Source organism: Electrona antarctica (genome assembly GCF_951216825.1).
Source record: "Electrona antarctica genome assembly, contig: scaffold_168, whole genome shotgun sequence".
In the NCBI taxonomy this organism is placed as follows: Eukaryota; Metazoa; Chordata; class Actinopteri; order Myctophiformes; family Myctophidae; genus Electrona; species Electrona antarctica.
Window position 1 is genome coordinate 195,264 of NW_027637616.1, and position 72,089 is coordinate 267,352.

At 44.3% G+C, this 72,089-nt stretch overlaps 2 protein-coding genes across 7 annotated transcripts in view; both read left to right on the forward strand.

The window, feature by feature from the left end:
- The first annotated feature begins 9,309 nt into the window (after positions 1 to 9,309).
- Positions 9,310 to 32,254, forward strand: LOC306918764 (BTB/POZ domain-containing protein 2-like). Of its 6 annotated transcripts, none has more exons than XR_013789394.1 (11): positions 9,310 to 9,757; positions 11,289 to 11,485; positions 11,804 to 11,923; positions 16,825 to 16,981; positions 18,679 to 18,784; positions 20,907 to 21,104; positions 23,172 to 23,364; positions 24,631 to 24,718; positions 25,894 to 26,040; positions 28,221 to 31,770; positions 31,939 to 32,254. XR_013789394.1 is itself a non-coding variant. In XM_079531628.1 (10 exons), exons 1-10 carry the CDS (start codon positions 9,347 to 9,349, stop codon positions 28,380 to 28,382), a joined length of 1,779 nt encoding a protein of 592 aa, XP_079387754.1. In that variant the 5' UTR covers positions 9,310 to 9,346; the 3' UTR covers positions 28,383 to 32,254. The 6 variants fall into 6 exon arrangements, 1 of the variants encoding a protein (XP_079387754.1); XR_013789395.1 differs by having other exon boundaries at positions 28,221 to 31,743; XR_013789396.1 differs by having other exon boundaries at positions 28,221 to 31,716; positions 31,771 to 32,254.
- Positions 32,255 to 56,292: 24,038 nt separating this feature from the next.
- LOC306918765 (protein unc-13 homolog A-like) overlaps positions 56,293 to 72,089 on the forward strand; it is a gene marked incomplete at its 3' end in the record, with an annotated part of 39,436 nt that continues 23,639 nt past the window's right edge. Inside the window, exon 1 of the mRNA XM_079531629.1 lies at positions 56,293 to 56,551. Within this exon, the coding sequence (XP_079387755.1) occupies positions 56,530 to 56,551 (22 nt within the window). The remainder of the gene's footprint in view (positions 56,552 to 72,089) is intronic.

Sequence of the window (72,089 nt, forward strand, 5' to 3'; positions counted from 1 at the left end):
TTGGCTGTGCCAAAAAAAAGCAGTTTTCTATGCATTTCAGGGGTACTGTGGGGTTTTTTGAACCCCCAATTTTTTTATTGGCTGTGCCAAAAAAAAAGCAGTTTTCTATGCATTTCAGGGGTACTGTGGGGTTTTTTGAACCCCCAATTTTTTTATTGGCTGTGCCAAAAAAAGCAGTTTTCTATGCATTTCAGGGGTTTTGACCTTTGACCTTTCTAGTGTTTTGACCTTTGACCTTTCTAGCGATGAAAAAAGCGCATCGTGGCATTTTGACCTTTCTAGCGATTTGACCTTTGACCTTTTGACTTTTGACCTTTGACCTTTTGACCTTTGACCTTTCTAGCGTTTTGACCTTTGACGTTTTGATTTTTGACCTTTCTAGCGTTTTTTGAACCCCCAATTTTTTTATTGGCTGTGCCAAAAAAAAGCAGTTTTCTATGCATTTCAGGGGTACTGTGGGGTTTTTTGAACCCCCAATTTTTCTATTGGCTGTGCCAAAAAAAAGGAGTTTTCTATGCATTTCAGGGGTACTGTGGTTTTTTTTTAACCCCCAATGTTTTTATTGGCTGTGCCAAAAAAAAGCAGTTTTCTATGCATTTCAGGGGTACTGTGGGGTTTTTTGAACCCCCAATTTTTTTATTGGCTGTGCCAAAAAAAGCAGTTTTCTATGCATTTCAGGGGTACTGTGGGGTTTTTTGAACCCCCAATTTTTTTATTGGCTGTGCCAAAAAAAAAGCAGTTTTATATGCATTTCAGGGGTACTGTGGGTTTTTTTTAACCCCCAATTTTTTTATTGGCTGTGCCAAAAAAAAGCTGTTTTCTATGCATTTCAGGGGTACTGTGGGGTTTTTTGAACCCCCAATTTTTTTATTGGCTGTGCCAAAAAAAAGCAGTTTTCTATGCATTTCAGGGGTACTGTGGGGTTTTTTGAACGCCCAATTTTTTTTTTGGCTGTGCCAAAAAAAAGCAGTTTTCTATGCATTTCAGGGGTACTGTGGGGTTTTTTGAACCCCCAATTTTTTTATTGGCTGTGCCAAAAAAAGCAGTTTTCTATGCATTTCAGGGGTACTGTGGGGTTTTTTGAACCCCCAATTTTTTTATTGGCTGTGCCAAAAAAAAAGTAGTTTTATATGCATTTCAGGGGTACTGTGGGGTTTTTTGAACCCCCAATTTTTTTATTGGCTGTGCCAAAAAAAGCAGTTTTCTATGCATTTCAGGGGTACTGTGGGGTTTTTTGAACCCCCAATTTTTTTATTGGCTGTGCCAAAAAAAAAGCAGTTTTATATGCATTTCAGGGGTACTGTGGGTTTTTTTTAACCCCCAATTTTTTTATTGGCTGTGCCAAAAAAAAGCTGTTTTCTATGCATTTCAGGGGTACTGTGGGGTTTTTTGAACCCCCAATTTTTTTATTGGCTGTGCCAAAAAAAAGCAGTTTTCTATGCATTTCAGGGGTACTGTGGGGTTTTTTGAACGCCCAATTTTTTTTTTGGCTATGCCAAAAAAAAAACCAGTTTTCTATGCATTTCAGGGGTACTGTGGGTTTTTTTGAACCCCCAATTTTTTGACCTTTCTAGCGATTTGACCTTTTGACCTTTGACCTTTTGACCTTTGACCTTTTGACCTTTGACCTTTTGACCTTTGACCTTTCTAGCGTTTTGGCCAAAAAAAAAGCAGTTTTCTATGCATTTCAGGGGTACTGTGGGGTTTTTTGAACCCCCAATTTTTGTATTGGCTGTGCCAAAAAAAAAGCAGTTTTCTATGCATTTCAGGGGTACTGTGGGTTTTTTTTAACCCCCAATTTTTCTATTGGCTGTGCCAAAAAAAAGCAGTTTTCTATGCATTTCAGGGGTACTGTGGGTTTTTTTTAACCCCCAATGTTTTTATTGGCTGTGCCAAAAAAAAGCAGTTTTCTATGCATTTCAGGGGTACTGTGGGGTTTTTTGAACCCCCAATTTTTTTATTGGCTGTGCCAAAAAAAAGCAGTTTTCTATGCATTTCAGGGGTACTGTGGGGTTTTTTGAACCCCCAATTTTTTTATTGGCTGTGCCAAAAAAAAGCAGTTTTCTATGCATTTCAGGGGTACTGTGGGTTTTTTTTAACCCCCAATTTTTTTATTGGCTGTGCCCAAAAAAAGCTGTTTTCTATGCATTTCAGGGGTACTGTGGGGTTTTTTGAACCCCCAATTTTTTTATTGGCTGTGCCAAAAAAAAGCAGTTTTCTATGCATTTCAGGGGTACTGTGGGGTTTTTTGAACCCCCAATTTTTTTTTTGGCTATGCCAAAAAAAAACCAGTTTTCTATGCATTTCAGGGGTACTGTGGGTTTTTTTGAACCCCCAATTTTTTTGACCTTTTAGCGATTTGACCTTTTGACCTTTGACCTGTTGACCTTTGACCTTTGACCTTCGACCTTTGACCTTTTGACCTTTGACCTTTCTAGCGTTTTGGCCAAAAAAAAGCAGTTTTCTATGCATTTCAGGGGTACTGTGGGGTTTTTTGAACCCCCAATTTTTGTATTGGCTGTGCCAAAAAAAAGCAGTTTTCTATGCATTTCAGGGGTACTGTGGGGTTTTTTGAACCCCCAATTTTTGTATTGGCTGTGCCAAAAAAAAGCAGTTTTCTATGCATTTCAGGGGTACTGTGGGGTTTTTTGAACCCCCAATTTTTGTATTGGCTGTGCCAAAAAAAAGCAGTTTTCTATGCATTTCAGGGGTACTGTGGGGTTTTTTGAACCCCCAATTTTTTTATTGGCTGTGCCAAAAAAAAGCAGTTTTCTATGCATTTCACGGGTACTGTGGGGTTTTTTGAACCCCCAATTTTTTTATTGGCTGTGCCAAAAAAAAGCAGTTTTCTATGCATTTCAGGGGTACTGTGGGTTTTTTTTAACCCCCAATTTTTTTATTGGCTGTGCCAAAAAAAGCAGTTTTCTATGCATTTCAGGTGTTTTGACCTTTGACCTTTCTAGTGTTTTGACCTTTGACCTTTCTAGCGATGAAAAAAGCGCATCGTGGCATTTTGACCTTTCTAGCGATTTGACCTTTGACCTTTTGACATTTGACCTTTTGACCTTTGACCTTTCTAGCGTTTTGACCTTTGACGTTTTGATTTTTGACCTTTCTAGCGTTTTTTGAACCCCCAATTTTTTTATTGGCTGTGCCAAAAAAAAAGCAGTTTTCTATGCATTTCAGGGGTACTGTGGGGTTTTTTGAACCCCCAATTTTTTTATTGGCTGTGCCAAAAAAAAGCAGTTTTCTATGCATTTCAGGGGTACTGTGGGGTTTTTTTATTTTTTTATTGGCTGTGCCAAAAAAAAGCAGTTTTCTATGCATTTCAGGGGTACTGTGGGTTTTTTTTAACCCCCAATGTTTTTATTGGCTGTGCCAAAAAAAAGCAGTTTTCTATGCATTTCAGGGGTACTGTGGGGTTTTTTGAACCCCCAATTTTTGTATTGGCTGTGCCAAAAAAAAGCAGTTTTCTATGCATTTCAGGGGTACTGTGGGGTTTTTTGAACCCCCAATTTTTTTATTGGCTGTGCCAAAAAAAAGCAGTTTTCTATGCATTTCAGGGGTACTGTGGGGTTTTTTTATTTTTTTATTGGCTGTGCCAAAAAAAAGCAGTTTTCTATGCATTTCAGGGGTACTGTGGGGTTTTTTGAACCCCCAATTTTTTTATTGGCTGTGCCAAAAAAAAGCAGTTTTCTATGCATTTCAGGGGTACTGTGGGGTTTTTTGAACCCCCAATTTTTTTTTGGCTGTGCCAAAAAAAAACCAGTTTTCTATGCATTTCAGGGGTACTGTGGGGTTTTTTGAACCCCCAATTTTTTGGACCTTTATAGCGATTTGACCTTTGACCTTTTGACCTTTGACCTTTCTAGCGTTTTGGCCAAAAAAAAGCAGTTTTCTATGCATTTCAGGGGTACTGTGGGGTTTTTTGAACCCCCAATTTTTGTATTGGCTGTGCCAAAAAAAAGCAGTTTTCTATGCATTTCAGGGGTACTGTGGGGTTTTTTGAACCCCCAATTGTTTTATTGGCTGTGCCAAAAAAAAGCAGTTTTCTATGCATTTCAGGGGTACTGTGGGTTTTTTTGAACCCCCAATTTTTTTATTGGCTGTGCCAAAAAAAAGCAGTTTTCTATGCATTTCACGGGTACTGTGGGGTTTTTTGAACCCCCAATTTTTTTATTGGCTGTGCCAAAAAAAGAAGTTTTCTATGCATTTCAGGGGTTTTGACCTTTGACCTTTCTAGTGTTTTGACCTTTGACCTTTCTAGCGATGAAAAAAGCGCATCGTGGCATTTTGACCTTTCTAGTGATTTGACCTTTGACCTTTTGACCTTTGACCTTTTGACCTTTGACCTTTCTAGCGTTTTGACCTTTGACGTTTTGATTTTTGACCTTTCTAGCGTTTTTTGAACCCCCAATTTTTTTATTGGCTGTGCCAAAAAAAAGCAGTTTTCTATGCATTTCAGGGGTACTGTGGGGTTTTTTGAACCCCCAATTTTTTTATTGGCTGTGCCAAAAAAAAAGCAGTTTTCTATGCATTTCAGGGGTACTGTGGGTTTTTTTTAACCCCCAATTTTTGTATTGGCTGTGCCAAAAAAAAGCAGTTTTCTATGCATTTCAGGGGTACTGTGGGGTTTTTTGAACCCCCAATTTTTGGGTTAGGGTTAGGGTTAGGGTTAACCCTAACTCTAGAAAGGTAAAATCGCTAGAAAGGTCAAAATGTCAAAAGGTCAAAAGGTCAAAACGCTAGAAAGGTCAAAAATCGTTAGAAAGGGCAAAACGCCACGATGCGCTTTTTTCATCGCTAGAAAGGTCAAAACGCTAGAAAGGTCAAATCGCTAGAAAGGTCAAAATGTCAAAAGGTCAAAAGGTCAAAAGGTCAAAACGCTAGAAAGGTCAAAAATCGTTAGAAAGGGCAAAACGCCACGATGCGCTTTTTTCATCGCTAGAAAGGGCAAAACGCCACGATGCGCTTTTTTCATCGCTAGAAAGGTCAAAACGCTAGAAAGGTCAAATCGCTAGAAAGGTCAAAATGTCAAAAGGTCAAAGGTCAAAACGCTAGAAAGGTCAAATATCGCTAGAAAGGGCAAAACGCCACGATGCGCTTTTTTCATCGCTAGAAAGGTCAAAACGCTAGAAAGGTCAAAACGCTAGAAAGGTCAAAATGTCAAAAGGTCAAAGGTCAAAACGCTAGAAAGGTCAAAAATCGTTAGAAAGGGCAAAACGCCACGATGCGCTTTTTTCATCGCTAGAAATGCCAAAACGCGTCGGTGCGCGTTTTTCATCGCTAGAAATGCCAAAACGCGACGGTGCGCGTTTGTCATCGCTAGAAATGCCAAAACGCGACGATGCGCGTTTTTCATCGCTAGAAATGCCAAAACGCGACGATGCGCGTTTGTCATCGCTAGAAATGCCAAAACGCGACGATGCACGTTTTTCATCGCTAGAAATGCCAAACCGCGCCGATGCGCGTTTTTCATCGCTAGAAATCCCAAAACGCGACGATGCACGTTTTTCATCGCTAGAAATGCCAAAACGCGACGGTGTGCGTTTTTCATCGCTAGAAATGCCAAAACGCACACCCATTATATTATTAGCCCCTATTAGTTATAATGAGGGGTGAATAGGGCAAAATTTTAAACTGAGAGATATTTCCACAAAACTTCTCAGGTTGATCAATGATATGAATATGAACATTTTTTGTATTGCAAGTTTCCATGAAATCCAATATGGCCGCCACAATAAGGCCGCCACAATATTAGCACCAAGAAAATAGGTTTTGGCTCTAACTTCTGAACCAGATGAGCTAGAAATGCAAACTTGGTGTCTATTTCATGGTTTCTGACCATGAGAGACCTATTTTTATTATTGGGTATATATACAAGATGGTGGCTAGAGACTGACATTTTGTCGGGACTCCCGCGGGACACGGGATTCCCGCGGGATTCCCGCGGGATGGGATTAATATTTTTAATTATCCCGTGATCGGGACGGGACGGGAATGAAAGTTAACGGGAGTGTGCAGGAGCGTGAATGACGTTGGTCGCGCTGCCAAGTTCCAACCAAAAGAACAGAAGCACCCATTTTTGTTGTAGTCATCTTTCTGTGAGCCAACACTCTTTTGACTTGCTGACACAGGTCAAAAGAACTACCCATAATCCAGCAGTGCTAGTGCTGCCTTCCACAACACAAAAAACTCCTCCATGCAATCCAGGCGGGCTGGACGTCTTTTACAGTTTTATATGAAGACATCGCAATGCGGCCGTGTATGATTCTGCAATCTGCATCGCGCCGGTGCCGTGATTTAATCGATTATTTATAGCCAGATCATCCTGATGCATTTGTTTCCCCTGGCAGTGGCAACGTTGCAACTTTCAATTGTGATGCTACGTTAGCTACATGCTAACGCTGTTACTGTTAGCTAGCTCCCTGAACAGCTGTCTGAGCAAATGTTCAATACATCGTCTCCCTTCTTTCTCCCAACCGAGTCACATACACCAGTGGTTCCCAAACATGTTCGTGTCAAGGACCCCTAAATCGACATTTATTAGCCCGCGGACCCCCATTTGAAAAGATGCCAGGGGCGGGGACCCCCATAAGAGAAGATTCTTATTACGGTTCTAGCTGTGATTCTCCACCATTTTAATTTCAAGGACCCACAGTTTGACATGCATTAGTCTACGGACCCCCATTTAATCCCATTTTTATTGCTGGACCCCCTGGAACTCTCTCAAGGACCCCTGGGAACCACTGCCATACACATAGACTTGTACACTGAATAAATTCATATAGAGTTAAATTAACACTGAGGGTTTGTTTTATCTTAATTGACAAAGCACTTGTTAACTGTTAAGCTTTAAATTCTGTTCAGGGAAAAACAGTGTCATAGGACTTAAATTAAGTGTTGGAACTGTATTTGGTAGTCAACGTTAAATCCAACACTTTATTTTAATTTTATTGGTAGGATATCTGTCTTGAGAAGCCAGAAGTGATAGATAGATAGGCCTAGATGGATAGATGGATAGATGGATCGATCGATCAATTGCCTAATGACTAACTAAAAAAAAAAAAAAAAACAGGAGCGGGATGGGAGCGGGAGTAATTTCGAGTGGGAGCGGGATGGGATCAGGAGTCATTCTACAGGAGTGGGACAGGATGGGATTTTTTTTTAAACTCTGGCCCAGGATTGGGACAGGACAGGATCTTTTCTGTGGGAGTGGGACAGGACAGGAGTGAAAATCCACTCCCGTGTCAGTCTCTAATGGTGGCTACCCGAAATAGTGCTTTACCATGATTTCTACCATGACTGTTGACGGTTTTGGCAAACACAAGCAATATTAATCCATTGGCTAAGATTCATGGCACAGAAGGGACATATATTCTTGAGCTTGCATATTGTCAAAATGGCTGCAAACATGAATAAGAAAAGAGACATTACATTTCCTGTCAGATCCTATTACCCAGGGAGGGCAAACCACCCCTTTTTGGATACCTGCATTTGCCATAACATCAAAGGTTGTCCACCAGAAATATCTATGACCCAATAGAATCACAACCTATATTTTCTGGAAATCCAATATGGCCGCCACAATATTAGCTCAAATTAGCCTAATGCGGGTGAATAGGGCAACATTTATAACTGAGGGATATTTCCACGAAACTTCACAGATTGATCAATGATATGAATACCATAATTGTTTGTATTGGAAGTTTCCATGATATCCAATATGGCCACCATAATACTATCACCCAGAAAATAGGTTTGGCTCTAAATTCGGAACCAGATGAGCTATAAATACAAACTCATGGATTCTAACCACGAGAGATATATAAATATTTTAGCCATAATTTCCCTCTATTAAGTATATTATTGTTCTGGGGTGTTTCTTTGCAGAAAGACATCCCTCTGGATGTATTTTGGTTTTGTTCTACTGTTTCTGTTGGCATTTCCTCTGTTTATGTTGACAATCATCCCTGGCAGGGACGTGCATCGCCAAGCCGGACATCCCTTCCTTTGGTCAAATTATTGTTTGACCAAAATGTGTTGCAACCTCGACCAAGCTGTCAAGGTCTTCCATATAGGTAACCCATATCAGGGTTGGAAAACTATAGGCTACTCACATTTTATACAAGTAAAAGTAGCAATACTGCAATATAGAACTACTCTGTTATAGGTAAAAGTCCAGAATTCGAAATGTACTTGAGTAAAAGTACAAAGGTATTGGTATCAAATCAAAATGTACTTAAAGTACCAAAAGTAAATCTACTCATTGTGCAGTTTTTGAAACGGCAAACGTTGGCAGCTTTGGCAGCTCTATCTATCTATCTATCTATCTATCTATCTATCTATCTATCTATCTATCTATCTATCTATGAATGATAATCTATCTATGAATGATAATCTATCTATGAATGATAATCTATCTTCAACCGTTTATCCTCGGAATGCACGAACAATCCAGTCCACGAGGTGGCGGTAATGCACCAGACGTTGTCTGCCAACCTCCCCCCAAAAAAATATAAACAAAAGGAGACCGTGGTGTTTTGTTTACGTCGTCTACGTCATCATTAGCGTCATCACCAGCCTCCTCGGTGTTGCCATGTTCGCTTATTATAAGCGACTTTGGTCTTGGTCTTTGCGGCTTTTTGTTTTTTAATGTGTAGTTATTTCAAACCGGTGGTTCCCAAATATTTCCAAGTCATGCACCCCCAACTTAATATGTATTTGTCACTAAACAACCCCCATCTGGAGGGGAAAAAACGTTTTGTGACAGGGAGCAGAGACTGTACCCTAGGGTACAATAAATAGCTATTTATTGTATTGTTCAAATGTTAAAATCTTCCATATACATGTATTTTTTTCCAATTATTTTTTCCCCACTCCGTGGTGGAAAGCCAGGTGACGCGAGGTTACCACAATGCATAGGTACGCTTACAGATAGTTTCGGTGAATTGAGTATGAACAATGATGGACCCCAATGGAAACAGGCTTTCTTGGGTTTTAAATCCTTATTTGTCTCTAAATAACCCCCACCTAAAAAGTGCCAGGGACGGAAACAAAAATAATAATAATACTTATAAATCATATAATATAAAATAAAAATATTCTAAATATTCCACATGTTCAAGACCTATTTTTCTTTTATTTTATTTAATTTTAAATATCAGACCTATAAGCTCACAACTCGCATCATCGCTGCGCCCTGTGAGCTTGTAGATCATGCTATTTCGAGATGCTCTGTTTTTTTGCGGGGGAGGCTTGTTTTCATAGCCCTGGTTGCAATGCTTACCTTGGGTCTGAACGTGGCAACCCGGCCCCGTCCTCCTCCTCCTCCAGTCAGTTCAACATGGCTGCCGGAGACAACAGCGGCAGGCCTCCGTGTCTCAACTTCCCCGGCGGCGGAGCGGGAGGCTCCCCGGCGGCCCCGGCGACCCCGGCGGCGGTGGCGGGCCCGCTGGGCAACAGCCAGCCGAGCAACCAAGCCTTCTCCATGCTGGCCTCCAACGGCGGAGCCTCCTCCTCCTCCTCGGCCTCCTCCTCCTCGGCGTCGCGGCGCTCCAACAACCCGCAGCCCATGGCGGGGCCTCTCGGGGAGGACGTCTCCTCCTCCTCGCCCGGCGGCGGAGCGCACAACGCCTCCTCCTCCGCCCGGCAGGAGCAGAGCGGCGTGGCGCCTCTCCCCGGCGGAGGCTCCAGCGGCCCTGCGAGCAACATGACCGCTACGGCCGCGTCCAACGCGTCTCATTCCGGCGTGCAGGTATGGGACTGTCCGCTGATTGATCCTTGTCCGTTCCACCACCATGACATGACATGGGTTTGTTTTGTTAAATGAAGTGCTAAATGGGTCTATATTGTTGATGATAATCATTGCTGTAGACATGATTGTGTAACAGTGTTAAACATTTAATACTGTTATAAATAAATAACTATTTATAGCTCTATATTGTGAAAGCAGTCATTGCTATAATAGAGTGTGTGTTCAGTAACAGTGTTAAATAGCTCTATATTGTAACAGTAATCATTGCTATAGAGTGTGTTCAGTAACGGTGGTAAATGGCTCTATAGTGTATGTTCAGTAACGGTGTTAAATAGCTCTATATTGTAACAGTAATCATTGCTATAGAGTGTGTTCAGTAACAGTGTTAAATAGCTCTATATTCTGTTAGTACAAATTGCTTCAGACATTGTACACAAAACATGCAGTCATGTCATATTAGGGTCTAATATAGTTGTGTGGTTACCTCTGTTGTTATGCCAGTGGTTTTGAACCCATTTCGACCTGAGGCAGTCCCAGGATGCAGGGATGGTCTTTTAGAATGATTCCCAGGGACATTTTATGAGTCCCACTTCAACGACGTTAGGAGTCATATTTTGCCATTTTTACAATTTGCAGCATTTACCTCCCAATTCATGTTATATGGTTATATTCATGTAGAAAACAGAAGAAGAAATGATTACTATAACTAAAGCTAGCAAAATAAACTAGAATAAATAACAGTACAGTAGTACAGTAGTGCATCCCGTGGATGCAGAGGTCGTCGTTTTATTGCGTCCCTTAAATATAAAATGCGTTCTGGGATGCAACATGCACCCTATTTTAATCTATGCCATAGAACAACAACAACCCAAAACCTTTTGCCTTTCCTGTCTTGAAAGGCAAAAACCCCAAAAAGGGGTTCAGTGAAATGTTTCTTCTATATTAATTAAACAAAAGTAAAAAAGGTCAATTTCCTTTACACAAACTAATAGAAAATGCTCGATAGTGGGCTCGATAAGACTCAACAAGCCTGATCGTTATGGTGCTCGTTATCAATACAAAATTAGCTCCATCCCTAGTTATACATCAAACTTATTATTATTAGAGATGTCCCGATACTGTATCTGTATCGGAAAAGTATCGGTATCGGCCCTTATTTGTCATACCGGGTCATATCGGTGAATATGCCAGTCTAACCACCGATCCCACACAGGGTAAGGGGTTGACACTATGCCAGTCTAACCAGCGATCTCACACAGGGGTAAGGAAGGGGTTGACACTATGGCAGGTAAATACAATGTTGAGGCATGTGGAGTTTGCTTTGGAGTTGCCCAAACAGCAAGTGCACATTTGAGTGAGGACTGAGGAGTCTGCTATATACACAACACGAGATATGTAGCTAGATAGCTATAAACACAACACGAGATCACAACACCGGTATCGGTATTGGCTAACACAGAAATTGTGGGATCGGATCGGGAACGAAAATAGGTGTATCGGGACATCCCTAATTATTTTGACTAATTTCCAGGTGGGTGCAACGCACTCGTCCCTGTCGGCGGGCTCAGCGGCCTCGATGCTGGTGTATAGGGAGCCCGTGTACAACTGGCAGGCCACCAAGAGCACGGTGAAGGAGAGGTTCGCCTTCCTCTTCAACAACGAGGTGCTCAGCGATGTGCACTTCCTGGTGGGCAAGGGCATGGGCGTGCAGAGGATACCCGCGCACAGGTAGGTGTCTGGTGGGCATGGGCGTCTGGTGGGCATGGGGGTCTGGTGGGCATGGTGGTCTGGTGGGCAAGGGCGTCTGGTGGGCAAGGGCATGGGCGTCTGGTGGGCATGGGGGTCTGGTGGGCATGGGCGTCTGGAGGGCATGGGGGTCTGGTGGGCATGGGCGTCTGGTGGGCATGGGGGTCTGGTGGGCATGGGTGTTTGGTGGGCATGGGTGTCTGGTGGGCATGGGCGTTCAGAGGATACCCGCTCACAGGTAGGTGTCTGGTGGGCAAGGGCAGTGCAGTGTCTCAACCTGTATGTTTTCTGTATTGTCAGGTTTGTTCTGGCGGTGGGCAGTGCGGTGTTCGACGCCATGTTCAACGGCGGGATGGCGACCACCTCCACGGAGATCGAACTCCCCGACGTGGAACCGGCGGCCTTCCTGGCGCTGCTAAAGTGAGAGAACTACCGTGAAGAACGTGAACGTTAACGTTAACCTTTATTTAACCAGTAAAAAGACATTGACACTGCGTCTCTTTTACAAGTGGGAACTGGCCAAGAGGCCATATAAAATTACACTTCAATACCACATCGCCAATGTTACATTTTGGACCAGCAAATACAACATCCATAATACACCTCAAAGTACCTATGTATACATACAACCTACTTTTTAGTAGCAGGGCAAAATACACGTTATACAACAGGTCGTTTCAAGGAAGCAATCTGATTGGTTGAAACAGCCTTCTAGCCGTGGTTCAAACGAGCACCACTCCACACCTAATCAAAACAAAGAATTCAGCTGCTCTGTTCTCCCAGAGCGCAGCAAACTCGGTGGCTATAGCGTGTGAAAACGTGTACGTCACCAAGAGGAGGGCGGCATCTGAAAAGCTAGGGACGGCCCTCTCGTGGGCATTAAATTCTAGCCCACATCACTCAGAATAGAGTGACGGTGGTATGTTTTTGTAAATATCGAGCTCGTTCTTGGCGATAACATAGTGAACAAACACCAGGATGGATAGAAAGAACGTCGGGCCCAAATACATTACAAGGACAAGGAAAATGTTGTGAACAAACACGGCTGTGCTTAGATACTTTGTTGAACGTTTTGTCTCTGCGCCCGTGCGCCGATCCAAGCCATTCTACGTCTTTTTGTAAACTCGTCAATCTGGGTTCCTTGATGCTGTCTCCATGCTGGAAAGCTGAAAATCTAATTCCGTTTTCTGGCTCATTCCCTCGACGTGACCTGCTGTGGCACTTATTTACTGAGCAAGTCTGCACCATTGTTAGGTCAGTTTAAAAAAAGAACGTTTACAAGCACACTGGATAGTCGCTCAATGTAAACAAACCAGACAAGCCAACAAGTATGGTGGCCGCTACCACGTGACACATATGTTGACACCCCCTCCAGGAGATTTTGGTACACACTATAGGCTAGCTAGTTTCTTGGGACATTTGTGGTCGTAGTGACTACATCGGTTATTCAAGAAATGTTTTTTCAGCGATTTTCTTAGTTTTAAGGGTAACTGTTGTATAATTGCTCGAGGGTGTGGTTTAACGTGATTATTGCCACTTCAGTGATGTTTGCGGAACTCGACTATGTCTCGTTCCTGACCGCATCACTGTCGTGGCAATAATCACGTTAAACCACTCTCTCGTGTAATATTGCTTAAATATACAGTACAAGTACACGATCTGAACCGACATAATAAATATATAGGCCTGAACATAGGCTAGTACATATCCAAACATGAACATAGGCTAGTACATATCCAAACATGATCATAGGCTAGTACATATCCAAACATGAACATAGGCCAGTACATATCCAAACATGAACATAGGCTAGTACATATCCAAACATGAACATAGGCTAGTACATATCCAAACATGAACATAGGCTATAGTACATATCCAAACATGAACATAGGCTATAGTACATATCCAAACATGAACATAGGCTAGTACATATCCAAACATGTGCAAGTGTTGGACTGTACATCTAATATGATCCTTTTGAAACTTCTCAAGGGAACTTTTCAAACGCCAATTTTAGTCTGGACTGTAGATCAACAAACGTCATCTGTGTCCTATTGCCAAGACACAGCACACTGCCAATTATTTACACTCATCGATGACATTTCTTGCTCATGTTGTTTAACGCTAAAACACACTTTTTGCAGAGGTTTTAGAATGGGCGTTGTTTATGTTTGTGTATTATGCTAAAAGTGTGACTGTCAGACCTGTTTTCACCGTGGAATAATATGTAAATCAGGGAAGACACTATTCTTTTGGAATATGAGTTTGCTAATCATTGGAGCAACTGTTGAAAATATCCCTATATTCTTCTGCGGTACCAGGTCGTCTCGCCCCTTTTCCAACTCGCCCCCGCGAAAAGTGAAGACGGCTCGCCAAATAATTTCGAAAAGTGATGACTGCTCGCCCCGAGCCGTGGAGACAGGTGGATTTTTTAAATTGACTCCAATCATGAAGGCAGCGTGCAATTTACGTGGAATCTTTCGGCTACTATTGTGAATCAGTGGACCATGACAGCTTAAACACAACTCTTCTTTACTTTCAAAACTCAGAGTCAATAATAAGGCAAAGCAACATCATCACACATCATGTTGTATGTATGTCAAGACTGAAGGGGCGACCGCTCTTCCCGTTGGGGCGACCGCTCTTCCCGTTGAGGCGACCGATCTTCGCCGCTTTGGGCGAGTTGGAAAAGGGGCGAGCCGTCTCGTATTCTATTCTGCATGGTATGCTGGATAAATAATGGGCCTTGAAATGAAAAGGGTTGAAATCCACCGATATAGATAATAATAATAATACAACTTTATTTGTATAGCACCTTTCATGACATGAAATGCAGCTCTCAAAGTGCTTTACAGAGCAATGGAGAAAAAAAAGAAAAGAAAAGCAAGGCATAAACATTAAAAAACAAGAGCAGTAATGCAATACAGTGAGGACATGAATAACAAAAAATTAAAAGATGCAGCAAGGGCCTTGCAAACGGGGAGCGATAAAACAATGAGACCTGCGTTTTTGCTCGGAGAAGTCGCGGTGCGACAACGCAAGCGTATTTACGTGCATTTGTTTTTGCGTGCGTGCTCGTTACGTGCACACGCCCCCCCTCGCGACTCACCAGACCTGGATTCAGTTTAGCTTTTTTGTTACGCTTGCGTTGTCGCACCCCTCTTCAACAGACCTGGAGGAGACCTGTGCTGATCCAGGGAACAACGCCTGCGTTCCTCGCTTCACGTTTGTAAGGCCCTTTAGGTTAGCTGTGTTGTTTTCACAACGCCTCTACGTTGATGCTCTGTGGCCCAGCGATTAAAATAGGGTGCATTTTGCATCCCAAAAGTTTATAGTTAAGGGACGCAATAAAACAACGACCTCTGCATCCACGGGATGCACTACTGTACTACTGTACTGTTTCTTATTCTAGTTTATTTTGCTAGCTTTAGTTATAATAATCATTTCTTCCTCTGTTTTCTACATGAATATAACCATATACAGTGAAATGGGAGTTAAATGCTGCAATTTTGTCAAAATGGCAAAAATATGACTCAACATGGTTGAAGTGGGTCTCATAAAATGTCCCTGGGACTCATTTCTAAAAGACCATCCCTGCATCCTGGGACTCATTTCTAAAAGACCATCCCTGCATCCTGGGACTCATTTCTAAAAGACCATCCCTGCATCCTGGGACTCATTTCTAAAAGACCATCCCTGCATCCTGGGACTCATTTTCTAAAAGACCATCCCTGCATCCTGGGACTCATTTCTAAAAGACCATCCCTGCATCCTGGGACTCATTTCTAAAAGACCATCCCTGCATCCTGGGACTTATTTCTAAAAGACCATCCCTGCATCCTGGGACTCATTTCTAAAAGACCATCCCTGCATCCTGAGACTCATTTCTAAAAGACCATCCCTGCATCCTGGGACTCAATTCTAAAAGACCATCCCTGCATCCTGGGACTCAATTCTAAAAGACCATCCTGGGACTAATTTCTAAAAGACCATCCTGGGACTCATTTCTAAAAGACCATCCCTGCATCCTGGGACTCATTTCTAAAAGACCATCCCTGCATCCTGGGACTCATTTCTAAAAGACCATCCCTGCATCCTGGGACTCATTTCTAAAAGACCATCCCGGGACTCATTTCTAAAAGACCATCCCTGCATCCTGGGACTCATTTCTAAAAGACCATCCTGGGACTCATCTCTAAAAGACCATCCCTGCATCCTGGGACTCATTTCTAAAAGACCATCCCTGCATCCTGGGACTCATTTCTAAAAGACCATCCTGGGACTCATTTCTAAAAGACCATCCTGGGACTCATCTCTAAAAGACCATCCCTGCATCCTGGGACTCATCTCTAAAAGACCATCCCTGCATCCTGGGACTCATTTCTAAAAGACCATCCCGGGACTCATTTCAAAAAGACCATCCCTGCATCCTGGGACTCATTTCTAAAATACCATCCCTGCATCCTGGGACTCATTTCTAAAAGACCATCCCTGCATCCCGGGACTCATTTCTAAAAGACCATCCCTGCATCCTGGGACTCATTTCTAAAAGACCATCCCTGCATCCTGGGACTCATTTCTAAAAGACCATCCTGGGACTCATTTCTAAAAGACCATCCCTGCATCCTGGGACTCATTTCTAAAAGACCATCCCTGCATCCTGGGACTCATTTCTAAAAGACCATCCCTGCATCCTGGGACTCATTTCTAAAAGACCATCCCGGGACTCATTTCTAAAAGACCATCCCTGCATCCTGGGACTCATTTCTAAAAGACCATCCTGGGACTCATCTCTAAAAGACCATCCCTGCATCCTGGGACTCATTTCTAAAAGACCATCCCTGCATCCTGGGACTCATTTCTAAAAGACCATCCTGGGACTCATTTCTAAAAGACCATCCTGGGACTCATCTCTAAAAGACCATCCCTGCATCCTGGGACTCATCTCTAAAAGACCATCCCTGCATCCTGGGACTCATTTCTAAAAGACCATCCCGGGACTCCTTTCTAAAAGACCATCCCTGCATCCTGGGACTCATTTCTAAAAGACCATCCCTGCATCCTGGGACTCATTTCTAAAAGACCATCCCTGCATCCTGGGACTCATTTCTAAAAGACCATCCCTGCATCCCGGGACTCATTTCTAAAAGACCATCCCTGCATCCTGGGACTCATTTCTAAAAGACCATCCCTGCATCCTGGGACTCATTTCTAAAAGACCATCCCTGCATCCCGGGACTCATTTCTAAAAGACCATCCCTGGGACTCATTACATTGCAAACCTATTTACATCACTGGTGGCCCGTCTCTCCCTGCAGGTTCCTGTACTCGGACGAGGTCCAGATCGGCCCAGAGACGGTGATGACCACGCTGTACACGGCCAAGAAGTACGCGGTGCCGGCGCTGGAGGCTCACTGCGTGGAGTTCCTGAAGAAGAACCTCCGCGCGGACAACGCCTTCATGTTGCTGACGCAGGTAGGGCTGTTACCATGACAACGCCTTCATGTTGCTGACGCAGGTAGGGCTGTTACCATGACAACGCCTTCATGTTGCTGACGCAGGTAGGGCTGTTACCATGACAACGCCTTCATGTTGCTGACGCAGGTAGGGCTGTTACCATGACAACACCTTAATGTTGCTGACGCAGGTAGGGCTGTTACCATGACAACACCTTCATGTTGCTGACGCAGGTAGGGCTGTTACCATGACAACGCCTTCATGCTGCTGACGCAGGTAGGGCTGTTACCATGACAACGCCTTCATGTTGCTGACACAGGTAGGGCTGTTACCATGACAACGCCTTCATGTTGCTGATGCAGGTAGGGCTGTTACCATGACAACGCCTTCATGTTGCTGACACAGGTAGGGCTGTTACCATGACAACACATGTTACCATGACAACACCTGTTACCATGACAACGCCTTCATGCTGCTGACGCAGGTAGGGCTGTTACCATGACAACGCCTTCATGTTGCTGACGCAGGTAGGGCTGTTACCATGACAACACCTTCATGTTGCTGATGCAGGTAGGGCTGTTACCATGACAACACCTTCATGTTGCTGATGCAGGTAGGGCTGTTACCATGACAACGCCTTCATGTTGCTGATGCAGGTAGGGCTGTTACCATGACAACGCCTTCATGCTGCTGACGCAGGTAGGGCTGTTACCATGACAACACCTTCATGTTGCTGACGCAGGTAGGGCTGTTACCATGACAACGCCTTCATGTTGCTGACGCAGGTAGGGCTGTTACCATGACAACGCCTTCATGCTGCTGACGCAGGTAGGGCTGTTACCATGACAACGCCTTCATGCTGCTGACGCAGGTCGCAGGTAGGGCTGTTAACACCCCGAACAGACATTTTATTTAGGAGACATGTGTAGAATCGTCCCTCAGGTCTCAATTAAAGATGCACTATATAATCAGCCGATTTTTTTATCGGCCGATATCGACGTAATTATGCCGTATCGGTATCGATCCGATCTCAAAATAACTCTGATTATTTTCAGTTCAGCTGACGCAAAAATAACATGACCGTCAGCTGTTGAGCCCTCCCCTTCACACCGCGGAAACAAATAGATCAAATTATTAAGCTTTAGAACTATAGCGCTAAATGTTTTCTTTTATGTGTCTTTAGAACTATGGAGCTAAATGTTGTATCTCATGTGTCTTTAGAACTATGGAGCTAAATGTTGTATCTCATGTGTCTTTAGAACTATGGAGCTAAATGTTGTATCTCATGTGTCTTTAGAACTATGGAGCTAAATGTTGTATCTCATGTGTCTTTAGAACTATGGAGCTAAATGTTTTATCTCATGTGTCTTTAGAACTATGGAGCTAAATGTTGTATCTTCTGTGTCTTTAGAACTATGGAGCTAAATGTTGTATCTCATGTGTCTTTAGAACTATGGAGCTAAATGTTGTATCTTCTGTGTCTTTAGAACTATGGAGCTAAATGTTGTATCTTCTGTGTCTTTAGAACTATGGAGCTAAATGTTGTACCTCATGTGTCTTTAGAACTATGGAGCTAAATGTTGTATCTTCTGTGTCTTTAGAACTATGGAGCTAAATGTTGTATCTCATGTGTCTTTAGAACTATGGAGCTAAATGTTGTATCTCATGTGTCTTTAGAACTATGGAGCTAAATGTTGTACCTCATGTGTCTTTAGGCTCGGCTGTTTGACGAGCCCCAGCTGGCCAGCCTGTGTCTGGAGAACATCGACAAGAACACTGGAGACGCCCTGGCTGCCGAGGGCTTCACTGACATAGACCTGGGTATTATTATTAGTATTAGTAATATTAGTATTATTATTATTAGTATTATTAGTATTAGTATTAGTATTATTATTATTAGTGCCTCAGTAGTCTAGGATGTAAACCAATTCTTAAGCGGCGTTTCTCCATCGGTTTTTTTTTTTATTTAGCTATTTTGTCTCATCTGTTTAAGGAAATAGGTAGCTGATATATTGCACTTTTACCTTAGCGCTAGGTATACTCTTGGTTGCTTGTTTTTGCAGAAAATGCACTAAAGACTTCTGGTGATTAGTAGTTTTTGTTCCCTACCTATGTTGAATACACTTATTGTAAGTCGCTTTGGATAAAAGCGTCTGCTAAATGACTGTAATGTAATGTTTTCTGAAAAACGCGGCCGGTGTACACCCACCTTAACTGTACAATAATGTGAAGACATTGAGGGCGGGACCCAAGGCAGAGTACTACTATGTGGAAGTGTGGAAGCTCGTCGACCCTATTCTGATTCTGGTAGTGGGATCAAGATATGCATAATATGTGACCAGATTTGACTGAGGGACTGCCATTGGATTTTTTATTCGTGTTTCTTCATGTCATGTGAAAGCAGTGAATCATAGCTTCAAATTGACATATTGGTTGTTCAGTTTGACCCACCAGTTTTGGAGATATGGCTTATAGAGTAATGTCTGGCAGAGAAACAGCGAGTTGAGAAAACAGGCTTGAAATGTTCACTTCTGTGGTCTCTAACATTACACCTAGCTACATGTTTAAGCATTTATTTCATATTTACATGTCTTCTGTGGTCTCTAACATTACACCTAGCTACATGTTTAAGCATTTATTTCATATTTACATGTCTTCTGTGGTCTCTAACATTACACCTAGCTACATGTTTAAGCATTTATTTCATATTTACATGTCTTCTGTGGTCTCTAACATTACACCTATAGCTACATGTTTAAGCATTTATTTCATATTTACATGTTGATTTCATGCTCTAGTATGTGAAGAGTCTGCCTGTGGCTATTGACTCATTTTGGATAAAAAGTAAATAAATTCATTGTTTTCTCTTCTGGTGAAAAGCTGGAGGTTGCAGGATGGCAGCCTCAGTCAACTCTGGGTACATATGTACATTGAAACTATACAAACTAGGGGTCACGGTGGGACATCGGTAGTGCTGTCGCCTCACAGCTAGACGGTCCTGGGTTCGATTCCCGCAGGGGACGCTGTGGGCGCTGGGGGCATGGCCTCTCCTCCGCGTCACCAGTGCCCATACCCGAGGCGGGGTTGGCAAAAGGGCCTTTCTGTGTGGAGTGTGTTCTACATGTACTGTTCTGTTCTCCCCGTGTCCCCTAGCCCATTTTGACCTGAGATCAGATTCTATAAATGTCTTCTACATCCTGACAGTTTTCTGAAAAAGCTATGTTTCTATGTCAGTGGTTCTTCGATTTTTCAAAAATAGCAGACCTACAAGCTCGTAGCGCGCCACTCGGTGGCGCGCTATGAGCTTGTAGATCTGATATTTTTCAATAGCTAAAGCATAACATAATGCTAACACCAAAAGGGGTTCCCGCCCAAAATGGGTTAAGGTAGCTACCCTCACATGGAATAACGTGTTCCTTCCACGCGCCACGTCCGGCCGGGGGAAACCCCCCCCCCCCCCCCCCCCCCTGTCAGGTGAAAAGAAGCAGCTTGGACTCCTCATGCATAGAAGGAAGCATGAGGTCAGTCCACTGCCCTCCCCCAATTTACAATTTACAATTTAGGCATTTAGCAGACGCTCTTAATCCAGAGCGACTTACATTAGGCAGAGGAAGTGTAGCGCCCAGGATTACATTAGATAATAATACACTGGGTGTAAAAATGCGTTCCAAAGTCGTGGGATAAAAATGTAGAAGAAAATTCAATAAATAAACTATCAGAGAGCAGGTCATCATCACATGTGATCCCACTGTATCCAACTTTGATGAATTGAACAAGGTGGACCCTCTTGTAAACAAGTCTAATGCTTTATTGGGTCGTCCACTCACAGTTAACAGTCCTTGTATTGAGTTATACTTGAAATGTACTGTAATTCTGCAAACTGTTAATACATATTTCAATCAATCAATCAAACCATCTCCCCTCCTCGTCTCTCCTCTCCCAGACACCCTGGTGGCCGTGTTGGAGCGTGACACCCTGGGCGTGCGCGAGGTGCGTCTGTTCGTGGCGGCGGTGCGCTGGTCGGACGCCGAGACCCACCGGCAGCAGCTGCAGCCCACCCCCGAGAACAAGAGGAGGGTCCTGGGCAAGGCGCTGACGCTCATCCGCTTCCCGCTCATGACCATCGAGGAGTTCGCTGCAGGTATGTAGCAGGTCATGATGTCCTAACTGCTGCTCATAATGTAATATAAGGGCTGATAATGTAAAAACCTCGCCCCTCTCCAGGGCTTGACTCTAGTGTCTCGGAGGCACTCGCCCGTCGGGCAGGTACAGGTCAAGTTCTACTTGCCCCGAAGCTCATGCCCGCTTTCCTGGAAAGTACATGAAATTAATGTTAACTGATTTTCTGCTAAGGGTGTGTTTGTGTTTAATCGAAATCACGATTTTTGGATTTGGACGATGTCAAAAAAAGAAAATCAAAAATCGTTTTTTCCCTATAACACCTTGGAGGCGCAGGACGGAGATCACCGTCAAGTTCAAGTGCACGGTCATTTGCCCGAGAAGTCAAATTAGTGCTATGAAAACTGTTCCCTGCCTGTTTAGCTGACGACAACGAAAATCTTAAAACATTCATAACTCGCAATCTAAATCATCCCGTCTAATTATGAAACAATATCCTGTGTTAGACGGCGCTCCACGGTCCAGTCGCTAGTCGCGATAGATTTATTCTTACCTCCCGTTGTTGTCGATCGACTCTAGAGTGTTGTGGCTATTGTTAGCTGCTACACAGACATGCACAACAACATCCGGTCCGTCGGTAAAAGTGGTCCGTGCGCTATAAACGATGGGCACATTTTATTAATGGATTAAATAGGCCCGGGCCCTCCAGGTGTTAACTAGGGTATTTATGTAAAGGAACGAGGATTTAGTTGCTAAAAAAGGCAAGACAATGTCTGTCTGGAAATGGTTCGGCTTCTCCGTTTCAGATGTGGAGCAAACTAGTCCCCGGTGTAAAAGTTGTGAAAAAGGATGCTTGCACACGTGCTTTGCTTTGCACTCCTCCCATTCGCCGCTGTGCTTCTGTTTGTTTTCCGGGGTGCTGGAGCAGGTTGCTCGTGTTGTTGCCGTCGTCTCGCACTGTCTCACAGGCACAGACTTTTTTTTACGGGTACAGGTTTTAGACAGTTCCGACGTAGTGGAGGGTCGGTCGGTCCCGAGTGGCTTGTTCCAGCGCCTGGAGAATGGACACGGGCATAGTGGCGAGTAGCTCTGGTCCATAGCCCTAATGCTAATTCTACCCTAGCATTAGGGCTATGGACCAGAGCTAAGCCGCGAGTGGGACTGCTGCTGCACAACATGAAGCTTTAACCCATTTTGACCTGAGATCAGATTCTAAAAAATGTCTTCTACATCCTGACAGTTTTCTGAAAAAGCTATGTTTCTATGTCAGTCGTTCTTCGATTTTTCAAAAATAGCAGACCTACAAGCTCGTGGCGTGCCACTCAGTGGCGTGCTATGAGCTTGTAGATCTGCTATTTTTCAATAGCTAAAGCATAACATAATGCTAACACCAAAAGGGGTTCCCGCCCAGAATGGGTTAATATCAATACCGTGTCCCGACCTACTGTCCCTTATCGTACAGTCGGGTATAGTGGACACTGTTCATTTTGCATCGAGGTGTTCACTGTGTACGTCGCCTCGGCTCAAAACAAAAGGGAAGCCTGTCTTATGTTTCGCCGTACGACCTGTTGCATCAGCGTGCTAAGAAAGAGCTGATCTGCAATTAATCGATTATTAATCGGCAGAGCTGTCGAATATTCCATTTGGCTGATGGTCACTTTCTGGCATCCCTAACAGGGAGGTGGTATAACTGTGTGTTCTCCAGGCCCGGCCCAGTCAGACAGGGAGGTGGTATAACTGTGTGTTGTGTGTTCTCCAGGCCCGGCCCAGTCAGACAGGGAGGTGGTATAACTGTGTGTTGTGTGTTCTCCAGGCCCGGCCCAGTCAGACAGGGAGGTGGTATAACTGTGTGTTGTGTGTTCTCCAGGCCCGGCCCAGTCGGACAGGGAGGTGGTATAATGGGGTGTGTTGTGTGTTCTCCAGGCCCGGCCCAGTCAGACAGGGAGGTGGTATAACTGTGTGTTGTGTGTTCTCCAGGCCCGGCCCAGTCAGACAGGGAGGTGGAATAATGGGGTGTGTTGTGTGTTCTCCAGGCCCGGCCCAGTCGGACAGGGAGGTGGTATAATGGGGTGTGTTGTGTGTTCTCCAGGCCCGGCACAGTCCAACATCCTGTCGGACAGGGAGGTGGTCAGCCTGTTCCTCCACTTCACCGTCAACCCTAAGCCCCGCGTGGACTTCATCGACCGGCCTCGCTGCTGCCTCCGCGGGAAGGAGTGCAGCATCACGCGCTTCGGCCAGGTGGAAAGCCGCTGGGGCTACAGCGGGACCAGCGACCGCATCCGGTGAGGAACGGACCCGTCCTGGACAGGAAGGGGCCCCTTTTTGGGGTGTTTTAAAGCATTATGTTATGCTTTAGCTGTTGAAAAATAGCAGATCTACAAGCTCGTAGCGAGTGCCGCGCTACGAGCTTGTAGATCTGCTATTTTTGAAAAATCGTCAAAATGACGAGGCGCAAATCTTTATATATATTCTTTCACAGAGCGAACATTTTTAACAACCCGATCGCCCTGGACGAAGTTCACCGTCCTTTTAATTAGTAGTCGTTTCTTCACATGAAAATGTTTCAGAACGACTGACATAGAAACATAGGGTTTTCCAGAAACCTGTCAGGATTTAGAAGGAATTTGTAGAATTGTCCTCAGGTCTAAATGGGTCAAGACCTGAGACCAGATTCTACAAAATGTTTTCTGAAAGAATCTATGATTCTATTTCAGTGGTTCTTCAAACTGTTTCATGTCAATGACCCAAAATGTATTTGGCCGCCGACCCCCACCTGCAAATATGTTGTCCCAGGGACCTCCTCCCAGAAGCAAATATTTGATTTAAAAACGTTAAAAAAAGATACGTTCAAAGATTTGCGCCACATTTCCACGATGTTTCAAAAAAATTGCAGATAATCTGCCGCGCTACGAGCTTGTAGATCTGCTATTTGTCAGCAGGTGAAGTTTCAAATAGTGGTCAAAAGCTAAGGCGACACAGATTGCGTCCTCAGGCCTAACACATTTTGTGCCCAAGACGTCTGTGGACGTCCTGGGTATTACCGCACGTGCATAGCCCAAGACGTCTGTGGACGTCTTTCAAAAAAAAAAAAAAGATTTTCTTTTTTTTTATTAAAAAAAATCAGAAAAATCAAAACACTTTTTTTTTTTTTTTTTTTTAACACGTGGTGCCAAAGTTTGTGTTTTCGCCATTGAGAATGCATTTGGCGTTTAAATTAAATAACTCAGAAACTATAAAACATTTCAAAGTAAAAAGTTCCAGCATGTGTCTCCACAGTCAGCTGAATTATAAAAAATGTGAATGGATTTTCTAGGTGAAAGTGATTTTGGGCAGTATTGCGTGGGCTCTCAATGTGTTAAATGGGTTAACTGTTTTTACACAAGATACAGTATATCTGACACGCTGCCATTCATTTGAGGTAGGGAAGTGCCGATGAGACATTTTGGCCGATATCGATATCCGATATAATGAATTGCTGTTATGGCCGATACGTTAAGTTGCACCAGAACCAGAGTGTTGTGCTCATCACCGTCTCCTCCGCTCCTCAGGTTCACGGTGAACAGGAGGATCTTCGTGGTGGGTTTCGGCCTCTACGGGTCCATCCACGGACCCACAGACTACCAGGTCAACATCCAGGTAACCGGCATCTGAATCGGATCACACATAACGGTATATACTCATTCGGTATTGTTCTACTGCATAGTATGCTGGAGCTTTGGGCCTCATACCAATTATAGAGGGCAAACGTGATGAAGGGTAAATGGTGCATTACTTTACTTTACATTCATACACCTTTACAGAGATTGTGCATTACATTCACCCACACATTCACACACACATTCACACACACATTCACACACACACATTCACACACACATTCACACACACATTCACACACACATTCACTCACACACATTCACACACACATTCACACACATTCACACACACATTCACCCACACATTCACCCACACATTCACCCACACATTCACACACACATTCACACACACATTCACACACATTCACCCACACATTCACACACACATTCACCCACACATTCACACACACATTCACCCACACATTCACACACACATTCACCCACACATTCACCCACACATTCACACACACATTCACCCACACATTCACACACACATTCACACACACATTCACACACACATTCACACACACATTCACACACCGATGGCAGAGGAAACAATGGTTCAGAGTCTTGCTCAAGGACACTTTGACACTAGCCTGGAACTCACCTATGCTTTTTATGGCATAGTTTCTCCCGGCAGGATCCGCCGGGAGAAACTATGCGCAGCTGCTAGACATGAGACTACTTAATTAGAGCGACAGAGAGAGAGAGAGAGGAGTGTGTGTGTGTGTGTGTACATGTGTGCGTGTGTGTGTGTGTCAATTTAACAAAGGTGCAGACGATCAGAAATCAGCAGAGAGAGTGATGTTTGCGCTACTCTATGCTGCATTGAAGTGGACTCGGACCCAGACTTAATTTTTCTCCCTGCAGGAAATAAAAACGTCTGGGTTTCCGAGGCTACTTTGACACTAACTCTGGGGGAACCCACAGGGATCAAACTGGGAACCTTCCCATCCCTAGTATCAATATTATATCCATATCATGATATTATACTGGATATCGTCTGTGATTTTGGATATTGTACTATTGTGATATGGCATAAGTGTTGCGTTATGCTATAAAAATATAATTATCGGATCGGGGGGGAAAATGATCAGAATCGGGAGCTAAAACTGTGGCCCTCCCTGGGTGTGACTGCTTTCCTCCTCCATGCAGATCATCCACACGGACAGCAACACGGTTCTGGGCCAGAACGACACCGGCTTCAGCTGCGACGGCTCGGCCAACACCTTCAGAGTCATGTTCAAAGAGCCGGTGGAGATCCTCCCCAACGTCAACTACACTGCATGCGCTACGCTAAAGGTAAACTACGTCAACTACCATGGGTTCCCAAAGTGGGGTCCGGGGACCCCCGGGGGTACTTGAGGGTACCTAGCTCAATTAGAGATAGTTACACATTTAAAAGAGCCTGCATTTACACTGGGTAGTGTTTCTAGGACAACAACAAAGGTTATGCCCGTTTGAAGTTTTATTTTCCAAATAACTTTTTTTCTGCTGGGCGTACATACCCATGCAATATCTCATTTTAAAGGGTGAGTTGTCTAGTTCAATTAAAAAAAATGTACCACTTTGCCATCTATAAATAGCATGGTCAATCATGACCAATCTGACCAATACAGCTAAAACTCTAACCTGACTCCGCCAGATGGGGCAGCAGAGAGTACACTGGGTTCCCCCCTCCTGCTCCCATCTGGGAACTCTCAGGCAGACTTGATGCCCGGCCACAAAACGGCCTGGCCAATCAGCAGCAGCTAGAGGCGGGATCAAGGCATACACAGTATCTGACATCATCGTCATGATATACACACGGTGACACGCTAAACAATGTACAATATGATGTACATGAATGCGATTATCATGCAAGCTCATACGTCAATGAAACGTCATACAGATATTATATAAATACGCACGTGAGCTGCAACTGGCAGCGGCCAGTTGCAGCTCACGTGCGTTGACTTACACAGTTGTCACTTGGCTTTGTTTTCTAGACTGTTTATTGACATAAATTTACTTTATTTGTATTACAGTTGTAGGCTACAAGACGTTTGGTATGAGATGTGGAAAAAAGACCCAATAAACCACTCGAAAATAGTTGCAAAAATGCAATCATTATTTTAACAAAAATATCCAAAATGGCAAATTGACATGTAGCCATCATGAAATCTGACACTTTGCATCTCTTTGCTTTGACTATCGTGTGTAAGTAGACTATATTCCTCACTTGGTAAGGGAAATGAAACAACTATGGTTAGCCTCTCCATGTCCTGCTGTATCAGAGTGTGAGGCGAGTAATCCACAACAACTCAACTAGTAGTTGAATAGACTGTTAACGAGCCCATCAGTGACAACATTCCGCACCTGGGCAGAGACAAAGCCTTCTACAGCAGGGCCATTAGCGGGGCAGGTGGGGGAGGGGGAGTAACAGCGTTATTTCATTTTTGAAAATCATCTTGAGGGCCACATTAGACCTCTCCCTGGGCCCTGCCCACACACCACTTAAAAAAATAAAAAAAACCAGAGTGCCCACGTTTTACATTCATTTTTTTGACATGTTTTTTTTATAGTAAACCAGTTTGACACCACTGGGTTGTTGTATCAGCTTCCAATGCCACGGGCTTTCTGGGTAATGTAGTTGAAATGTACTGTATGCTCAATACTCTACTACAGAGCTGTGGACCGAATTAATCTAAACATATTAGTAAAAAACGAGAACGACGCGAAATCACGTCATAGTTAGACACCTAATTAATCACTTGACGCGTTATCACGTGGTAATCTGGGATAGGGTTAAAATGTCGTGATATAGTAGCTCAGAAAACCTTTTTGCCTTCAAAGCAATGCAGAAATGGCTTCCCAGCTGCATTCGGAAATTGTTCCAATTGAGCTGAGGGTTTGATACTGATAGAGAAATGGCATTAGAAACATATAGAATAGTTGTGATAACGACCTCAAAATGTGCACTTCTATTCTGCGCCTATGAATTAAAGCAAATGGTTAAACATAATAACTAGATAAACATAAGCCATGAAATATTTTTTCTAGTATGTGAGACGTCCAAATTGTGTTTGTTTTTGTCTTTTCTATCGTGTTGTAAATGTTTGTTTCAAGTATATTTTATTGTAAAAAAGGCCTAGGGCTTCGGCCTTTTCAGTCCAGGTTTTTGCAATGTTTGTTTTGCGACTAACTCTTTCTTTCTTTTTTTATGTAATCATGTATGGTTGGTGGCAGCATCAATTAGATGTTTTTTTTAATGATAGGGGCAGGTATAAATAAGATTTATCTTCTTCCTGCTCCTTTTCTTTTCTGGTATGGAATATGTAAAAAAAAAAAAAAAAAAGTACAAAGTAAAAATGAATATGATCATGTAAAACCATAACTGAAATTAAATAAATAAATATGAAATGAAATGAAATGAACTCTGTACATGGCTTTAGACCGAAATAAAACGATGAATTGACTGATCGATCGTCTTCCTCCTCCAGGGCCCGGACTCTCACTACGGGACGAAGGGCATGAGGAAGGTGACCCACGAGTCGTCGTCGACCGGCGCCAAGACCTGCTTCACCTTCTGCTACGCCGCGGGAAACAACAACGGAACGTCTGTGGAGGACGGACAGATCCCCGAGGTCATCTTCTACACGTAGCCTGGTCCGTCTCTGTCCGTCTGTCTGGCTGCCCGTCTGGCTGTGTGGAACCAAGCCTCTACACGTAGCCTGGTCCCTCTCTGTCTGTCCGGCTGTGTGGAACCAAGCCTCTACACGTAGCCTGGTCCCTCTCTGTCTGTCCGGCTGTGTGGAACCAAGCCTCTACACGTAGCCTGGTCCCTCTCTGTCTGTCCGTCTGTCTGGCTGTGTGGAACCAAGCCTCTACACGTAGCCTGGTCCCTCTCTGTCTGTCCGTCTGTCTGGCTGTGTGGAACCAAGCCTCGGTTTGGAGGGGGAGCGAAATCTCATCAAAACGAACATCCCCCATCGCTCTTTCCATAAAACACAAACGACTACATGACTGTTGTTGGCCCAGTTAACTTGAAATACTAGCCTCACTGCTGTAGGGCACAGTGGTGGTGGCCATTTTGTTGTGCCACAGATTAGAAAACCCATTAATTTATTCCCCCCATAGAGGGTATGCACATGCGTGAAGTGAGTGGCAAAGTAAGGTCGTTGCTAATTTTCCTTTCCAGCGCGATTTGGCACCTGCCCACAGAGCCAAAACTACTAGTAACTGGTGTACTGACCATGGTATTACAGTGTTAATACTACAAGTAACTGGTGTACTGACCATGGTATTACTGTGCTTAACTGACCAGCCAACTGGCCTGACCTGAACCCCACAGAGAATCTAGGTTGTATTGTTAAGAGGAAGTTATGAGACTGAACAATACAAATTAATTTACAAACTAAAGAAAACCTGGGCTTCCATAACACCTCAACAGGCTGATCACCTCCATGCCACGCCCCATTGATGAAATGATTTGTTCAAAAGTAGCCCAGACCAAGTATTAACTGCATACATTAATATACTTTTTCAGATGGTGGACATTTCTTGACCCCAAAAATATTTTTTTTAGTGGTTTCGTAAAATATTATAATTCATTGAGATAGGTTTTTTTGATTTTCATGAGCTGTACGCCATAATCATCAAGAACAAAAAAAGGTTTTAAATACTTCACTTTATGTACAATTAATTGAGAATATATGTATGCATGTATATATAAGTTTCACTCTTTGAATTATATTACAGAAGAAAATTAACTTTTACAAAATATTCTAATTCGGTGAGATGGAGCTGTATATACACACACACAATATAAATACACTTTTTTTGTGGGTTTTCACAAATGTTTTTACACAGAACCAAATGTTTTATGGATTGCTTGATTCCCGACTTAAAATAATTCATATAAATATTTTCTGAAATCTCTATATGGGGGAAAAATGAATGGGTTTTCTATCTGTGGGCGCCACAAAATGGCCGCCACCGCCATGCCCTATTCTTGGGGGGCGTGAACAAAGATTAGCCGACCTACAAACTCACAATCGCAACGATGCATCGCACCCCGCGCGTGTTTTCACCAGAGGAGAAAAACTGTATTTATTTATATTTTATCCAAAACGAGTTAATAGCACAGGCAGACTCTTCACATACTAGAGGATGTCTGAAATAAGTGTCGGAGATGAAATCGACATGTAAACATGAAATAAATGCTTAAACATGTAGCTACGTGTAATGTTAGAGTCCACAGAAGTGAACCTTTCAAGCCTGTTTTCTCAACTCGCTGTTTCTCTGCAAGACATTACTCTATAAGCCATATCTCCAAGACGGGTGGGTCAAACTGAACAACCAATATGTCAATTTGAAGCTATGATTCCCTGCTTTCACATGACATGAAACGAAATTTCAAAAAAATAAAAAATCCAATGGCAGTCCCTCAGTCAGAATGTGTCACATATATGGGGGTTAAAGAGACCTCGACGACCGACTCGCCGAAAGAGAGACGCCTCTCAAGACAGACTGTTGTTGTCGCAAAAAGACAATAGAAAAAAAGAAAAAAAACAAGCTTGAAATGGATTGTCTTTAGTGCTGAGCAGAGAAGCTGTTGTCTTACTGTACAGGTTGCTTTTTAAAATCTCAACACCCCTTTTTTTTTAACCCATTTTTGACTGAGGCTTATTCTAAAAAAACAAAAAAAGTCTTCTAAATCCTAAAAGTTTTCTGGAAAAAACCCTGTGTTTCTGTCAGTGGAGCTCAACCTTTTAATGTCAAGGAGCCCCAGAATTATCTGAATTTGGCCGCGGACTCCTATCTGAAAATGTTTTTCCAGGGACCACCCCCCCGCCCCCCAGAAGCAAAGATTTGAGTTAAAAACGTTCGCTCTGAAAGAATATATATTCAAAGTTTTGCGCCACATTTTGACGATTTTTCAAAAATATAGCAGATCTGCAAGCTCAGGCTTGTAGGTCAGCTATTTTTCAACAGCTAAAGTATAACATAATGCTTTAACCCATTTTGACCTGAGATCAGATTCTATAAATGTCTTCTACATCCTGACAGTTTTCTGAAAAAGCTACGTTTCTATGTCAGTCGTTCTTCGATGCGCTATGAGCTTGTAGATCTGCTATTTTTCAATAGCTAAAGCATAACATAATGCTAACGCCAAAAGGGGTTCCCGCCCAAAATGGGTTAAACACCAAAAGGGGATCCCGTCCTGAATGGGTTAAATCAAAACATAACTTCCCTCTTTTTCTTTTCTTTTTTAGCACAGACCAGCAGTTCACTGATTCTAGATCAGCTCCACAGAATTCAAAGGCTTAATGAAATGTTGCAGAGAAATCAGAAACGGAAAAAGAGGAATCAGTTTTTCTTGTTTGTTTTTGCTTGTTTTTTTTTTGTTTGTCCAACTGGCAGCCCGGGAATGACAGGAAAAGTTAGAGCTCACAGACTAGACGCCCTTGATGAATGTTGACCACTTCAAAGAGACATGAAACCTTTTGAAACGTGAAGCGATTTTAATGCGCCTATAGTTCATTTTCAACGAGACCTGGGGGTCCATAGACTAATTCATGTCAAACTGGGGGGGGGGGGGGGGTCCTGGATATTAAACGGGTTGAGAATCACTGCTAGAGCCGTAAACATCTTCTCTTATGGAGGCGTCCCTGGGCATATCTTTTCAAATGGGGTCCTCGCGGGGCTAATTAGTGTCATTTTGGGGGTCCTTGACATGAAAACGTAGGTGCCCGGTGCGAGGCAGTGCCCAGACAAGGTGCCCGCATGGCGGTGCCCAGACAAGGTGCCCGCATGGCGGTGCCCAGACAAGGTGCCCGCATGGTGTTGCCCAGACAAGGTGCCCGCATGGCGGTGCCCAGACAAGGTGCCTGCATGGCGGTGCCCAGACAAGGTGCCCGCATGGTGTTTTGCCCAGACAAGGTGCCCGCATGGCGGTGCCCAGACAAGGTGCCCGCATGGCGGTGCCCAGACAAGGTGCCCGCATGGTGTTGCCCAGACAAGGTGCCCGCATGGCGGTACCCAGACAAGGTGCCCGCATGGGCGGTGCCCAGGCAAGGTGCCCGCATGGGCGTTGCCCAGGCAAGGTGCCCGCATGGGCGGTGCCCAGGCAAGGTGCCCGCATGGGCGGTGCCCAGGCAAGGTGCTCGCATGGGCGGTGCCCAGGCAAGGTGCCCGCATGGGCGGTGCCCAGGCAAGGTGCCCGCATGGCGGTGCCCAGACAAGGTGCCCAGGGCACCTCTGTGCTCCCCGGGTCTTGCAGACGGCTCACACGGTCATTTCTAGCTAATACTAATAGACTCAACACACCAACTAACCTCCTGTCCCAGAATCATTTATCACACCTGTGTGACCGACGGGCGGAAGGAAGGAAAGAAGGGAGAGAGAATAAATGAGACGTTTGCATTATGATTAAGTTAAATATGGGGTTGTATATTCTACTGGTGTTCATTATTAACATTATTATTATTGATGTAGTTTGAATAAATGAATATGGATTAAATGGTGATCTACGTTCACGTGTTGCTTATTATGATTCTAATTCATAGTACTACTAGCAGGTCTCCTGTCTGAGTGTCCATATATCCTTGTTCCTCCCTTTGAGAAGGAAGAGAAGTGGTCACGTGACTGGGCTGCGCCATGACACTTTCATGGACACTTTCATGGGAGCCAAAACTCACACTGGAAGTGCAATGAATACATGGCAGTGAATGGAGCCGGCTGGACCAGCTCATAACTAACTTTATGAACAATTGAGACCTTTGTCATATAATCGGTTCAGGAATAAAAAAGAAGACATAATTATCACAGGTTGTTTTCTAGCAGGTATCGTTTCTATCGCAATATTTGGCTGACAGACAGGAAACGGTGGGAAGTCTCGCGATACTTGGTACATTCAGAAAGGTACTTTGTGCTCTTTAGATACCATACCTCTATACAAATTACACAGTGTACACATCGAAAAGCAACACAGCAGACAATAATGTGTCACATGTCTTCTGTCATTTTCCAGAAGTGATTACTTTACAAAAGGTCTCAGTCATTCATGAATAATGTTTGTTCATGAGCTGGTCACTGAGCTCTCATTGACTCCAGTGCATTCTGCCAAACTTCCGGGTAGTTTGCAAGGACTGTCTAAAGAGGACGAGACGCGAAGACTGTACGTGCGACGCCATGTTGCTCCATGGAAGGAAAGAAACATGCGCAATGGGCTATATGCAGCCAACACTTCCGCCTTCAGCTTCCTTGGTCTCAACTGCGCATGTTTCTTTCCTTCCATGGAGCAACATGGCGTCGCCCGTACGGTCTACGGTGGCCTTCGCTTCTCGTCCTCTTTAGACAGTCCTTGGTAGTTTGGCTCCCATGAAAGTGTCCATGAAAGTGGCATGGCGCAGCCCAGTCACGTGACCACTTATCTTCCTTCTCAAAGCTTCCTTGGTTCCTCCGCCTTCCTGTTTGAGTGTCCATATATGGACTGTCCCTCCACCTTCCTCCATCAACACACGAAAAGGAGCCACAACGACCTGTACTGCCAAACGCTGAGGAATGAACACACCTCAGGTCAGCAAATAATGTGCTCTGTAAACAAACACTTTGCAGATTGAAAGAGGATATGTCAAGCTTTTCGTACAGCCGCAATGATGGTGAGTTTTACGTCATTTAAAGGTATATTCAGTGATTTCACAATTCAAATATCACTTATTTTTGTTGTTTCGTTGTGATAATCCTCCATACTGTAGAGTGTGTTGACCATATAAGGAGTTCCTCCCTGTCCCCAGTTAACCCCTGGAGTCAAAAAAAAGTAGGTTTCGTTTTTGGCTAGGTGGCACAGCCTTCATCCAATCAGGATAGAGAGGGGCCTTCCACCAATCTTGACATGGAAGTGATGACAGATTTATAGGATATTAATAAAACCTGGGAATACATTTCTTACCAAGAATTGTCTCCACCAATGTGTTTGTAAAGGTGTCTACTAACATATCCCACATTGGTTTATAATATTCAACTATCAATTCAGAATCATGAAAACCTCCTAGTTTGACATGTCACATGCTACTTAAAGCATAATGACATTTAGAACATTTAGCCTTATATTGGTTGTTGATGGTACCCCAACTTTCAGCAGCTGTCAAGAATGTCCCTATAGGGTGGTTGAATAGAAACCAATGTGGGATATGCTAGTAGACACCTTTACAAACACACTGGTGAAGATAATATATAACCAGATTTGACATTATTCTGATAACTATCAGGTTGCCCTGATTGGCAACCCACCTGACAAGTGTATGTTGTTCTGTTTTATTACAGAGCTGGAGACACTGTTACTGGAATGCAATATATTGTAGCAAAATAACATCACTGCTTAACCCATTCTGGGCGGGAACCCCTTTTGGTGTTTTATGCATCATGGAGCTTGTAGCAGATCTACAAGCTCATAGCGCGGCACAGAGTGCCGCACTATGAGCTTGTAGATCTGCTATTTTTTTAACTAATTTTAACTCGAATCTTTGCTTCTGGGGGGGAGGTCCCTGGAACAACATCAGATGGGGTTCGGTGGCCAATTACATAACATTTTTTGGGGTCTTTGACATGAAATATTGAGCACCACTGATATACCTGTAGAAACATGAGGTATTTCAGAAAACTGTCAGGATTCAGAAGACATTTTTTAAATGTGGACGTTGGGTCTAAATGGGTTAAGAACCAAACGGAGCAGAATTAATTGGTTGTGACACGTTATGTAATGTGGAATGAAATGTAACTTTTGTGATGAGTTGACCCATCCTGTTTGTGTGATGTTGCTGTGTTCTGATAGTGGTGTTCTCTGTCCATGTGTAGGAGGAGGGGACCAGCCTGCAGGGGTGTGCCTATAGTCTATAGGCACACCCCTGGAGGGGACCAGCCTCCAGGGGTGTGCCTATAGACTATAGGCACACCCCTGGAGGGGACCAGCCTCCAGGGGTGTGCCTATAGTCTATAGGCACACCCCTGGAGGGGACCAGCCTCCAGGGGTGTGCCTATAGTCTATAGGCACACCCCTGGAGGGGACCAGCCTGCAGGGGTGTGCCTATAGTCTATAGGCACACCCCTGGAGGGGACCAGCCTCCAGGGGTGTGCCTATAGACTCTATAGGTACTATAGAGCAAAGATGGTTTATGTATGAAGATGGGCCAACTTCATTGGAGCCACTAGAGGCGAAATGGTACACAAAGCCTACAAATGGTCTCCTAAATATAGTAGGCGTGGTTTGCTTCTCCCCGACCTCCACCCTCCCCCCCTGACAACAACACTGTTTCCACACTCAGTCTAGTAGGTGGCGGTAATGCACCATTTAGGTTTGCCGACCGCCATGAAACCCGATAGAAGAAGAAGACAACAACACTGACAAGTCATTTAACAAAGTACATTGAAAACAACTGACAAGGTGTACTTTTGAAATAGTCGTTTTAGTTTCTCGAAGTCCTCCAACCATATAAATTCATGATTTGGATCTATCTCATTAAAAAGTCTCTCCCTAATAGAGTTGTAGAATGGACAATAAAAATGTCCTTTAGATCACACAGACTACATAATCTATCCTACATATCTGCCTGTCTCAATATGCAGACCAATTATGCCAGCTCTAATTTGGGCACATAAGGATCATTTCTAATCGTTTTAAATATGTCCATTCATTTCACATTATAATATTCACATATTATCATCTTAAATATGGGGTCAGAGCCCCCTATGTGTTGTCCGTTGTCCGCGGCACACATGTTGGGAATCACTGCTATAGAGGAAGAGGCACACGCCACACCTGACTCCAATCTGGCTAGGAGTATTTAAGCAGGCTAACATTGTTTGGTTTTGGTTATTTTGAGTTAGTTTGGTCCTTAATTAGTTAATGCACCTGCACATACACTACATTCACACACATCCATACATGCACTACAGACTACTGATACAACTGACTACTCACACCCCACTCTACACTACTGATACAACTGACTACTAACACCCCACTCTACACTACTGATACAACTGACTACACACACCCCACTCTACACTACTGATACAACTGACTACACACACCCCACTCTACACTACTGATACAACTGACTACTCACACCCCCACTCTACACTACTGATACAACTGACTACTAACACCCCACTCTACACTACTGATACAACTGACTACTAACACCCCACTCTACACTACTGATACAACTGACTACTCACACCCCACTCTACACTACTGATACAACTGACTACACACACCCCACTCTACACTACTGATACAACTGACTACTCACACCCCCACTCTACACTACTGATACAACTGACTACTAACACCCCACTCTACACTACTGATACCACTGACTACTAACACCCCACTCTACACTACTGATACAACTGACTACACACACCCCACTCTACACTACTGATACAACTGACTACTCACACCCCCACTCTACACTACTGATACAACTGACTACTAACACCCCACTCTACACTACTGATACAACTGACTACTAACACCCCACTCTACACTACTGATACAACTGACTACTAACACCCCACTCTACACTACTGATACAACTGACTACACACACCCCACTCTACACTACTGATACAACTGACTACTCACACCCCCACTCTACACTACTGATACAACTGACTACTAACACCCCACTCTACACTACTGATACAACTGACTACTCACACCCCACTCTACACTACTGATACAACTGACTACTCACACCCCACTCTACACTACTGATACAACTGACTACTCACACCCCACTCTACACTACTGATACAACTGACTACTAACACCCCACTCTACACTACTGATACAACTGACTACTAACACCCCACTCTACACTACTGATACAACTGACTACTAACACCCCACTCTACACTACTGATACAACTGACTACTCACACCCCACTCTACACTACTGATACAACTGACTACTAACACCCCACTCTACACTACTGATACAACTGACTACTAACACCCCACTCTACACTACTGATACAACTGACTACTCACACCCCACTCTACACTACTGATACAACTGACTACTCACACCCCACTCTACACTACTGATACAACTGACTACTAACACCCCACTCTACACTACTGATACAACTGACTACTAACACCCCACTCTACACTACTGATACAACTGACTACTAACACCCCACTCTACACTACTGATACAACTGACTACTCACACCCCACTCTACACTACTGATACAACTGACTACTCACACCCCACTCTACACTACTGATACAACTGACTACACACACCCCACTCTACACTACTGATACAACTGACTACTCACACCCCCACTCTACACTACTGATACAACTGACTACTAACACCCCACTCTACACTACTGATACAACTGACTACTAACACCCCACTCTACACTACTGATACAACTGACTACTAACACCCCACTCTACACTACTGATACAACTGACTACTCACACCCCACTCTACACTACTGATACAACTGACTACTAACACCCCACTCTACACTACTGATACAACTGACTACTAACACCCCACTCTACACTACTGATACAACTGACTACACACACCCCACTCTACACTACTGATACAACTGACTACACACACCCCACTCTACACTACTGATACAACTGACTACTCACACCCCACTCTACACTACTGATACAACTGACTACTCACACCCCACTCTACACTACTGATACAACTGACTACACACACCCCACTCTACACTACTGATACAACTGACTACTAACACCCCACTCTACACTACTGATACAACTGACTACTAACACCCCACTCTACACTACTGATACAACTGACTACACACACCCCACTCTACACTACTGATACAACTGACTACTCACACCCCCACTCTACACTACTGATACAACTGACTACTAACACCCCACTCTACACTACTGATACAACTGACTACTCACACCCCACTCTACACTACTGATACAACTGACTACTGACACCCCACTCTACACTACTGATACAACTGACTACTAACACCCCACTCTACACTACTGATACAACTGACTACTAACACCCCACTCTACACTACTGATACAACTGACTACTCACACCCCACTCTACACTACTGATACAACTGACTACTCACACCCCACTCTACACTACTGATACAACTGACTACACCCCACTCTACACTACTGATACAACTGACTACACACACCCCACTCTACACTACTGATACAACTGACTACTCACACCCCACTCTACACTACTGATACAACTGACTACTAACACCCCACTCTACACTACTGATACAACTGACTACTAACACCCCACTCTACACTACTGATACAACTGACTACTAACACCCTACTCTACACTACTGATACAACTGACTACTCACACCCCACTCTAAAAGTAAAGTATCATTTATGTTTAATCTAGTTTCAAATAAAAATACATTTTTGGCATTTATTTCTGTGTCGCCTCCCATGACGTCATGATCTGAGTCAGTTCATGAAACTTTCTACTGGAGGGATTTCTGGTGCTGAATGTGACTGTAAACCTCACTCGTTCCACCAGGGGGCAGTATAAGTAATCACACATCGACCAGGAGGAATACACTTAGTCAGCATAAGGTTCAGTGACTACATCTATAAGTAACTAATATAATAATTAACTGTACTATTATACACTATGTTTACATCTGTCCTAATTAACTAATTACATTTGCATCTGTCCTGTTTGCAGGACGTGCGTGTGTGCGTGCGTGCGTGCGTGCGTGCGTGCGTGCGTGCGTGCGTGCGTGCGTTCGTTTACAATTATATTTTCTAACGGACTACATGAGTAGTCTAAAAACAATGAAGAAAACACCGTAAAAGGCCACATTTCCATCTATAAGGCCCAAACCTCAATGAGCAAAAAACATTGTTATTAATGGAATGAAGTTAAAAAAATGAAGCTTCGTTCACAACATGTGAAGCAGTGTTGTTTTCGTCGACTAAAACTAAGACGAAAAATGTCCGTCGACTACCTTTTTTCACGGACGAAAACTAAATGGAAACTAAATTAATACTAAGCATACAAACCCTCCCGTGCACTCCAACGCAGGGAAGCTGGAGGTACCTTCACTAAAAACACCAGGACAACAACGCTCCACACGTCCCAACGCCAGGACAACGCTCCACACGTCCCAACGCCAGGACAACGCTCCACACGTCCCAACGCCAGGGACAACGCTCCACACGTCCCAACGCCAGGGACAACGCTCCACACGTCCCAACGCCAGGACAACGCTCCACACGTCCCAACGCCAGGACAACGCTCCACACGTCCCAACGCCAGGGACAACGCTCCACACGTCCCAACGCCAGGGACAACGCTCCACACGTCCCAACGCCAGGGACAACGCTCCATACGTCCCAACACCAGGACAACGCTTCACACGTCCCAACGCCAGGGACAACGCTCCACACGTCCCAACGCCAGGACAACGCTCCACACGTCCCAACGCCAGGGACAACGCTCCACACGTCCCAACGCCGGGACAACGCTCCACACGTCCCAACGCCAGGACAACGCTCCACACGTCCCAACGCCAGGACAACGCTCCACACGTCCCAACGCCAGGACAACGCTCCACACGTCCCAACGCCAGGGACAACGCTCCACACGTCCCAACGCCAGGGACAACGCTCCACACGTCCCAACGCCAGGACAATGCTCCACACGTCCCAACGCCAGGGACAACGCTCCACACGTCCCAACGCCAGGACAACGCTCCACACGTCCCAGCGCCGTGACAACGCTCCACACGTCCCAATGCCGTGACAACGCTCCACACGTCCCAACGCCAGGACAACGCTCCACACGTCCCAACGCCAGGACAACGCTTCACGCGTCCCAACGCCGTGACAACGCTCCACGCGTCCCAACGCCAGGGACAACGCTCCACACGTCCCAACGCCGTGACAACGCTCCACACGTCCCAACGCCGTGACAACGCTCCACACGTCCCAACGCCGTGACAACGCTCCACACGTCCCAACGCCAGGACAACGCTCCACACGTCCCAACGCCAGGACAACGCTCCACACGTCCCAACGCCAGGACAACGCTCCACACGTCCCAACGCCAGGGACAACGCTCCACACGTCCCAATGCCTGGACAACGCTCCACACGTCCCAACGCCAGGGCAACGCTCCACACGTCCCAACGCCAGGGACAACGCTCCACACGTCCCAACGCCAGGGACAACGCTCCACACGTCCCAACGCCAGGACAACGCTCCACGCGTCCCAAACTCTTCTCCCTTCTGGCTCCAAAACTATGGAATGCACAAAATAGAAATCAGTCAGAACTGCAGCCTCACTCCCAATCTTCCGCCGTAGTCTGAAAACCCACCTCTTCAGACTCCACCATGGCCCTTGCCCTAGCCTAGCCCCTTAGATAGCACTTTATGTTGACTTGGATAGTATTTTAAACAGACTTTACGTAGATAGCACTAGAATTGCATTTTTATGTAGTCATAGCACTTTATAGAACACATGTATAATATATAATATAGTATAGTATGTATAGTTTACATAGATACTCTTACGTTCTTAGTTTACGCTTGAGTCATGATAACTACTTTTTATATATGTGATGTATGCCATGCTTTTGTTATTTGTTTTTGTTATTGCTTAATGTAAATCGCTCTGGATTAGGAGCGTCTGCTAAATGCCTAAATTGTAAATTGTATGATGACTAAGGCCTGACTCACACCTTCACAACAGATTGATGTATGGCTGATGCATGAGACTTGTTTACTGATGCAAGCTCGCAATTCATTTCCAATGGGAGTCACATGGTTTGACACAACATTTGTGTTGTATGAGGGGGTGGGGGCCAGTCGAAACACAGCCGAAAGCGAAGTACAACACAAATGTTGTGTCAAACCATGTGACTTCCATTGGAAATGCATTGGGGCGGCCATGACACTTACCCTTTGATTACATCTACCTTGCATCAATGTTGTATGCTAGATGTATAGGTGTGAGTGAGGTCTAAAACTAAGACTAAATATACTGACAATTTCGTCAACAAATAAAAACTAGACTAAAATGTTAGGAAGTGGACAAGATATCCAGTATACTGTAAGTCATTTTACACTTGGTTGCATGCTGAAAATAGCCGATCTACAAGCTCACAACGCGTCGCAGCGCGACGCGTTGTGAGCTTGTAGATCGGCTATTTTCAGCAAGTGAAGAAATCAGTCATTACGACGGCATCGAGGCCCGCCAAAACACATTTTAGTCGAATAAATCAACTGTAGATTTAATCGACTAAAATCGTATGATATTTAGTCGACTAAAACTAGACTAAACACTAAAACATTCCAGGTGACTAAAATGTGACTAAAACTAAATTAAAACGTTTCAAGAGACTATGACTAAAACTAAAATAGAAATTTGCTTTCTAATGGTTTGAGCTAGCCTGGATCCAGCCCAAAGACCCCGCCCACTCTCTGAGTGGACTGAGTCTCTTTTTGGACAAAATATGTAGGAGTATTAAATACCAAAAGTCGGCCTCCTGGTGGCGCTATAACAGGCCGTTATGGTAAATTTGAGTGTGTGCAAAATTTGGCATCGACCAGGTTAACGGTGCCGGAGATTAGCTGGTAACAGACGGACGGACGGACACACACACACACACACACGGACGGACAGAGTGCAAAACATACTCTCTCCCCATGCCTTCGGCCTGGTGGAGACATAATAACTAATTCTATTTGCATTGGTATGACCATGACGGGCTGCGGATACATTACGCAGGGGCTGCATGTGGCCTTCAGGCCACGGGTGGACCTTATACTGTACTAATAATACTGTACTGAACTAAAGTGAGGGGCGCGGCGCGCCCCACTGTATTTATAAAGGCCACCGCGCCCCACTGTATTTATAAAGGCCACCGCGCCCCACTGTATTTATACCGGCCACATGATGTCTAAAGGCCACCGCGCCTGACGTCATGTTGTAGTTTTAGTAAAAACAGAGAGATGTGTTTGGTTGAGCGGTGAGTCTCTTACCACCGCGGCTCAGTGACGTCATGTTGTAGTTTTAGTAAAAACAGAGAGATGTGTTTGGGTGAGCGGTGAGTCTCTTACCACCGCGGGTCACTGACGTCATGTTGTAGTTTTAGTAAAAACAGAGAGATGTGTTTGGGTGAGCGGTGAGTCTCTTACCACCGCGGGTCAGTGACGTCATGCTGTAGTTTTAGTAAAAACAGAGATGTGTGTGGGTGAGCGGTGAGTCTCTTACCACCGCGGGTCAGTGACGTCATGTTGTAGTTTTAGTAAAAACAGAGAGATGTCAACATCCATGTCAACAGAGTTGATTGGAATTTGTTTTAGTGCAGAGCTCTAAAAACAGACAATACAAATAGACATCAAATATTCAGACATAGAGGGTAGAAAAAGATAGGGATATGAGAGGGACCAATACATAAAAATAATTATTTGATAAATAAATAAATAATTAATTGTTTTTACAAAGCAGCTTCACGCTGTAAAGTGAGAGTGAAAAGAGGGTCAGCATTCAGGAGGCCAACAGCCTCGGGATAAGTGCTATTCCTAAAGCAGGAGGTGTTGCACTTTAGAGACCGAAGGGCAGTATTATGCGTGTCTTAAGTACCATGTCTTATTACTTAATTTAAGACCTGGAGGCGTGGTCAATGCTGTTTGGCCACTCAGATTAGCCAAATGGCATTGTCCACGCCTCCAGGTCTTAAGTTAAGTCATGAGACCTGGTACTTAAGACACGCATAATACTGCGTGTCTACGAAGTCTCTTACCTGAGGGCAGGGGTGCGAAAAGAGAGCTGGCAACTAATGAAGTGGAAACGTTGGCCATGCTGTGTTGTTTTTGTGACTGACGTGAAGTGTGTCTTTGTCCCAGACAATCTTTGTTTTATGGAGGAAATAAGAACAGGAAAATAACAGCAGCAACAGGTCACTGAACGCCAGTTTAGATCAGATTAATATGTTGTGAGAATACAGGTTGAAGTGCATTAATAATAAACACAAGTCATGGATGTATTTAAACAGGTCAGATAATACTGGTTTAATGTGTATTAATGATCATATAGTGGGGATGTGTTTACAGTAAAACTTTGCCTGAAACTATAACCTTATTCCTAAACGTAACCTCTGTAAAACTATGCCTAAACCTAACCTTATCCCTGGGGTGGCGGTGGCTCAGGGGTAGAGTGGCCGGATGGGGACCACAAGGTGCCAGTTCGAACCCTGTGGGCTCCCCCAAAGTTAGTGTCAAAGAGTCCTTGAGCAAGACACTGAACCCCTAATTGCTCCTGATGTGCTGGTTGGTGCCTTGCATGGTTTCCGCTGCCATCGGTGTATGAATGTGTGAATGATCTATGTAGCCTTCCTTTCATCATGACCTTTATGTTGGGGACAAGGCTATGATGTCAAGCTTAACATTCAAAAGCTTTTTCACTTTTCAACATTAATGTCACATTCATACTTGACTTCTTTGAAGTGACACAACTTCACAAATGCATTGTTTTTGTGACTGACTTGAAGTGTGTCTTTGTCCCAGTGATCTTTGTTTTATGGAGGAAATAAGAACAGGAAAATAGAAGCAGCAACAGGTCACTGAACGCAAGTTTAGATCAGATTAAGTTACGTCAACAGAGACAGTGGTGGATGTATTTAAACAGGCCAACAGAGACAGTGGTGGATGTATAACAGCAGCAACAGGTCACTGAACGCAAGTTTAGATCAGATTAATCAGAAGATCAGATAGTACTGGGTTAATGAGTATTAATGATCATATAGTGGTGATGTATTTAAACAGGCCAACAGAGACAGCAGCTCCAAACAGCAGAGAGAAGAGCTTCAGAATGACTGCATCCACACACGGAGCCACAATGCTGTCATGTGTGGCCTTGTTGTTACTAGGCTGTCTGTCGTGTGCAGAGGCAATACAGGGAGACACCGTGGATGAGCTGAGCTTGAATGAGCAGCTTGTTAACAGAGCAGAAAGGATCAGCCAAGAAACCTGCCAGCCTGACATCTATGCTGTGCTGAGAGAGATGACCGCCACCATGACAGAGCAGAGAATCCAGCTGCAAGCCACCGTGGACAGACTCATGGACAGCGAGAGTCTGGTCAAAGGTATCAATATTCATATTGATTACATTGAAATACTTTTTTTTTTTTAACATACTGTACATGTTTTAAAACATCACTGTCCTGATGAACAGCGCTGCAAGCTGAGCAAAGTGCAACACAGCAGGAGCTACGAGCAGCGATGGAGAGACTCATCAGACTCATTGATCAGACTCATCTGATCAAAGGTATTTCTTCTGACCACTGCGTGTGTGTGTGTGTGTGTGTGTGTGTGGGGGGGGGGGGGACTGATTGTTCCCCCCCCCCCCCCTTCCCCGCACAGACTGATTGTTTGTGTTCCAACAACTTGGGATGCCCAAAAAGGTATTGTGGTGTCCCTGCTATAAATTGGCAGCCAGCCGTCATATATGGCGGAGACGCTGTTACTTATACCCATATAGTACTGAGTGACATGCTTGTTGTATCATAATAAAACTTCTGTGAACTCAGATTAGTTGTACCATGTATTGAAAACACATGATTTTGCACCTATAATTATGTGTCCTTGTATGCATGTCCTTTGTGTGGACATAAATAAAATTGGTTCAATGTTTTTCTTCCTCAGATTCTGTTGAAACCATTGCAGCCAGATCAAATGCCACACAGCACGATGTGCACTTTCTACAGAAGCACAATGAAGGTCTGAGGAACACAAATATACTTCTGTGTTCATACATACTGATAATAATCTGCAGGAATGATTACTTATCCTGTTACATGTTGTGTGTTTTATTTACAGTCAGACGAGTGGCTTTCTCAGCCTCTCTGTTGGCCTCTGGAGAAGGACAGACAGGACCTTACAATGTTCAGACTACCCTGACCTACAGACATGTCATCACTAATGTTGGTAATGGATATAATATTAACACAGGTATGATGAATCATGATGGATACAATATTATACACTCACTGTAATGTTTACACTAGGCTTGGTGTGTGTGTGTGTGTGTGTGTGCGTGCGTGCGTGCGTGCGTGCGTGCGTGCGTGCGTGCGTGCGTATATATATATTTCTAATTGCCGTTTTCAGGCCGGGCAGGCGGGAACTGCCCATAGATCCAAAGTCCCGTTAGTCCGAACATGCATTAAGGTTGGCGAACATGCACTGCTCCCGTGCTTGCGGTTATGTTTAGGTTAGGGTTAGAGATAGGTATAGTCATTTCGGAACAATGAACCTTCTGACTAATGACACGGCACCGGGCAGGAGGGGTCTCGGGCCAGCCCAGTTAGGGCCCATGGACAGCAGGTGAGGCCCGGGCCTAAATTAAGGCCCTTTCCTTATTAAACTTTGCCGTCTAGAGTTTAAATGGACAGGTATAAGTTAAAAGAGAGACATAAAAAAAAGGGTGGATGGGGAAGGATCAACATGTGGAATGTCAGAACAGGTCAGCTCCATATATGGAGATCTAAGGGTTTGAGGTTTGAGGTCAGATGTAGAGTTGCTGGCTGGCTCCATATATGCATACGATCGAGTCTCCTCCATGTATGGCTATCCAGGGTTTGATGAGGTCAGTGTCGTGATCTTCATATATGGAGCCGGCCATTACGGCCATACATGGAGCGTGTCATGAGGTGTGACGGATGGACGGATTGACTGACAGGTTTTGCAGGTTTTCATAGTAATCTGCGACCTGCTGTCGCAACAATATACAGTCTGTAATGGAGAGTATCTTAATACAACATAACTTATACAATCTGTATGGTAGAGTTTGTTAAAACAATATCACTTTATTAACTTATATACAATCGGGGTGGTTGTGTTCGGTCTCCCTGCTCTTCCATTGAGACATTTAGACACAGGATCTGACTCCAATGTTGACCCCATGGTCAAGATTACATTCATCCCCTGAGCATGCAGAGATGCTCTATTAGCTCAATGGGAAAAAATATTCAGCACTTGTGCAGGAAACCAGGTTCAAATCCCGGGTATAAGAGTAAAGTTGCATTATGATTATGTTATTTTTGTGTTGTATAATCGTCTCCACCAGGCCGAAGGCATGGGGAGAGAGTATGTTTTGCAGTTTGCACTGTGTGTGTGTGTGTGTGTGTGTGTGTGTGTGTGTGTGTGTGTTGAGTGTGTTGAGTGAGTGAGTGAGTGAGTGAGTGAGTGAGTGAGTGAGTGAGTGAGTGTGTCTGTCCGTCTGTCTGTCCGTCTGTTACCAGCTATTCTCCGGCACCGTTAACCTGGTCGGTGCCAAATTTTGCACACACACTCCCTGGATGCCAACGATGAACCTCTGCCACAAATTTTCCAGAACGGCCTGTTATAGCGCCACCAGGAGGCCGACTTTTGAAAAACATATTTTTGGATATTACTCCTCCACATTCTGTCGTTACACACTATCTCTATAGTCATGTGTTCAAGACTGATCTGTCCGATATTTCATATTCCATCACGTATGATTGGCTAACATTGGCTTTCAAAGTTTGCAGGATTGGCCCGCTTTGAACAAAAAGCCTCAAATCATGAACGCAGCGTGCAATTTACGTGAAATCTTTCACAGACTTTCCTACTAGGCTGAGGAACATATCCTACCCTTTTCACATTGGCCTGTTATAGCGCCACCAACAGGTGGATTTTTGCAAATCATCCAAATGCCATCCAAGGCGTCAGAAGAAATGTCACCCTTTTCACATTGGCCTATTATAGCGCCACCAGGAGGCCACAACCTGACCTGCCCTGGTGGAGACCTGTCCTATTATAGCGCCACCAGGAGGCCACAACCTGACCTGCCCTGGTGGAGACCTGTCCTATTATAGCGCCACCAGGAGGCCACAACCTGACCTGCCCTGGTGGAGACCTGTCCTATTATAGCGCCACCAGGAGGCCACAACCTGACCTGCCCTGGTGGAGACCTGTGCCCTGAGGGGCACTTTATCTAGTTGTGATATGGATCTCCCTTGGTCTGAAATGATTGATTGATTGATTGATTGATTGATTGATTGATTGATTGATTGATTGATTGATTGATTCAAATGTTGTTTTTTCCACTGATGGCTCCATTGCAAGATAGAAAGTGAAAAGTCAAACTAATTCAAAGCATTTTCCAAACGCAGGCTTCTTCGCTGCTCCCGTGAGAGGTGTCTACCAGTTCAATATCTACGTCCATGGTGCTGGAGGAAAGAATCCAACAGGAGCTGCATTGTTTAAAAACGGCCAGCATGTAGTTATTGCCCATGGACAACAACCTAGCCAAAGCGTTAACACATCTAATGGAGTCTCACTGCTGCTGGAGGCTGGAGATGTAGTCTCTGTGAAACTCTGGGCTAATGCATGGTTGCATGACAGTTTCAATCACCACAATACGTTCAGTGGTCACCTGTTGTTTACAATGTGAGGAAGATAAACATAAAGAAAACTTTATTGTCTATTCAATTTACATAAACATGGGAATGTTGTCTTCGGCACACCGTATGGAGCTATTATTGTGCCAAAACGTTTGATCGTTTAACAGAAACAGTTCCATCGGGAAAAAAAATTTAAGTTGAAAAGTAAAAATTGAACCTGAAAGTCTCTTCTTTTTTTTCTTGAACTTGAAAAATACCAAGATTTATTCAAAAGTTTTTTTTTTTTTTTCAAAAAGTTTTTTCGGTTTAATTTTTAACTTTAATATACATTTAGATTTTTGAGTATATATATTTTTTTTCAGTTTCAGATTTTATTTTTTTCATTCAGATCTTTTTTTTTCATTCAGATCTTATTTTTACAGATTCAAATCATATTTTGTTGGTTTCAGGTGTGTTTTTTTTCGCTTCTCACTTTGCTCACTTTCAGGTGCCAAAAAGTTTCAAATTACTTTTGGCACAGATCTTGCATGGGGGTGCGGCCTCAACCCTCCTGCCCTGTGATGTCATCATCCTGCATCTAGGAAATGTAGTTTAGAACAACTCTATGGTTTAGAAGCATACTGGTACCTACAGTTCAGGTAATACTAATAGTACTACTACTACTACTACTAGGCATAATAATAATAATAATAATAATAATAATAATCTTGCCACACTAATTGAGAGCCCTGCGCCCGTTTTTTGCAACAATGTAACTGTCAGAATTACTGTACCGTTTGTATTTGCATAAAATACCATGTTATTGCGCAACATTTCACGGTGATGCAAATTATATCACATTTTAGGCCACACCCCGTTCCACTGCACGCACGCACGCACGCACGCACGCACGCACGCACGCACGCGCACACACACACAGGGCGCAGCAGTACAGTATGGTACTGTAATGTACCATACTGTGCTGTACTGTACTGGGCTGTGCTGTACTGTACAATACTGTACTGTACCGTGCTGTACTATGCTGTAGCAGACTGTACTGTACTGTGCTGTAGTGTGCAATACTGTACCGCACTGTACTAAAAACTAAATGGAAACTAAATACTAACAGTCAATTTATATTGGGGGTCGGGAGGGGGCGGGGCGGGGGTCCCGAGACATTGCCAAAGCATTTCCGGAAAAAAACGTTGAGAACCCCTGCTGTACTGTATTGTGCCATACTGTACTGTACTGTACCATACTGTACTGTACCACACTACTGTACTGTAATGTACCATACTGTACTGTACTGTGCTACTGTACTGTACCGTGCTTTACTGTACAATATACTGTACCGTACTGTACTGTACCGTGCTGTACTGTTCTGTAGCAGACTGTACTGTACTGTACTGTGCTGTACTGTGCAATACTGTACCGTACTGTGCCGCACTGTACCATACTGTGCTGTACTGTACTGTACTGTACTGTATTGCTGCGCCCTGTGTGCGTGCGTGCGTGCATGCGTGCGTGCTTTAGTTTTTTAGTGCTTCAGTTTTTGAGATACCCCTACCGGGCTTGGGACCAAACACAACATAGTTTTTCCTCATCTCTAAGGCCCCCAATACATGAAATGGATTCTTGTATAAAGATATTTTACTGCAAAAGTGGTGAAATTGATATTTAAAGTTATACACCCCAAAGTAAAAATTAAGCCTGTCCGTCTGGGGATTAATTAAGCCATATAAACTCATGTAGAGTCACAATGGAAGCTCTGAGAGGTTTACAACTTGGCATACTTGAAGCCAGGACACCCTTCTACATTCTGGAAAAATAATAATGTCAATATCTGATTGTAAATATGAGATATAGACATTTGAACACATACCTACAATAGGCGGAAATGCAAATCTATGTAGAGTGTCTTCTTTACTTCGTAGGGAAAATTATATCAAATTCACTTGAGTAGAAGTCCCTAAAATATATAAAATGTCACAAATGAGAAATTGTGAAAGAATATATGCAGCTTCAACAATAGTAGGCTACAGAGAGAAATGCAGCCCTACAATAGAACTACCGTAGTAACTATTATTTAGCACACCTGGATGAGGGAAACCAAGCTCAATGTTCAATGTTATCCTCATAACAGCAAGTCATTCATTCATGTAGAGTTGATCTAATCATTTATGTTTGCTCCACCTCCACCTGCATCATATTGCCTATGGCTTTTCTTCATAAACCGAGGTAAATCATTGCAAATATTTTGGAATATGAAAAGATGGGAAAAATGGCAAATCAAGTAGCTATTTAGCTTGCTGACCTAAGTTCCATTTAGTGTAACAGAGCATGTCCAGTAGCCTATAGAGCAGGGTTTTTTTTTCCAGATATAAATGGCATTAAATGGGGGTCAGTAGCCTATGCATGTCAAACTGGGCATCCTTTTCAAATGGGGTCCTGCCCTGAAAATGAATTTTCAGGGCAAGACCTCGACCTCACGCGTGCGGACTCGGCCCCCAGCCTGGTACCCTAGTCAAAATATGGCCCTCGAGGAAAATTAATTGGGGAACCCTGCTATAGAGGGTATGCGCATGCATAAAGTGAATGGCAGATCAAGTGGCAAATCGAGTGGCAAAGTGAGTTTAATGTTGATTCAAGTCATTTAATGCAATCAAATAGGACTTTTCTGTGTGGATGTATGGGCTGTCAAGGACAGAAAGTAGTTTTTTGCCACTCAGTGGGCATTTCCGCATAACTACCTGGTATGATGCTGATGTCACGTGCATACCCTCTATAGACAATAGCAGAACCCTGACACTGTTTCACCAGAATGGAAATGGAATAGAGCCTTAATTAATACCAGTAAGACCTGGTACTAGAACTGAGGGCGAGAAAAGGGCGAGGTTGCATGCACGCATCCGCCTGGGTGACAGCAGACTGCTGGGCGAGTGCTGGCGCTTTGGCATGGGGGGTGTCAGATCAACATTGGAATTAATTCTGTACTGGCCATATATGGAGCGTGTCTTGAGTATACAGGGATTAATGAGGTCAGATCAACATACAATATGGAATGTCAGAACAGGTCAGCTCCATATATGGGCATTCCCATATATGGGCTTAATATTGATGAGGAATCTCCATCCCTGATGATGTCACGTGATGTCACAAGTTGACTAACTAACTGACTAACTGACTGACGGGAAATGTATGTTTTCATAGTAATGCTACGTGCGGGCGCTATTACAAGTAACAATATGGTTAAAAAAACATCCAATACAAAGAAACACGATCCATAATGTCAAAAATCCCGCAGTAGACCTTCAACACTAAATTTTGCTCAACAGAGAAATGATGTTGTTCATTAAATCCTGGCTTCATATACCCAAACTATGCTTAACATTAAAATAGATTAGGTATCTAATCATGTTGAGCAAACTACTACAGTAAGACAAACATGAATGAGCAACAAGTTGCGAATGAGAGCATACCTTCACCAGTCTCATCAAGAAGACTGAATAGGGTTGCTGAACACATTGTTTGAATCTTGGGAAGGCCAGTAAGACCTGTACATCTGACAGCCATTATGGGCCAGTAAGACCTGTACATCTGACAGCCTTTATGGCTGGCACTGGTAAGAGTACCCCTTGTAACGTATATGTATACTGTTTTGCCCTTACTCTACCAAAGGCTCAGTGGCCGACTGGTAGAGTGAGTGGTACTCTGATGTGAGGACCTGGGTTCGCCTCCCGGTCGCGACCTGTTTTATACTCTTAATGTTTATAATGAGTGCGTTGTTTTGGGGGTGTTATTATGTGCCTGCGGACAGACACACATGGCACCAAAGCATGGTGCTGTTTGTTGGCGCATGGTGGCACCTTCAGAGCAACGCATTCGGCGCAGGCATTTGGGCTTTGGAGTGTCCGTGCAGAGGCATACATCGCATCAACGGATGGTGCTATCTGTTTCACACATTCTGGCGCCTAGGTGTTTTGTAGCCTACTGAGTGCTTTTAGTAAGGGCATTTTATCAGGTATTTGACCAATCTGGGAACTAAATCGTTACCAAGACATTTCTTCACCAATGTGTTTCTAAAGGTGTCTAATAACATATACTAAAAGTTTGAAATTCAACTCCCGTGGGAAATTTAGTTATTAGCATAATATGTGACCATACCCCATAACATCCTATATAAGGCAAAAAAGTCCAAATTTCATCATTCTTTAAGTAGCATGTGACATATGAAACTAGGGGGTTTTCATGATTCTGAATCCATTCCAAGCATTAGTTTTGCACAAAAAACACTCCTTGGGCTAAATTAGGCCATATCCACTTGACCAAATGGGCTGACCTCATCACGTTTGTGAGGCCGTTTTCCCCACAAGGAGTGTTTTTTGTGCAAAACTAATGCTTGGAATGGATTCAGAATCATGAAAACCCCCTAGTTTCATATGTCACATGCTACTTAAAGGATGATGAAATTTGGACTTTTTTGCCTTATATAGGATGTTATGGGGTATGGTCACATATTATGCTAATAACTCAATTTCCCACGGGAGTTGAATTTCAAACTTTTAGTACATGTTATTAGACACCTTTAGAAACACATTGGTGAAGAAATTTCTTGGTAACGATTTAGTTCGCAGATTTTCATAGATTTCTCTTACTATTTGTTTTGAGGGTGTTTAGTGCGAGATGTTTTGATGACATGTATGTAATTTTGATATGATATGTATTTATATGATGACAAGCAGCCTGTTTTTATATGTAATTCCAAGTCTTTATGTACTGTGATAACGTGTAACTTGTGGAAATACCACAAGACAAGGTCATGCAACATCAGGAAGGTTGATGAAGTCAATCGGAATCATCGGCTGCTCTCATAACCTGATCTTACGAAGATAAATATCATACAATATATAACCTCTGACTGGGAGTTGTAATGACATACTGAAGACTCTGAGCTCTGAGGAAGAAGATGTGATGATGGTCTAAATACAGATCCTGGAAGCTGAAGGAAAATCTCATACAGCATTACAATTTGTATTGTAGAATGAGCTGAAAAGTCTGATATGGTATGCTCTGAAATTGTGCCCATGGGATATGCACTGATAGAAGCTGCACATCTCCAAGAAAAAACAGAGCTACTACATAGACATAGAGCAGGGGTTCTCAACCCGTGGGTCGCGACCCCTCGGGGGGTCGCCACATTATTTTAGTGGGGTCCCCAAATTATTTTCAAAAAAAAAAATGTATAATTACATTTTTATTTTCACGATTTTTCAAAAATAGCAGACCTACAAGCTCGTAGCGCGCCACTCGGTGGCGCGCTATGAGCTTGTAGATCTGCTATTTTTCAATAGCTAAATTATAACAATGCTTAAAACACCAAAAGGGGTTCCCGCCCAAAATGGTTTAAGGTTATTGTAGCAGTCAATTTATATTGGGGGTCGGGAGGGGGCGGGGCGGGGGTCCCGAGACATTGCCAAAGCATTTCCGGGGGTCCCCGGCCAAAAACGTTGAGAACCCCTGACATAGAGCTTCAAAAACAGAGCTACTACATAGACATAGAGCTTCAGATATATTGATGAAGAAAATCATGGACCAGTGTCTTCAGTATGTCATCTTACGTTACGTTTCATTAAATTAAAATAGGTGAACATTTGGTCTGCTGTTCTGATACTTTTTTGTCTGGCAGCTGCTTTATTTCCTTTAGAGGTTTAAGGCCTCACTCACACCTTTCGATCTAGCATACAACATTGATGCATGCTAGATGTAAGCAAGATGTAAGTGTCATGGCCGCCCCAATGCATTTCCAATGGAAGTCACATGGTTTGATACAACATTTTGGACTACAAGCTGTTGTATGGCTTTCGGCTGTGTTTCGACTGCCCCCCCTCCCCCTCATACAACACAAATGTTGTGTCAAACCATGTGACTCCCATTGGAAATGCATTGGGGCAAGATGTATCACACCCTTTGTATACAACAAGCATACATCAATCTGTTGCGACCGTGTGAGTCGCCCCTAAGGCAGCTTTTATGATGATTGTCATCACACACAAATATATCTGGGTACAAGAGCAGCCGACGATACAACTTCATCAACCTTCCTCATACTATATGAAGGACCTTGTCTCTGTTAAATGGTAAATGGTGCATTTATATAGCGCCCTTATCCAAGGCGCTTTACATAGATTGTGCATCAATTCACCCATGCACGCACACATTCATACACCGATGTCGGCAGAAACCATGCAAGGCACTAGCCAGCACATCGGGAGCAATTTGGGGTTCAGTGTCTTGCTCAAGGACACTTTGACACTAACTCTGGGGGAGCCCGGGTTCGAACAGGCAACCTTGCGGTTACCATCCAGCCACTCTACCCCTGAGCCACCGCCGCCCTGGTACTATTATCAACCTGATTCAGTCTTCTTGATGAGACTGTTGCACGCATGCTCTCAATCTCAACATTTGCAACTTGTTCTGACTGGTGTATTTTGCTCAGCAACATGATACATGATAAGATATCTTTAATTTGAAGGAAAGGATCATCATCATCTCTGTTGAGCACCATTTAATGTGTTATGTGTTGAATGTCTTCTGCTTTGGGGTTTTTGACATTATGGATCTTGTTTCTTTTCTTTTTCTAAATGTTTACCACTGATGATACAAAGATTTGGATCCAGTGTTTGTACATCACACTCCATTCTGGTAAAGAAAAGTTATACTAATTAAGGTTCTATTCCATTCTGGTGAAACAGAGTCTGGGTTTTGCTATTAGGCTACTGGACAGGCTCTGTTACATTCAATGGAACTTAAAGCTATAGGTCACTCTCCAGCTAGCTAAATAGCTACTTGACTTGACAAGGTTCTTCTGCTCTTTTCACATTCCAAAATATTTGCAATGTCAGTTTATGAAGAAACCCATATAGGCAACAAGAGGCCTATACTGTAATAACTAAGCCAAATACTGTAATAACTTGACTGTAACCACATCATTATGTTAAATGATATCAACTCCTACAGAAATGAATGACTTTAATTGCATTGTTCCATAAGTCTTGTCTTGTTAAGACTGGTAGCACTTAAAAGAGGGACACGGGACAAGGGGAAAATATGAGAATTGCAACCACACTAACTAATCTGTGTGATACTGTCGATTTCATTAAGGACTGTTTTATTCCACCCATTTGGGTTTAGTGCCATAACTCCATGAGTGTGCAAGCTACAGTTACACTGGATTGCTGGATTCAGTAGAACCACACCTTTCCTACAAGCCCCCATATGTGTTGCTATGACAATCCATGTCAGCGTCACTACAACGTAAAGAAGACACTCTACATAGATGTACATTTCCGCCTATTGTAGGTATGTGTTCAAATGTCTATATCTCATATTTATCTTCACATATTGACATTATTCTCTTTTTTGTCCTAGCTTCAAGTATGCCAAATTTAAAACCTCTCAGAGCCTCCAATGTGACTCTACATGAGTTTATATGCCTTAAAGATGGAGTGCCACAATTTTTGTATTTTTCCAGTTTTTCATGTGTCTATGAGGTGACAGTACTTCATTAGACACCCTGGAGTCGTTTTTATGTGCAATGATGTATTCCCTTTGTATTTAGGGTTTTTTCCTGGAGGCTGAAACCTTGACAGTCAAACGGCCCAATGAAATAAACAGTAATATAGTGACATCACATTATCAGCCCCTCCCCTAACCCCTCCCCCTTTATCATACAACTACAGCTGTGGGTGCGGCTTCAGTTCAGGTGGATCACCACCCATCACCACCCACCAGGCAAACCAGGCATACTACATAAAAACGACATTTTAACAAATACTGTACACTTTAAAAAAAAAGTTCTTCCTCCTTATATAACAATAAGACCTGATGATCATGTTTTAGGGTGGAAAAAAATCATGGCACTCCATCTTTAATCCCCAGACGGACAAACTTTATTTTTTTTCACCACTTTTGCGGTCAAATATTTTTATACAAGAATCCATTTCATGTATGGGAGGCCTTAGAGATGAGGAAAAACTATGTTGTGTTTGGTCCTAAGCCCGGTAGGGGTATGCCAATTTCTGGGGGCCATTGTCACAGTACTATTTCCAGACTTGACTACGGTAGCGGTGGTCTCAAAAACATAAGGGAAACTTAGCATTGCTATATCTAGCACTGACGAAGGTCCTATAGGACCGAAACGTTTGCTTTTTAATTGCACTTTGAGCACAGAGCACTTTATGAGCATGATAAAATAAAGAAAACATATTTTCTTAAGTCTCAGTTTAAGGAGTTTTACTTCTATTTTTTTATACGGTGAGCGAGTCTTTTTCTGTCAAAGTTTCCCTTTTGAATTTTGATTAAATTAATATGAAATATCTCAATCTCATTTCTGAATCAATCAAAGGAACTTAAAAAATCACACCCGTGTGAACTGAGTGGTGCAATTCCCCCCCCCCCCCCCCATCCCTCTCTCTCTCTCTCTCTCTCTCTCTCTCTCTCTCTCTCTCTCATTAGCAGACAACTATCTCTCTCTCTCTGTTTCTGGCACAACAGCGCCACTTTTGGTACTCATTGGTACTGGTCACACACAAACACACAAACATAGTCACTTGAACACGGACATTGCTGTTCCTTGGAGTGGCTCAAAAACTGTCTGGGGTGAAGAAACACACAACCCCGACTAGATGATAAGGTGACCCCAAAACATAAGAGCGTGACATAGACAGGCCTGTATGCCTTTAAACATCTGATTCACACACGCACGCACGCACGCACGCACGCACGCGCGCGCACACACACGCACGCACGCACACGCACGCACCCACGCACACACACACACACACACACACACACACACACGCACACAGTACACGCACACACACGCACGCTCCTGCGTCTCCCCCCCCGCCCCCCACCCCCACACCCCCGGCTTCTCGTCAGCCCGTGACGTCAGAGCGGAGCTGTCCTCTCGTATGTGGTGCTGAAACAAGATGGCTGAGGCTGCTATAGGAGGAGCGGAGCAGCACAGCTGTACTGATGACTGAATGAGGAAATGCAGACACACACAACCACACACACACACACACATACTACTACTAGCACCTCTGAGGACACGGAGAAACGTTACGATGCTGCTGTTAATACGGACGTGTTCTTCTCCTCGCCACGACTAGGCTGATATAGGGGATATATTTCGGGATCGAGGACTTTACCCTTTTTTCCCTTTTTTTTGTATTTACACGCGCGGGACCACAGCAAACACATCCCGGAGGAAGGCAGCGAGAGAGAGAGAGAGAGATAGAGAGATAGAGATAGAGAGGACACTGCACGCTACACTAACGGAGCACAGCAGACATGTCCTTGCTATGTGTGGGAGGTAAGAAAGGAAGATATTATAGCCTGGCTGGAATCACTATGCTGTCGATTAATGGACGCGTGTATTCACTTCATTGCATTGTGTATGAAATGAATGCAGTGTGCTATCTATCTATCTATCTATCTATCTATCTATCTATCTATCTATCTATCTATCTATCTATCTATCTATCTATCTATCTATCTATCTATCTATCTATCTATCTATCTATCTATCTATCTATCTATCTATCTATCTATCTATCTATCTATCTATGGCGCCTATCCTATGTGTGTGTATGGGGGGGGGAGGGAGTGTGTGCTATCCTCAGTTTAATGCTGAATAGCCAATACTAGTCTGCTACTACTACTGATAATAGTGACGGACGGTGGTTGTATTGCTGTGACACGCTGTCCTTCAGTTCACTATTTATAAATACTGTCCTCCGGTTCACTATTTATATATACTGTCCTCCGGTTCACTATTTATATATACTGTCCTTCAGTTCACTATTTATATATACTGTCCTCCGGTTCACTATTTATATATACTGTCCTTCAGTTCACTATTTATATATACTGTCCTTCAGTTCACTATTTCTAACTATATTTATAAATACTTGTATTCTGGTGGAATGTAACTATATTTATGGATACTTCATGTATTCATGGTGGAATGTAACTATATTTATGGATACTTCATGTATTCATGGTGGAATGTAACTATATTTATGGATACTTCGTGTGTGTGTGTGTGTGTGTGTGTGTGTGTGTGTGTGTGTGTGTGTGTGTGTGTGTGTGTGTGTGTGTGTGTGTGTGTGTGTGTGTGTGTGTGTGTGTGTGTGTGTGTGTGTGTGTGTGTGTGTGTGTGTGTGTGTGTGTGTGTGTGTGTACTAGACATATATCGTAACCTAGAAGAGAGAGAGAGGGTGCTTTCCTCGGTCGCCCACGATTTGTTGCGGCTGCCTCGTTGTGCGGACGGTGTCATCGTCGTGCGTGTTCATTCATGCGTAGGCAGCGGCTGGAGGAAGCCCCCCCCCCCCCCCCCCCTCCTCCCACAAGCAGCCTCCATGCCGCAGCCACGGCATGCATCAGTCGTGAGGGAATACTAGGTGTGTGTGCGTGCGTGCGTGCGTGCGTACGTGCGTGCGTGTGCGGGGGGGGATTGTTTGACATTTACGCGATGAGATGCGTCATCACCCCCCCCCCCCCCCCCCCCCCCCCCACCAACCCGCCCCCAAGCATGACCAGCAGTTGGTAATGCTTTTAAAGGAGCCCCAACAACCCCCCCACTCCCCCCAAGGTCTGCCCCCCCCCCCGCCCCCCACCCCCCCCCGCCGGCCATTGATGTCATTGGGACGTGAGCCGGATATCCATTCATTCATAAATGCAGCCATTCTGCCCTGGATCCTGATACTGAATGACTGTGATATGGACTGGCTGGCTGTGATACTGGCTGGCTGACTGGCTGACTGGCTGACTGGCTGACTGGCTGGCTGTGATACTGGCTGGCTGACTGGCTGGCTGTGATACTGGCTGGCTGACTGGCTGGCTGTGATACTGGCTGACTGACTGACTGGCTGGCTGGCTGACTGGCTGACTGGCTGACTGGCTGGCTGTGATACTGGCTGGCTGACTGGCTGGCTGTGATACTGGCTGACTGACTGACTGGCTGGCTGGCTGTGATACTGGCTGGCTGACTGGCTGGCTGTGATACTGGCTGACTGACTGACTGGCTGGCTGGCTGTGATACTGGCTGGCTGGCTGTGATACTGGCTGGCTGACTGGCTGGCTGTGATACTGGCTGACTGACTGACTGGCTGGCTGGCTGTGATACTGGCTGGCTGGCTGTGATACTGGCTGGCTGACTGGCTGGCTGTGATACTGGCTGACTGACTGGCTGACTGGCTGGCTGTGATACTGGCTGGCTGGCTGTGATACTGGCTGGCTGGCTGTGATACTGGCTGGCTGTGATACTGGCTGGCTGTGATACTGACTGGCTGTGATACTGGCTGGCTGTGATACTGACTGGCTGTGATACTGGCTGGCTGTGATACTGACTGGCTGTGATACTGGCTGGCTGTGATACTGGCTGGCTGGCTGTGATACTGGCTGGCTGGCTGGCTGGCTGTGATACTGGCTGGCTGGCTGTGATACTGGCTGGCTGGCTGGCTGTGATACTGGCTGGCTGTGATACTGGCTGGCTGTGATACTGGCTGGCTGGCTGTGATACTGGCTGGCTGGCTGGCTGTGATACTGGCTGGCTGTGATACTGGCTGGCTGTGATACTGGCTGGCTGGCTGTGATACTGGCTGGCTGTGATACTGGCTGGCTGTGATACTGGCTGGCTGTGATACTGGCTGGCTGTGATACTGGCTGGCTGGCTGTGATACTGGCTGGCTGTGATACTGGCTGGCTGTGATACTGGCTGGCTGTGATACTGGCTGACTGGCTGTGATACTGGCTGGCTGTGATACTGGCTGGCTGTGATACTGGCTGGCTGGCTGGCTGGCTGATATGTCCGTGGCCACATACATCTCATTCTGGGGGTCCTTGTGGCACAAAGATGCTTCAGAACTAGTGGTTTAGAACACATTGAGTAGAATCATCCTCAGGTCTTCAATGGGTTAACTTGTGTGGGCTGAGGGAGAGCGTAACGCCTGTGTCATCACTGGAGAGGACAGACAGACAGGCAGGCAGGCAGGCAGACAGACAGACAGACAGACAGGTTTGGTGTCCTTGGGACGGCGTGTGTCTCAGAACCATATCGTCCCATCCTTGGGACGGCACGTCTCTCAGAGCCGTATACAGCAGTCCCATCCCTGGGAGGGTGTTCCTCATCCTGGCTTATTTAGTATTCTGAGCGTTGCCGTTGTCTGGGATTGTCTGTGTGTGTGTGTGTGTGTGTGTGTGTGTGTGTGTGTGTGTGTGTGTGTGTGTGTGTGTGTGTGTGTGTGTGTGTGTGTGTGTGTGTGTGTGTGTGTGTGTGTGTGTGTGTGTGTGTTTGTTTTAGGAAAAAAATGAAACACAAATGTTCCCTTGTGTCCCGGTTCCTTCTAGTTCTTCAGTCAGTTTCCTCATGTGCAAATCAAGTACATGTTGAGTCAAGTACATTGTATGCATTGACTCAAGTACATTGTATGCATTGACTCAAGTACATTGCATGGTAAATGGTGCATTTATATAGCACCTTTATCCAAGGCACTTTTACAGAGGTTGTGCATTACATTTACCCATTCTTCACACACACATTCACACACCGATGCCGGAGGAAACCATGCAAGGCACCAACCTGCACATCGGGAGCAATTAGGGGTTCAGTGTCTTGCTCAAGGACACTTCGACACTAACTAAGGGGGAGCCTGGGTTCGAACAGGGAACCTTGCGATTCCCATCCAGTCACTCTACCCCTGCATGCACCTGGGCCACTGCATGCACCTGGGCCACTGCATGCACCTGGGCCACTGCATGGTAAATGGTAAATGGTAAATGGTGCATTTATATAGCGCCTTTATCCAAGGCGCTTTACAGAGATTGTGCATTACATTCACCCATTCATACACCGATGGCAGTGGAAACCATGCAAGGCACCAACTAGCACATCGGGAGCAATTAGGGGTTCAGTGTCTTGCTCAAGGACACTTCGACAGTAACTCTGGGGGAGCCCGGGTTCGAACTGGCAACCTTACGGTTACCATCCAGGCACTCTACCCCTGAGCCACCGCCGCATGCATTGCCTCAAGGGCAAGGACATTTTATTTATATAGCACATTCCAAACACGAGGCAATTCAGAGTGCTTCGATACATTGTATTAGTCGATGTCCCGATCACGTTGTTTGTTTTGCTCCGGTCACTGAGCTCTCATTGACTCCAGTATATTTCATATAGTGTCTGTTCGTGAGCTGGTCACTGAGCTCTCATTGACTCCAGTGTATTTTATATAGTGTCTGTTCGTGAGCTGGTCACTGAGCTCTCATTGACTCCAGTGTATTTTATATAGTGTCTGTTCGTGAGCTGGTCACTGAGCTCTCATTGACTCCAGTGTATTTGATAGTGTCTGTTCGTGAGCTGGTCACTGAGCTCTCATTGACTCCAGTGTATTTGATAGTGTCTGTTCGTGAGCTGGTCACTGAGCTCTAATTGACTCCAGTTATAGGCTTCCTCCTTGTATAAGCTTCCTCTTTGCACACATCAAGGTGTATGAAATGGAGGTAAGGTCACCGACGTAATTTTCGCCAGAGCCTTAGCTATAGACAGAGTTACGCAAACTGCGTTCACTTCATGGGGCTTCAGTCCAATGGAGGCTCTCCTACATAGACTTCTATTGGTCACTTCATGGGGCTTCAGTCCAATGGAGGCTCTCCTACATAGACTTCTATTGAGCATGGGGACAACAAATAGGGACAAGTCCTGGACCGGAAGTAGGCAGAAATGCATTGGACCCACTGGGCAACAGCCCGGCTTTAATGATCTTAAATCCCTTTATTTTAGATTGTTTTGTAGTAATCATTAAAGAGCCTTTAGTTGTTGCTGTACAATACTTTAAAACAGTTGTCATGTTGCACACATGCTTAAAATGGCTCTTTTTGCGCCGCCCTCGTTGAAAACAATGTATTTCCAACTCCAGCTTGTCTCAGTTCAGGCTGCATGAACAGCGCTCCGAGCGCTGAGGTTTCTGCCCCCTCAATGTCACAACTCTGCTATTAGATGGCTCTGATTTTCGCTATCACGCAATTCCAGACGGCAGATTTGTCGCACCATGGGACCCAAACTACACCCGGAAGTTCGGCAGAATGCACTGGAGTCAATGAGAGCTCAGTGACCAGCTCATGAACAGACACTATTTCTGAATGACTGAGATCTTTTGTAAAGTAATCGCTTCTGGAAAATTAACAAGACATGTAACACTAAACACATTATTGTCTGATGTGTACACTGTGTAATTTTATAGAGGTATCTAAAGAGCAAAAAGTACGTTTCTGAACGTGCCAAGTATCGCGAGACTGTCCATCGTTTCCTGTCTGGCAGCCAAATCTCGCGATACCCCCGGAACAGAAACGATACCTGCTGCTGTTTAAATCCTCAAATAAAATGATGTACTAGTGCACTCTGTGCACATCGAAAAGCAAGTGATTAGAAAACTGTGATAATTATGTATTTTATATTCCTGAACCGATTATATGACACATGGTCTCAATGGTTCATGAATAATGTTTGTTATGAGCTGGTCCAGCCGGCTCCATTCACTGCTTTGTATTCATGTAACTTCAGGTGTGAAAGTGGCTTTCAGTTCTTGCAGGAGCTCCCAGAAATTAGCGTCTGCGACGCCTCCCGGCCGCAGAGTGGCGCGGCCCAGTGGCGTTTCCAGGAATTACATTTTGGGCAGGCAAGAATTACATTTTGGACAGGCAAGATGTGTTCATTTTCGTCTCCCCGCGCACAATCGTAGCACTAAAGGTTTCCAAAGAGATATACCTGCCAGACGAGTAGGATACAAAGAGATATACCTGCCAGACGAGTAGGATACAAAGAGATATACCTGCCAGACAGTAGGATACAAAGAGATAGACCTGCCAGACAGTAGGATACAAAGAGATAGACCTGCCAGACAGTAGGATACAAAGAGATATACCTGCCAGACGAGTAGGATACAAAGAGATATACCTGCCAGACAGTAGGATACAAAGAGATAGACCTGCCAGACAGTAGGATACAAAGAGATATACCTGCCAGACGAGTAGGATACAAAGAGATATACCTGCCAGACAGTAGGATACAAAGAGATATACCTGCCAGACGAGTAGGATACAAAGAGATATACCTGCCAGACAGTAGGATACAAAGAGATATACCTGCCAGACGAGTAGGATACAAAGAGATATACCTGCCAGACAGTAGGATACAGAGATATCCCTGCCAGACAGTAGGATACAAAGAGATATACCTGCCAGACAGTAGGATACAAAGAGATATACCTGCCAGACAGTAGGATACAAAGAGATATACCTGCCAGACAGTAGGATACAAAGATATACCTGCCAGACAGTAGGATACAAAGATATACCTGCCAGACAGTAGGATACAAAGAGATATACCTGCCAGACAGTAGGATACAAAGAGATATACCTGCCAGACGAGTAGGATACAAAGAGATATACCTGCCAGACAGTAGGATACAAAGGCTGAAAGGCTTGCATTTACATTCCAATGGGCGATTGAGGGTCGCGCTCTACCGCGATGGCCAATCAGCTGTCCACTAATAGTTCTCATGTCTTGTTTTTGTCTTTTTTTCTCATTGTATGGATTTTTTTGGGGGGTTCGAACCCCCCCAATACCACTTAAAAAAACCTGCATTTTCGCACAGTATACTATAACCTATAAACACGATACAAAAACAACAGGTCTTACAAATCATTAGTCCAAATGTCTCTCACAATGTCTTCCCCATCAAAGCAAGTTGAATTAAATTAAAATAAGCACACATTGGACAGCTTTTCACTGTTTGTTTTTACTTACAATAAATTACTGTTTTTGGAAACCAAAAGATGTTGAGAATGGAGCAGAACATACTGTAGTACATTCTTTGGGGGACCTTGACTGATTTATAGTAGGCCTACAATCTTTTGGATTGCAGTGACCCCACATTGTTTCTTCGGGAACAATATTTCTAGTTATTTATATTAATAATAATAATAATAATTATTATTATTATTACACCCTGTGCTTGCTACTGGATCTGCTCCTGCTGTCAGTTCTTTTTGCAGGGTCTCTGCTGTCTTATTATCCAGGCTAGGTCTCTGCCTCCTCCTCCTCCATCTGTCTCACTGTCTTATTATCCAGGCTAGGTCTCTGCCTCCTCCTCCTCCATCTGTCTCACTGTCTTATTATCCAGGCTAGGTCTCTGCCTCCTCCCCATCTGTCTCACTGTCTTATTATCCAGGGTAGGTCTCTGCCTCCTCCATCTGTCTCACTGTCTTATTATCCAGGCTAGGTCTCTGCCTCCTCCATCTGTCTCACTGTCTTATTATCCAGGCTAGGTCTCTGCCTCCTCCATCTGTCTCACTGTCTTATTATCCAGGCTAGGTCTCTGCCTCCTCCATCTGTCTCACTGTCTTATTATCCAGGCTAGGTCTCTGCCTCCTCCATCTGTCTCACTGTCTTATTATCCAGGCTAGGTCTCTGCCTCCTCCATCTGTCTCACTGTCTTATTATCCAGGCTAGGTCTCTGCCTCCTCCATCTGTCTCACTGTCTTATTATCCAGGCTAGGTCTCTGCCTCCTCCATCTGTCTCACTGTCTTATTATCCAGGCTAGGTCTCTGCCTCCTCCTCCATCTGTCTCACTGTCTTATTATCCAGGCTAGGTCTCTGCCTCCTCCATCTGTCTCACTGTCTTATTATCCAGGCTAGGTCTCTGCCTCCTCCTCCATCTGTCTCACTGTCTTATTATCCAGCCTAGGTCTCTGCCTCCTCCATCTGTCTCACTGTCTTATTATCCAGGCTAGGTCTCTGCCTCCTCCATCTGTCTCACTGTCTTATTATCCAGGCTAGGTCTCTGCCTCCTCCCCATCTGTCTCACTGTCTTAATATCCAGGCTAGGTCTCTGCCTCCTCCTCCATCTGTCTCACTGTCTTATTATCCAGGCTAGGTCTCTGCCTCCTCCATCTGTCTCACTGTCTTATTATGCAGGCTAGGTATCTGCCTGCTCCCCATCTGTCTCACTGTCTTATTATCCAGGCTAGGTCTCTGCCTCCTCCTCCATCTGTCCCACTGTCTTATTATCCAGGCTAGGTCTCTGCCTCCTCCTCCATCTGTCTCACTGTCTTATTATCCAGGCTAGGTCTCTGCCTCCTCCTCCATCTGTCCCACTGTCTTATTATCCAGGCTAGGTCTCTGCCTCCTCCTCCATCTGTCTCACTGTCTTATTATCCAGCCTAGGTCTCTGCCTCCTCCATCTGTCTCACTGTCTTATTATCCAGGCTAGGTCTCTGCCTCCTCCATCTGTCTCACTGTCTTATTATCCAGGCTAGGTCTCTGCCTCCTCCCCATCTGTCTCACTGTCTTAATATCCAGGCTAGGTCTCTGCCTCCTCCCCATCTGTCTCACTGTCTTATTATCCAGGCTAGGTCTCTGCCTCCTCCCCATCTGTCTCACTGTCTTATTATCCAGGCTAGGTCTCTGCCTCCTCCCCATCTGTCTCACTGTCTTATTATCCAGGCTAGGTCTCTGCCTCCTCCATCTGTCTCACTGTCTTATTATGCAGGCTAGGTATCTGCCTCCTCCTCCATCTGTCCCACTGTCTTATTATCCAGGCTAGGTCTCTGCCTCCTCCTCCATCTGTCTCACTGTCTTATTATCCAGGCTAGGTCTCTGCCTCCTCCTCCATCTGTCCCACTGTCTTATTATCCAGGCTAGGTCTCTGCCTCCTCCTCCATCTGTCTCACTGTCTTATTATCCAGCCTAGGTCTCTGCCTCCTCCATCTGTCTCACTGTCTTATTATCCAGGCTAGGTCTCTGCCTCCTCCATCTGTCTCACCGTCTTATTATCCAGGCTAGGTCTCTGCCTCCTCCATCTGTCCCACTGTCTTATTATCCAGGCTAGGTCTCTGCCTCCTCCATCTGTCTCACTCTGCAGTCTCAAGCAACTCTATGGTCTCAATTTGCTCTGTATCTTCATCCCCTGGCATTGTTTTTCTAACTTTTTCTTTATACATTATCAGCTTAACTCTATCTTTTCTCTTAAACAGTTGAGCTATTGTTCGTTGCGTTGCCATTATGCTTAAATTATTAGTTTAATCGCATTCTTCTGAGTGGCTTCTCATTCAACAAAAGTTGCCGGTTTAGTTTCCTGTGTTTTTTTTATTTTTTTCGTTCTGAACCAATCCGAACTAAGTATTTCGCAGCCAACCCGAAACTGTTTTGAACGTTGGTGGAATTTAATTAGTCGTAGAGCCCGCCTACTATATCCGGTCATATGCACGCATATGTTAGAGAGATGAACGTACATTTCCGTATCCGCTCTATACCGGATTTTCAACCTGCAAAGTAAACTGGTACTCCCTCCCTGCACCTCGACGCATATCATGCGATCCGAAGGGAGAGAAACACTTCTCTCTCCAGTCCGTGCGTATGGTGCGGTGGTGGATTAATAACAACGGATCGCATCGCTGACTGACATAAACACACCGTTACAATTCAGAAGCACTTCATTAAGAAAACTCAACTAATAACACTTGTGTGTGTTAATCTGCCCGATTCTGACGTGTGTATAATTGGACATGCGTTTGTGGGCACAGTGGCATGTTATTTAATATAGCATTTTGATAGCTCCGGTGCGTTCCGTGGGCGTCAGGTCTTACCGGGTCGGAGCTCCGGACCGTCCCGGCCCACTCTCACCCCTGTGTAACTTCCGGTGTGAGTTTGGCTCCCATGAAAGTGTCATGGCCCAGTAACGTGACCATGACACTTCCTTCTCTAAGCTTCCTTGGCATACATCTAGGACAAATAAAGAGGATAGGGCACGGAGGTGCGGCCCGGTCTCCTGCGGGAGGTTTGCACATGCTCAGTGTAAACAGGAACTGCGATGATGGAGTGTTCCAGCAGAGGTGCTAGATGGAAAGCTCATAACTTGTGATGTAAATAATGAGATCCAGAACAGTTGAGAATTAAACAGCTTCCCTTTTCAAATGTTTTATATCATCCACAGCACTTGAATGAACAGTATCCATGTTCCTTTGTCATTTCACAAAAATAAAAGTTTGACTAATTAAAGAACATGGACAATCCACAAAAGAAAATATACAAAAACATTAATATTTAGTAAATGTACTTGTCCTTTATCTTTCAGTCTGTTATACACAACATTTTTTCCACAGTTATGAAATTGATATACTTTTTAAAATAAAAATAAAATCAACTTTGTACTATTCTCTTTTTTTGATATCCTTTTTATTATTTCAGTTCAGGGTCAGCAACTCTCATGGACCTCTAGCACCTCTGCTGGAACACTCCATCATCGCACTTCCTGTTTACACTGAGCATGTGCAAACCTCCCGCAGGAGCCCTGGCCGCACCTCCGTGCTCTATCCTCTTTATTTGTCCTAGGCATACATGAGGAAGTAAACTACACATCCCATAATGCTCCCAGAAGAATGTCCTCGGTGGACCCAGTCGTCATAGCAACGGCCAGATGAGGGGAACGTTGCCAGATTCATCCAGTCAGCAAGAAAGACGTTAATTTCTTTCATCATTCGCTCTCTCTCTCTCTCTCTCTCTCTCTCTCTCTCTCTCTCTCTCTCTCTCTCTCTCTCTGTCTCTCTCTGTCTCTCTGTCTCTCTCTCTCTCTCTCTCTCTCTCTCTCTCCCTCTGTCTCTCACACACGCACGCACGCACGCACACATGCACTTTTGTTCAGAACGTGAACAAATGTGCCTTATTTATACTCTGAGGCTGTGATGCTCCATTCTGTAAATATACTGTAAACAGCCAATCTATAAACTGCTGCAACGCCTCGTCCCATATTTCCAGAGCAAGGCTAGAAACTCCCTCTGAGACATTACACCTCCCTATGACACTGGTTCTCAACCAGTGGTCCGGGGACCACCGGTGGTCCTTGAGGGGGTTCCAGGTGGTCCCTGCAGCTAAATGATGGAGGAGATTTGTTAACCAAATGGACCCTTATAGACCTTTAACTCTTGAGAGTTGCTTAACCCTATAGAACACTAAACACAGGTGATTTTCACCCAGACAATTATATTTTTTTGTTTTTTTCATAATATTGCTGATGTCTGAGGGGGGGCGGGGCTTTCATGATGCTCAGTGACATCATAATGTTGCTGATGTCAGAGGTGGGCGGGTCTTTCAGTACCTTCATGATGTTCAGAGACATCATAATGTTGCTGATGTCTGAGGTGGGCGGGTCTTTCAGTACCTTCATGATGCTCAGTGACATCATAATGTTGCTGATGATGTCAGAGGTGGGCGGGTCTTTCAGTACCTTCATGATGCTCAGTGACATCATAATGTTGCTGATGTCTGAGGTGGGCGGGTCTTTCAGTACCTTCATGATGCTCAGTGACATCATAATGTTGCAGATGTCTGAGGTGGGCGGGTCTTTCAGTACCTTCATGATGCTCAGTGACATCATAATGTTGCTGATGTCAGAGGTGGGCGGGTCTTTCAGTACCTTCATGATGCTCAGTGACATCATAATGTTGCTGATGTCTGAGGTGGGCGGGTCTTTCAGTACCTCATGATGCTCAGTGACATCATAATGTTGCTGATGTCTGAGGTGGGCGGGTCTTTCAGTACCTTCATGATGCTCAGTGACATCATAATGATGTCTGAGGTGGGCGGGTCTTTCAGTACCTTCATGATGCTCAGTGACATCATAATGTTGCTGATGTCTGAGGTGGGCGGGTCTTTCAGTACCTTCATGATGCTCAGTGACATCATAATGTTCCTGATGTCTGAGGTGGGCGGGTCTTTCAGTACCTTCATGATGCTCAGTGACATCATAATGTTGCTGATGTCTGAGGTGGGCGGGTCTTTCAGTACCTTCATGATGCTCAGTGACATCATAATGTTCCTGATGTCTGAGGTGGGCGGGTCTTTCAGTACCTTCATGATGCTCAGTGACATCATAATGTTCCTGATGTCTGAGGTGGGCGGGTCTTTCAGTACCTTCATGATGCTCAGTGACATAATGATGTCTGAGGTGGGCGGGTCTTTCAGTACCTTCATGATGCTCAGTGACATCATAATGTTTTTGAATTTCAAAAACGAAGCGAAAACAAAAAGTATTGAGTATGTTGTGTACTTGGTTACTTTCCACCATGGAGTGCTGCCACTACACCCACCATCCCCCCCCCCCCCACACACACACACACACACACACACACACACACACACACACACACACACAGGCACACACACACACACACACACACAGGCACACACTGTGCCAACATGCCTGCTGCACCCACCGCATGCCACAGGAAACACTAATCCCGGAGCTGCAAAACAACCTGCAATGTGTTGTGTTTCTACGGTTGGATCAGTGGTCGTCTCATTTACATGTTCCATAATCTCTGAATGCTATATAGAGTCTGGAACTACACCTCCTGAATGCTATATAGAGTCTGGAACTACAGCTCCTGAATGCTATATAGAGTCTGGAACTACACCTCCTGAATGCTATATAGAGTCTGGAACTACACCTCCTGAATGCTATATAGAGTCTGGAACTACAGCTCCTGAATGCTATATAGAGTCTGGAACTACAGCTCCTGAATGCTATATAGAGTCTGGAACTACACCTCCTGAATGCTATATAGAGTCTGGAACTACAGCTCCTGAATGCTATATAGAGTCTGGAACTACACCTCCTGAATGCTATATAGAGTCTGGAACTACACCTCCTGAATGCTATATAGAGTCTGGAACTACACCTCCTGAATGCTATATAGAGTCTGGAACTACAGCTCCTGAATGCTATATAGAGTCTGGAACTACACCTCCTGAATGCTATATAGAGTCTGGAACTACAGCTCCTGAATGCTATATAGAGTCTGGAACTACACCTCCTGAATGCTATATAGAGTCTGGAACTACACCTCCTGAATGCTATATAGAGTCTGGAACTACAGCTCCTGAATGCTATATAGAGTCTGGAACTACAGCTCCTGAATGCTATATAGAGTCTGGAACTACAGCTCCTGAATGCTATATAGAGTCTGGAACTACAGCTCCTGAATGCTATATAGAGTCTGCAACGACAGCTCCTGAATGCTATAGAGCGTCGCAGTCCCGCCCCCTACAATGGCCCAGGAAATGATTCTCCGTTAATTTTCCTCAGACATTTCAGAAAGTATTTATTTAAAGACGTTTACGCCGCGGACAAAGCCAACTCGAGTCGTGACAAATCATGACAACATTTTTTGGGCCGAACAAATAATTAGAAAGAAGAAAACAATGGCAGGTTACAACACTTTTTTTTTTTTTTCTTCTTTGTAATTATTTGTTTGGTCCAAAATATTGTTTGTGTTGTCATGAGTTGTCACGACTCGAGTTGGCTTTGTCCGCGGCGTAACCGTCTTTATATAAATACTTTTTGAAATGTCTATGAGAAAAATGCATTGGGTTTCATTTCCTGGGCCATGGTAGGGGGCGGGACTGCGACGCTCTATATAGAGTCTGGAACTACACCTCCTGAATGCTATATAGAGTCTGGAACTACACCTCCCGAAATCCGAGTAAGGAAGCTGCCATTTACGTTCACGAAAATATATTTTAAATTATCTTTAGAGCTATTTTGTTATATTTCCCTTGCTGCTATATGCATAGATGATTTCTATTTATATTAGGATAAATGTGCGCGACTGTGAAGACGAAACGGAAGTGGGGAGGAGGCTTCACTTCCGCTCTATATTTGACTCATGATCAGAGCTTCCGTTGCTCCAGACATGTACGACGGAAGCATTTATACTTTACTCATGATCAGAGCTTCCGTTGCTCCAGACTGTATGATGGAAGCATTTATACTTTACTCATGATCAGAGCTTCCGTTGCTCCAGACTGTATGACGGAAGCATTTATATTTTACTCATGATCAGAGCTTCCGTTGCTCCAGACTGTACGACGGAAGCATTTATACTTTACTCATGATCAGAGCTTCCGTTGCTCCAGACTGTATGATGGAAGCATTTATACTTTACTCATGATCAGAGCTTCCGTTGCTCCAGACTGTACGACGGAAGCATTTATACTTTACTCATGATCCGAGCTTCCGTTGCTCCAGACTGTATGACGGAAGCATTTATACTTTACTCATGATCAGAGCTTCCGTTGCTCCAGACTGTATGACGGAAGCATTTATACTTTACTCATGATCAGAGCTTCCGTTGCTCCAGACTGTATGACGGAAGCATTTATACTTTACTCATGATCAGAGCTTCCGTTGCTCCAGACTGTATGACGGAAGCATTTATATTTTACTCATGATCAGAGCTTCCGTTGCTCCAGACTGTATGACGGAAGCATTTATACTTTACTCATGATCAGAGCTTCCGTTGCTCCAGACTGTATGACGGAAGCATTTATATTTTACTCATGATCAGAGCTTCCGTTGCTCCAGACTGTACGACGGAAGCATTTATACTTTACTCATGATCAGAGCTTCCGTTGCTCCAGACTGTACGACGGAAAAATTTATACTTTACTCATGATCCGAGCTTCCGTTGCTCCAGACTGTATGACGGAAGCATTTATATTTTACTCATGATAGAGCTTCCGTTGCTCCAGACTGTATGACGGAAGCATTTATACTTTACTCATGATCAGAGCTTCTGTTGCTCCAGACTGTATGACGGAAGCATTTATATTTTACTCATGATCAGAGCTTCCGTTGCTCCAGACTGTATGACGGAAGCATTTATACTTTACTCATGATCAGAGCTTCCGTTGCTCCAGACTGTACGACGGAAGCATTTATACTTTACTCATGATCAGAGCTTCCGTTGCTCCAGACTGTACGACGGAAGCATTTATACTTTACTCATGATCAGAGCTTCCGTTGCTCCAGACTGTACGACGGAAGCATTTATACTTTACTCATGATCAGAGCTTCCGTTGCTCCAGACTGTACGACGGAAGCATTTATACCCTGGACCCCACTTTGGGAACTACTGCACTACACACTGTAGTCTGTACTGTACTGATGCCATGTATGCATGTAAATATCATAAGATCTTAGTCGACTAAGTCTACAGTTGATTTAGTTGACTAAAATGTATTTTGGCGGGCCTTGATGCCGTCGTAATGGCTGTTTTTACCGATCTACAAGCTTGTAGATCGGCTATTTTCAGCATGCAACCAAGTATAAAATGACTCATAGTGGATCTCTTGTCCATGACTATTCCTAACATTTTTGTCTAGTTTTAATTTGTTGACACAATTGTCAGTATATTTAGTCTCAGTTTTAGTCATCATAGCTTAGTTTTCATTTAGTTTCCATGTAGTTTTCGTCAGTGATAAAAGTACGTAGTCGACGGACATTTTTCGCCTTAGTCTTATAGGGGTCATATATTCTCAACCTGTGGGTCGCGACCCCTCGGCCAAAAATAAACGTTGAGAACCCCTGCTCTACACCAGGAGTTCTTAACGTTCTTTGGCCTGCAGGGACCCCCGGAAATGCTTTGGCCATGTCTCGCGACCCCCGCCCCGCTCCCGACCCCCAAAATAACCTTAAAGGACCACTTCACCACTTTTCAAATTCTCTTCCTATAATTGGTCCTAACTAATGGTCATGATAAAATACAATTTTTTCCTACTCAGTCTGTGTCTCATAAGATGGCTGTGGGCAGTTCAGAAATCCGTCCACCAGTGACATCATCGATGGTGAATCCAAGCTAATAGAAACGGCAGGCTTTCTTTTCCTGAAAAGTTGCAATGCAAAAGTTGAAGCCATCGTTCTCACGATAATACAAATCTAAATATATTTTAAAACAAATCTTGTTTAAAGAAAATCTGCCTAATGATGATGTCACTGGTGGACGGGTGTCC

Excerpts from the sequence above, each read along its gene's own strand:
- LOC306918764 (XM_079531628.1), top strand. The coding sequence starts at position 9,347 with ATGGCTGCCGGAGACAACAGCGGCAGGCCTCCGTGTCTCAACTTCCCC. Across the intron at positions 18,785-20,906 it reads CTTCACTGACATAGACCTGG|ACACCCTGGTGGCCGTGTTG; the intron begins GTATTATTATTA and ends CTCCTCTCCCAG. Across the intron at positions 21,105-23,171 it reads CATCGAGGAGTTCGCTGCAG|GCCCGGCACAGTCCAACATC; the intron begins GTATGTAGCAGG and ends TGTGTTCTCCAG.